Source organism: Arvicola amphibius, chromosome 2, assembly GCF_903992535.2.
Source record: "Arvicola amphibius chromosome 2, mArvAmp1.2, whole genome shotgun sequence".
Taxonomy (NCBI): domain Eukaryota; kingdom Metazoa; phylum Chordata; class Mammalia; order Rodentia; family Cricetidae; genus Arvicola; species Arvicola amphibius.
Window position 1 is genome coordinate 19182600 of NC_052048.2, and position 72089 is coordinate 19254688.

At 38.3% G+C, this 72089-nt stretch overlaps 3 protein-coding genes across 8 annotated transcripts; 1 reads left to right on the forward strand and 2 right to left on the reverse strand.

Annotated features, from left to right (window-relative positions):
• Nucleotides 1-16171: 16171 nt before the first annotated feature.
• Klrk1 (killer cell lectin like receptor K1) lies at nt 16172-29072 on the forward strand. Of its 6 annotated transcripts, none has more exons than XM_038320676.2 (10): nt 16193-16264; nt 16456-16513; nt 17401-17485; nt 19064-19171; nt 21620-21658; nt 22296-22388; nt 22818-22853; nt 23582-23733; nt 25332-25435; nt 28152-29072. In XM_038320676.2, the coding sequence occupies exons 3-10, from the start codon at nt 17425-17427 to the stop codon at nt 28267-28269; spliced, it is 711 nt and encodes a 236-aa protein (XP_038176604.1). In that variant the 5' UTR covers nt 16193-16264; nt 16456-16513; nt 17401-17424; the 3' UTR covers nt 28270-29072. The 6 variants fall into 6 exon arrangements, with proteins under 6 accessions (XP_038176602.1, XP_038176605.1, XP_038176604.1 ...); XM_038320678.2 differs by having other exon boundaries at nt 16204-16264; nt 17422-17485; XM_038320674.2 differs by having other exon boundaries at nt 16172-16513.
• Nucleotides 29073-42929: 13857 nt separating this feature from the next.
• On the reverse strand, nt 42930-54994 carry LOC119807759 (natural killer cells antigen CD94-like). Its single transcript, XM_038319882.1, has 7 exons — nt 54662-54994; nt 50719-50806; nt 49390-49482; nt 49211-49255; nt 46161-46312; nt 44818-44921; nt 42930-43360 (listed from the first exon to the last, which is right to left on the reverse strand). Exons 2-7 carry the CDS (start codon nt 50723-50725, stop codon nt 43240-43242), a joined length of 522 nt encoding a protein of 173 aa, XP_038175810.1. The 5' UTR covers nt 50726-50806; nt 54662-54994; the 3' UTR covers nt 42930-43239.
• A 4211-nt stretch (nt 54995-59205) lies between these two features.
• On the reverse strand, nt 59206-69918 carry LOC119808334 (killer cell lectin-like receptor subfamily E member 1). The gene is made up of 7 exons (XM_038320788.1): nt 69755-69918; nt 65450-65645; nt 62956-63066; nt 62628-62667; nt 61830-62001; nt 61133-61233; nt 59206-59453 (listed from the first exon to the last, which is right to left on the reverse strand). Exons 2-7 carry the CDS (start codon nt 65631-65633, stop codon nt 59333-59335), a joined length of 729 nt encoding a protein of 242 aa, XP_038176716.1. The 5' UTR covers nt 65634-65645; nt 69755-69918; the 3' UTR covers nt 59206-59332.
• Between the last annotated feature and the right edge of the window lie 2171 nt (nt 69919-72089).

Consider the following 72089-nt stretch of genomic DNA (forward strand, 5'->3'; position numbering starts at 1 on the left):
TAGATTGTATGGATCAGAGAACCTGTATGTATGCTCTGAGATCCTGTTACCTATATATAACAGAGTTACACCTATGAATTCTCAAAAATAGCACTCCCAAAGTGGATGTGGGAAATATCAGAAGACCTCAAACTTAGATGAAGAGCTACAGTCTATTAATGACTGCTAAAAAAAAGGGGGGGGGAGAATCAGGGGCTGGAGAGATGGCTCAGAGGTTAAGAGCACTGGCTGCTCTTCCTAGAGGACCTGAGTTCAATTCCCAGCAACCACATGGTGGCTCACAACCATCTGTAATGAGATCCGGTGCCCTCCTCTGGAATGCAGGCAGAATAGTGTGTACATAATAAATAAATAATAAATAAATCTTAAAAAAAAAAAACCTGCCCGCATACTTTGTCTTTCCCCCATCAAAAAAAAAGGGAGAATCAGTCTTGTGGGATGAGTCCCCGAATAAGTTATCTAATCCTAAATGCTCTTCCCTAAAAACATACACATATGAGCAACACTAAAAGGACTCATGAGGACATATTTTGTATAAGCATATGTATACGTGCAATGCACATATACATGTGTGTAACAGTAATAATTAGTGGTAATTAATTGAGAGAGAATTGCGAAGCAGGGAGAAGCAGCGGCAGACAGAATATGAGGTGGAAATGGTATAAATAGAGTACTTGTATACAGAACTCTCAAAAAAGTTAAAATAAATGCTAAAAATTAAGAAATTACCAAAATTAAACCTACAAAAACCTCATAAATGAAAAACTATAACCCTGATACCAAAACCAAATAAAGACATACACAAACAATAAAAAAATAAAACTATACTCTAAATTTCTAAATAAATATAGATGAAAATCTCAACAAAATATTTGCAAACTGAATTAAGTGACACATTAAGAGGAGTGTACAACACGATCTTGTTGCTTCATTTCAGCAATGCAAGAATGATTAGGTATGCACAAACCAATAACTGTGACAGAGTACACAAAGGGGCTTAAAGATAGAAATCTTATGACTCTTTCAATAAATTCACAAAAGGTTTTTCACAAAGTTCAGCATTCCTTGATGGTAATAACCCTAAAGAGCTAGAGAACGAAATCATAGAAAAAAAGACATACTCAGTATAATAAAGACTTGTAGCCAACACTAATGATAGAAGGAGGAAAAAAACATTGTATCATAAAAGAGACAAGATTTCCCTTTTAAGTGTTACTCAGCATAGTGCTTGGGATCTTAGCCAGAAAGAGACAAATAAATAGATTTCTTCAAATCGTCTCTTTTAGCTGTCATGTGCCATTTTACTTCTTCTGCAATATGGCACACATATCCAAAGATTCAGCTCTAATTTTCCTGTTCTTTTTTATGTACTTCATTTGTTCATATGTATTTAAGAGTCTGTCAATGTTTCTTGTCTTCCATTAGTTCAAACATAACTCTGGAAAGGTTGAGAATTTGCACTTAGCCATAACCACACATCCGTTAGTTTCATTTCTGAGCAAGTCCAGTGACAACCTCTCATAAGCCAGTTTTAGATTCACAGCTTGGGGTAAACTTCCTGCCTGCCTCTCTCTTTCTCACCCTAAAGGGCAATTTAGCTTCAGTGGTATTCACAGGAAGAACTTGGTTTCCAAAAGGTTAGTGACCAAGGAAACCTTTAGTTATATCTTGATGGTTAATCTCAACTAATAGGAAAAATTTATAGTTTGTTGTGTTGGTGGTTTTTTGCAAATGTTTTGAACTCAAGGTGTTCACAAAGCATGGCTCCTTCATCAGCTAGCTATGTTCATGAACTTGGGCAGTCAAGTTACTATTTATGCATGAATTCCTTTTGGCTTTTAAATTCATAGGAAAGAATATCTTCTGAAGGCTATGCCACATTCTTTTGCAATTCCACAAACCGAGAATAATGCTGCCCAAATGTTCAGTGGTGATTCCCACAAGATGATTGTAGAGTAACCTTGGAGTCAGTACTGAAAAACAAAAGGGAATTTTCTTGAACATTATGTTTCTTTATTTAATGAATATTTTTAACCCACCACACTCATCTCTTTAAGATTCCTTTCCAGGGTTGGAAAGACGGCTCAGTAGTTAGCCGCTTGCTGTGTATTGGATCTGATGATTTGAGTTCAAATACTAGTATCTACAGTTACAACTTGGCCTGGAAAATGCATTCCAGCTTTAAGGAATCTGATGCCTTCTTTTGCCCTCTGAACATACTCACAAACATGGATGGATATTCATACTTACACATATAAATAAAATCTCTAAAAACTGTTGAAAAATTCTTTTTCACAGCTGTGTTTAGTATGATCATAGCAAAACAGTATTGGCTCTGTGCTCAGTTTCACCAAGGTATTTATTTTGAAGAATTTCTCTTCATAAGTGTATTTTACTGACTGCTCAGGCTATACATTACTGTTTGAAGTAAATGCGTGGCTCTCAAAAATGTGCCATGGAACTGCCCTCAGACCTGAAGCTGAAAGCCAGATGACACTCAAAAAGAAGCAACACAGCCATCAGAATCACTAGGCAAGCCATAGGGAACATCTAATTTTACCTAAGCATAGACTCACACTAATACTTTAGTTAGAAGCATCAATTTATATGTGATGAATCTAGTTTGGACAGTGTCACATGGAGGAATTGTTCTGAAAAGTAGATTCAGAGTAGCCATAGTTCTGTATAGAATCCCACTGTGTGGCCCTGGATTTGGAGCCCTTACACAACATTTTCTGTCTATTCAAATTCTCAAAACTCAGACTGTTACTGCCAACATCTCATCAATAATCCCTACTGTAGATAAATCCTGTTCTTCTCTGAAGTCCTATAGAAACACAGGATTAGAACCACCTAACGGGTTGTCTAAAGAATCAGAATCCTCACTATAAATCTGACCACACTGAACCTGTTAGAAAAGAAAGTGGGAAGTAGTCTGCAACACATGGGCACAGGAGACCACTTCCTATGTATAACACCAGTAGCACAGACAATAAGAGCAACAATGAATAATTGGGACCTCCTAAAACTGAGAAGCTTCTGTAATGCAAAGGACACTGTCATTAAGACAAAAAGGCAACCTACTGAATGGGAGAAGATCTTCACATCAGACAAATGTCTAATCTTCAAAACATATAAAGAACTCAAGAAACTGGACATTAAAACTCTGATTAACCCAATTAAAAAATAGGGTACTGAAATAAATAGAGAATTCTCAACAGAAGAAGTTCAAATGGCCAAAAGATACTTAAGGTCGTGTTCAACATCCTTAGCGATCAGGGAAATGCAAATCAAAACAACTTTGAGATACCATCTTTCACCTGTCAGAATAGCTAAAATAAAAAACGCCAATGATAGCCTATGCTGGAAAAGATGTGGAGTAAGGGGAACACTCATCCATTGTTGGTGGGAATGCAAACGTGTGCAACCACTTTGGAAATCAGTGGTGGTTTCTCGGGAAACTGGGAGTCAACCTACCTCAGGATCCAGCAATTCCATTCTTGGGAATATACCCAAGAGATACCCAGACTACAAAAGCATTTGTTCAACTATGTTCATAGCAGCACTATTTGTAATAGCCAGAACCTGGAAATAACTTAGGTGCCCCTCAATAGAAGAATGGATTAAGATTTGGCACATACATACTTTAGAGTTCTACTCAGCGGTAAAAAAAACAATGACATCTTGAATTTTGCATGCAAATGGATGGAAATAGACAACATTTTACTAAGTGAGATAACCCAGACACAAAAAGATGGATATGGTATGTACTCACTCATAAGTGGATTCTAGCCATAAACAAAGGACATTGAGCCTATAGTTCGTGATCCCAGAGAAGCTAAATAATAAGGTGAACCTAAAGAAAAACATATATTTATCCTCCTGGAAACTGGAAGTAGACAAGATCGCTGGGCAAAAGTTGGGAGCATGGGGGTGGAGTGGAAGGGAGATGGGGAGAGAGAAGGAAGAAGGTGGAGGATTGGGGAGAGCTTTGGGGAATGGGATAGTTAAGATGGAGGAAGGGTGGATATGGGAGCAGAGAAGAAAATATCTTAACTAAGGGAGCCATTTTAGTGTTGGCAAGAAACTTGGCTCTAGAGGGGTTTCCAGGTATCCAAGGGGATTTCCCCAGCTAGGTCCTTGGGCAGCAGATGCCTTCTCCCATAGTCACATTGACAAATACTTTGCATATTACCATAGAACCTTCATCTGGCAATGGATGGAGATAGACACAGACACCCACATTGAAGCACTGGACTGAGCTCCCAAGGTCCAGATGAAGAGCAGAAAGAGGGAGAACATGAACAAGGAAGTCAGGACCACGAGGGTTGCATCCACCCAAGGAGACAGTTGTACTGATCTAATGGGAGCTCACCAAGGCCAGATGGACTGGGACTGAACGAGCTTGTGATCAATCTGGACTATCTGAATGTGGCTGACAGTGAGGGTGGACTGAGAAGCCAATGATAATGACACCGGGTTTTGATTCTACTGCATGTACTGGCTTTTTGGGAGCCTAGTCTGTTTGGATGCACACCTTCCTAGACCTGGATGGAGGCAGGAGGACCTTGGACTTCCCACAGGGCAGGGCACCCTGACTTCTCTTAGGACTGGAGACGAAATGAAAGTGGAAGTGGGGAGAGTTGGAGGGAAATGGTAGGATGGGAGGAGGTGGAAATTTTTAATAAATAAATAAATAAGAATCAGAATATGTAAGGAAATGTGTTTTTTTAATTTTTGTTCTAAGAATGGTATTTTACATTGGTACACATGGTTTGAGGGCTTGCCTCCTGTGGGAGTTTCTTCCAGTTCCAAGGACAGAGTATGAGGGCTTGGTACCCAATAACGCTGAACACCAACATCTGGTATAAGGGGTCCTTCTGTTTGTGTGCTGCTTTCGTTGTTTAATGAATAAAGAAACTGCCTTGGCCTTTTGATAGGGCAGAACTTAGGTAGGCAGGAATAACAGAACTGAATGCTGGGAAGAAGAAGAGCAGAGTCAGAGAAGCCATGGATCCTCCACCTGAGATGGCCACTGCTGGTTAGAATCTTTCCCCATAAGCCACTGCCATGTGGCAATATACAGATTAATAGAAATGGGTTAAAGCGAGATGTGAAAGTTAGCCAATAAGAGGCTAGAAATAATGGTCCAAGCAGTGATTTAATTAATACAATTTCTGTGTGGTTATTTCAGGGCTAAGCTAGCTGGGTGGCTGGGACAAACAAGCAGCCCTGTCCCCTATAGCAAACATCCACCTCAATTGTAAATCTGATTCAACTGCCCTTGTTGAAGCCACTTTCTTTCACTTCTCACTTAGTATGCAAAAGGATCTCCTATTTTTCACCTATTTATGTAACTTCCTCTTGCCTTTATATGTTCCCTGTTTAATTTGCCCATCTCTGCTCTTATCATCCTTTCTCTAGCTTGAAATGTCTTTGTTATAAAAAAGAGAAAGTTGTTTGATGAGATGTCAGAGCTCCATTTACCTGAGGGTGTAAGGATAGGTGTTCAGAGTTAAGTTAGGAAATATGCTGGTATTGAAAACTTACTAGCCTTGGGTAGCTAGTTAGAGTTCCAGTACCAGGCAGTACTTCCCTCCTCTTGAGTGATCCATATGTTAAACGCTACAGGTTCAGCTATCTCCAAGATATGAGTGCCAATGTTGCACTCTCGTGGATAACTTGCCATTATCATGATTATTGTATTTTGTAGGTTCAAGGAACATGGAGGAAGTACGTACAGGAAGATTATAAGTGCCAAAGGCCCAGCAAAAATGATGAGAGATTGTTTCTTTTGGAAATGACAGGAAGCTTTAGTCATGACATCTCAGGAATATAGCTATCTGTACAGGATCTGAAAAACTACAACATACATAAATGATGCTGACAACGACCACAAAATCTCTTTGTGTCCCTTCATAGATTGTTGTCAGGTTTTGGGGTTTGTTTGTTTTTCGAGACAGGGTTTCACTGTACCCTTGAAGTCTATACTGGAACTACTTCTTCTAGACAGACTGGCCTTGAACTCATAGAGATATACCTATCTCTGCCTCCTGAGTGCTGATATTAAAGGCATGTGGCAGCACCACCTGGCTCAGGTTTTTTTTAACTTATTACTACTACTTAGGGGCCTGCCACCCTGCTTCTGAATAAACACATAGAGGCTTATTATGACTTACAAATGTCCTATCTTAGCTTGGCATATTTATAGTCAGCTTTCCTTAACTTAAATTACCCCATCTAACTTTGTCTCTAGACTTTTATCTTTCTCTATTCTATATACTTTCCTTACTTTTTTATTTGTGACTTGCTATGTAGCTGAGTAGCTGACCCTTTGCATGCTCACTTCCTCCTTTTCTTTTTCCTCTTTTATTCTCTTGCTCATTCTATTTATTCTTTATACCTGGAATCCCTGTATATCCCTTTCCTTCCAAGCTATTGGCCATTGAGCTCTTTTAGACAAATCTGGTGTTTTAGGCTGGCAAAGTAATGTAACATAAATGAATTGAACATATCCATGCATCATTAAACAAATATTTCACAGCATACAAGAATATAGTACATCTTGAACTAATATTCTATTTTTCCTCTTTTTGTCTAAATAAAAATGAAAGGTTTTAACTTTTACACAAGTAAATTTCACACAACAAAAACAGGTATAAAATAAGATTTATATTTACAATATTCAGTCCATTTGTGTCTGACAACTTTAGAGAAAATGCTCCATTATCTATCTAGCTTACTCGAGTCCAATGTTTTATACCTAAAGTGCTTTCTATCATAACTAAGAAAAACTGCAACTCTTTAACTACATCAAAGACTCCAGAAGCATTTACTATTACCTAGCACAGACATCTGACTGCCTGGAGAGTCACACAAAGTTCATCTGTAACCTTGGGGCACTCATCTTCAGCCTACAGGCCTAGATTATCTGACTGAATTTTCAGTGAGGCAGAAAATTTGAAAATCTGTCCCACCTTGTTTTGGGATAGTTCAGCAGTCACTTTCCTAAGTATCCTGCAGAATGTCTGCTAGACATTTCTGTGAAGCAGTAATGTTGAAGATAGTCCTGACTCATTTTAGAAAAGTTCAGCAGTCACTTTCCTGTGTAACTGCATGTCCAGTTTATACAGCATATGGTAAACAGTCAAAACAAAAAGGTTCTTGCCCAAATGGCTAGCCTTCTCACATTGAAAGCAGACTCAATATGGAGTTTCATTGATGCCCATCAGAACTTTTTCATTGTCATGAAGAATATTAATTTATTAAACAGCTTAAATTCCATATTTTGTAGGTCTTTGAAGTATTTGAAACTCATCTGTCTAAAATAAACCTGTTTAACCTTGAAAACATACCTAATGTGACTACGTTCGATTACTATAGATTAACTACTAACTTTGTTTTTTAAATAATTAGAATAATTTCATTTTCAAATAAGTGATATAAACACAATACACCAAACAAGAGTAGGAACATGTACAGTATAACAAAAAATGACTTTAAATTTGTTTTACTATATTAAAATGAATGGCAATACAAAATATCTGAGACTGATGGTTGCCTTTTAAACCTATATTCCTATATTCCTCTCAATTATAACAAACACCCATGGCCCACAAAATAACTAAAAGTTTCCCACACTCAAACTCTTGGGAATGTAGGCATTTTTTTCTCTAGACAGCTTCTTGTTGTCTGTAGGTGAAGGTATTTTTAAGGGTGCCTGAGAAAATTGAGATAACTGTAAAATCCTGGGAAGACCACTGGTAACCTTAATTGATATATATCACCTGTCAAGATTCAGGAGGTCGTCCCTGATCAAACCTGGAACAAATACATAGCCTATAATTTCCTGCAGAAACAAATGCAAAACCACTTTACCATTTCTTAGTCTTCCGGCTAGGGCTAGTCTCCCTGGCTACTGCCTCTCTCTTCCTGTCCCACCCAGCCTGCACCCAGAAAAACCGTCCCTTCATCCTCCCCTCTTTGGGTCCATAACATCTCCAGCTCAACCCGATCAGGGCGCTGGAACTGCATAGGGAGTGAAACCGGTGGGCGGGAGGTTCTTTGTTTCAATAGCCTGCCTGCAGCAAGGTAGGCCCTCTCTGGACTACCTGGCCAGCAAAGACACCGGATATTAGGACCAGAAGACACATCTGGGAGGACCAGAAGACACATCTAGTAGCAAAGACACTGGATATTAGGACCAGAAGACACATCTGGGAGCAAAGACACCGGATACTAATACCAGAAGACACATCTGGGAACAAAGACACGGGATATTAGTACCAGAAGACATATCTGGAAGGCTTCCCTTGGCTACCAGGAATCCCTGATTCAGTGCTATGGAGTCCCATCTGGACAGCCTTCCCTAGCATATTCAAGTGTCCTGAGCCTGTACCAAGACCACCTACCCAGAGGGGTGAGAGGCTGCCCTCCAGGCAGGTCTGAGGATCTCGACAAGGGAGTGCAGGCTCCTTCAAATTGTGCTGCAAGGAATAGCTCCTGCTCTGGCACTGAGGAGATCCACCCAGATTCAGCCAGAGCAAAGATTGGGCCAAGTAACCAAGTCTCTCCTAGCTCCATTTGAAGGAAGAGATGGACAGGCGCCAATGCAAGAACTCCTCTAACAACCTGAAAGGCAACATGACATCACCAGAATCCAGGCATCACGAAACAACAAGAATTGAACACCCTACTCCAGAAGAAATAGAAGAAATCGACCTTAAGCAGTACTTTATGAAAATAATAGAGGACCTTAAACAGGAGGTAAAAAACTGCCATAAAGAAATGGAGATGACAAACAAAAAGGTAGATGAAATAAATAAATCTCTTAAAGATATCCAAGAAAAACAAGAAAAAGCAATCAAACAGGAAAGGGAAACAGTACAAGACCTGAAAAATGAAATGGAGGTATTGAAGAAAACACAACCCGAGGGAAGACTAGAAATGGAAATTCTGAGTAAATGAACAGAAATTACAGAGACAAGTATTACCATCAGAATACAAGAGATGGAAGAAAGAATCTCAGACTCTGAAGATACTATAGAGGAAATAAACTCACAGATTAAAGAACAAAACAAATCCAACAAATTCTTAACACAAAACATCCAGGAAATCTGGGACACCATGAAAAGACCAAACCTAAGAATAATTGGAGTAGAAGAAGGAGAAGAATTACAACTCAAAGGCCCAGAAAATATACTAAACAAAATTATAGAAGAAAATTTCCCCAACCTAAAGAAGGATATTCCTATAAAGGGACAAGAAGCCTACAGAACACCAAATAGATTGGATCAAAAGAAAGCATCCCCATGCCATATAACAATCAAAACACAAAACATACAGAATAAAGAACAGATATTAAGAGCTGCAAAGGAAAAAGGTCAAGTAACATATAAAGGGAAACCTATCAGAATTACACCTGACTTCTCAATGGAAACCATGAAAGCCAGAAGGTCTTGGATAGATGTGCTACAGACACTAAGGGAACATGGATGCAAGGCCAGACTACTATACCCAGCAAAGCTTGCATTCACCATCGATGGAGAAAACAAGATATTCCAGGACAAAAACAGATTTAAACAATACGTAGCCACAAATCCAGTCTTGCAGAAAGTAATAGAAGGAAAATCAAAAACCAAGGAGTCAAACAATGCCCACAATAACTCAGACATCTAGCAACCCTTCACCAGCACAACTACAAGAAGGGAAACACACAAACTCTACTACAAAAAAATGACCAGAGTTAACAACCACTGGTCATTAATATCACTTAATATCAATGGACTCAATTCACCTATAAAAAGGCACAGGCTAAGGGATTGGATACGAAAACAGGATCCAACATTCTACTGTTTACAAGAAACACACTTCAACCACAAAGACATATATCTACTCAGAGTAAAGGGTTGGGAAAAGGTTTATCAAGCAAACGGTCCTAAGAAACAAGCTGGTGTGGCCATACTAATTTCTAACAAAGTTGACTTCAAACTAAAATCAACCAGAAGAGATGGAAAGGGACACTTTATACTCATAACAGGAAAAAATACTTCAGAATGAAGTCTCAGTCCTGAATATCTATGCCCCAAATATAAAAGCACCCACTTATGTAAAAGAAACACTACTAGAACTCAAGGCAGCCATCAAACCACACACACTAATAGTAGGAGACTTCAACACTCCTCTCTCACCAATGGACAGGTCAATCAGACAGAAACCTAACAGAGAATTAAAAGACTTAATGGAGGTAATGAACCAAATGAACTTAACAGACATCTATAGAACATTCCACCCAAATAAGAAAGAATACACCTTCTTCTCTGCGGCTCATGGAACCTTTTCAAAAATTGACCATATACTCAGTAACAAAGCAAACTTTCACAGATACAAAAAAAATATTAGTCACCACCTGTATCTTATCGGATCACCATGGATTAAAATTAAAATTCAAAAACAATGCTACCCCCAGAAAGCCTACAAACTCATGGAAACTGAAGAGTCAACTACTGAACCACACCTGGGTTAAGGAAGAAATAAAGAAAGAAATTAAAGTCTTTTTTGAATTTAATGAAAACAAAGACACACATACTAAAACCTATGGGACACTATGAAAGCAGTGCTAAGACGAAAGTTCATAGCACTAAGTGCCCACTTAAAGAAAATGGAGGAAGCACTCATTGGAGACTTAACAGCTCACCTGAAAACTCTAGAAAAAAAAGAAGCAGACTCACCTAGAAGGAGTAGAAGACGGGAAATAATCAAACTGAAGACAGAAATCAACAAAATAGAAACACAGAAAATAATCCAAAGAATCAATGAAACAAAAAGCTGGTTCTTGGAGAAAATCAACAAGATTGACAAACCCCGATCCAAACTAATCAAACGGCAGAGAGAGAACACACAAATTAACAAGAACAGAAATGAAAAGAGGGACATAACCACAGACACAGAGGAAATTCAGAGAATCATTAGATCTTACAAAAGCCTGTATGCCACAAAATTGGAAAATGTAAAAGAAATGGACCTTTTTTTAGAGAAGTACCATATACCAAAGTTAAACCAGGACCAGGTAAACAATCTAAATGGTCATGTTAGTCGTGAAGAATTAGAAACTGTTATTAAAAACCTCCATACCAAAAAGAGCCCAGGACCAGATGGCTTCAATGCAGAATTCTTCCAGAACTTTCAAGAAAAGATAATACCTATACTCCTTAAGGTATTTCATAATATAGAAACAGAAGAGTCATTGCCAAATTCCTTTTATGAAGCTACAGTTAACCTGATACCTAAGCCACACAAAGACTCAACCAAGAAAGAGAATTACAGACCATTCTCACTCATGAACATTGATGTAAAAATTCTCAATAAAATACTGGCATACCGAATCCAAGAACACATTAGAAAAATTATCCACTACAATCAAGTAGGCTTCATCCCAGAGATGCAGGGCTGGTTCAACATACAAAAATCTATCAATGTAATCCATCATATAAATAAACTGAAGGAAAAAAACCATATGATCATCTCATTAGATGCTGAAAAAGCATTTGACAAAATTTAACACCCCTTTATGATAAAGGTCTTGGAGAGATTAGGGATACAAGGGTCATTCCTAAATATAATAAAGGCTATCTACAGCAAGCTGACAGCTAACATCAAATTAAACGGAGAGAAACTCAAGGCCATCCCGCTAAAATCAGGAACACAAGGCTGTCCTCTCTCCTTGTCTCTTCAATATAGTGCTTGAAGTTCTAGCAATAGCAATAAAACAACATAAGGGGATCAAGGGGATTCGAATTGGAAAGGAAGAAGTTAAACTTTTGTTATTTGAAGATGATATGATAGTGTACATAAGCGACCCCAAAAACTCCACCAAAGAACTCCTACAGCTGATAAACTCCTTCAGTAACATGGCAGGATACAAGATCAACTCCAAAAAATCAGTTGCCCTCCTATACACAAAGGATAAGGAAGCAGAGCAGGAAATCAGAGAAGTATCACCTTTCACAATAGCCACAAATAGCATAAAATCTATTGGGGTAACTCCAACCAAGGAAGTGAAGGATTTATTTGACAAGAACTTTAAGTCCTTGAAGAAAGAAATTGAAGAGGATACCAGAAAATGGAAGGCTCTCCCTTGCTCGTGGATCGGGAGGATCAACATAGTAAAAATGGCAATTCTACCAAAAGCAATCTATAGAATCAATGCAATCCCCATCAAAGTCCCAACAAAATTCTTCACAAATCTTGAGAGGACAATAATGAACTTTATATGGAAAAACAAAAAAACCCGGGATAGCCAAAACAATATTATACAATAAAGGAACTTCTGGAGACATTACCTCTGGAGGCATTACCATCCCTGACTTCAAACTCTATTACAGAGATACAGTATTGAAAACAGCTTGGTATTGGCATAAAAACAGAGAAGTCGACCAATAGAATCGAATAGAAGACCCAGATATTAACCCACAAACCTATGAACACCTGATCTTTGATAAAGGAGCCAAAAGTACACAATGAAAGAAAGAGGGTATCTTCAACAAATGGTGCTGGCATAACTGGATGTCAACCTGTAGAAGAATGAAAGTAGATCCATTTCTATCACCATGCACAAAACTCAAGTCCAAATGGATTAAAGACCTCAATATTAATCTGAACACACCTGATAGAGGAGAAAGTGGGAAGTACTCTACAACATATGGGCACAGGAGACCGTTTCCTACATATAACCCCAGCAGCACAGGCATTAAGGGCAACATTGAATAAATGGGACCTCCTGAAGCTGAGCAGCTTCTTTATTGTTTTTTCTTTCTTTCTCATGGTTTATTTTTTTTTTATATTTAAAAATTTCCATCTCCTTCCCTCCTCCTCCCCCTTCCCGCCCCTCCTTCTCCCCCTTCCCTCCCCTTCCCTCCACCCATACCTCCCCTCCCTCCCTCTCAAGGCCAAGGAGCCATCAGGGTTCCCCACTCTATGCTAAATCCAAGGTCCTCCCAACTCCCCCCAGGTCCAGGAAGGTAATCGACCAAGCTGAGAAGGCTCCCACAGAGCCCGTCCATGCAGAAGAATCAGAGCCCAGCGCCAATGTCCTTTGCTTCTCAGTCAGCCCCCGCTGTTGGCCACATTCAGAGAGACGGGTTTGGTCGCATGATCCATCAGTCCCATTCCAACTCGAGTTGGTGATCTCCCTTTAGTTCTGTCCCACCGTCTCCATGAGTGAACGCACCCCTCACGTTCCTGACTTTCTCCCTCATGTTCTCGCTCCTTCTGCTCCTCATCAGGACCTTGGGAGCTCAGTCCAGTGCTCCAATGTGGGGCTCAGTCACCTTCCCCATCTGTCACCAGCTGGAGGTTCCCTCACGGTCCTGACTTTCTTTCTCATGTTCTCCCTCCTTCTGCTCCTCATCAGGACCTTGAGTGCTCAGTCCGGTGCTCCAATGTGGGGCTCTGTCATTTTCTTCATCTATCGTCAGGTGGAGGTTCTATGGTGATATGCAAGAAATTCATCAGTATGGCTATAGGAACTGGCCTTTTCAGGCTCCCTCTCCTCAGCTGCCCAAGGAACTAACTGGGGGCGTCTCCCTGGAAACCTGGGAACCCCTCTAGGGTCAAGTCTCTTGACAACCCTCAGGTAGCTCCTTAAATTAAGATATATGCTTCCCTGCTCCCATATCCACCCTTCCTATATCCCGAGCATCCCATTCCTCCGAGCTCCCCCCATTCTCCCCTTCACAATTTTCTCTCCCCATCTTCCCTTGGCCCAGTCTCGCCCAACCCTCAAGTTCCCAATTTTGCCTGGCGATCGTGTCTACTTCCAATATCCAGGAGGATTACTATATATCTTTTTTTGGGAGTTCACCTTCTTATTATCTTCTCAAGGATCCCAAATTTATAGGCTCAATGTCCTTTAATTATGGATAGAAACCGATTATGAGTGAGTACATCCCATGTTCATCTTTTTGGGTCTGGGTTACCTCACTCAGAATTGTGTTTTCTATTTCCATCCATTTGCCTGCAAAATTCAAGATGTCATTGTTTTTTACCGCTGAGTAGTATTCTAGCATGTATATATTCCACAGTTTCTTCATCCATTCTTCCACTGAAGGGCATCTAGGTTGTTTCCAGGATCTGGCTATTACAAATAATGCTGCTATGAACATAGATGAGCATATGCTTTTGTTGTATGATTGGGCCTCTCTTGGGTAGATTCCCAATAGTGGAATTGCTGGGTCCTGGGGTAGGTTGATCCCGAATTTCCTGTGCAACCACTTTGGAAATCAGTGTGGTGGTTTCTCAGGAAATTCGGGATCAACCTACCCCAGGACCCAGCAATTCTTCTCTTGGGAATTTACCCAAGAGATGCCCAATCATACTACAAAAGCATTTGTTCAACTATGTTCATAGCAGCATTATTTGTAATAGCCAGAACCTGGAAACAACCTAGATGCCCTTCAGTGGAAGAATGGATGAAGAAACTGTGGAATACATACATATTAGAATACTACTCAGCGATAAAAAAAAAAAAACAATGACATCTTGAATTTTGCATGCAAATGGATGGAAATAGAAAACACTATTCTAAGTGAGGTAACCCAGACCCAAAAAGATGAACATGGGATGTACTCACTTATAATCGGTTTCTAGCCATAACTAAAGGACATCGAGCCTATAATTAGTGATCCTTGAGAAGATAATAAGGTGAACCCAAAGAAAAACATATAGTTATCCTCCTGGATATTAGAAGTAGACAAGATTACCGCGCAAAATTTGGGAACTTGGGGGTGGGGTGGGATGGGGGCAAGGGGAGATGGGGAGAGAAAAGCATGAAGGGGAGGATGGGAAGAGCTTGGGGGAATGGGATGCTTGGGATATAGGAAGGGTGGATATGGGAGCAGGGAAGCATATATCTTTATTAAGGGAGCCATATTAGGGTTGTCAACAGACTTGACTCTAGAGGGGTTCCCAGGTGTCCAGGGAGATGCCCCCAGCTAGTTCCTTGGGCAGCTGAGTAGAGGGAGCCGGAAAAGGCCAGATCCTATAGCCATACTCATGAATATCTTGCATATCACCATAGAACCTTCACCTGGCGATGGATGGAGATAGAGACAGAGCCCTACATTGGAGCACCGGACTGTGCTCCCAAGGTCCTGATGAGGAGCAAAAAGAGGGAGAACATGAGAAATGAAGTCAGTACTGTGAGGGGTGCGTTCACCCACTGAGACGGTGGGACAGAATTAACGGGAGATCACCAAGACCAGTTGGAATGGGACTGATGGAACATGCGTCCAAACCGGACTCTCTGAATGTGGCTGATGTTGGAGGCTGACTGAGAAACCAAGGACAATGACGATGAACTTGGACTCTACGGCATGGACGGGCTCTGTGTGGGCCTTGTCAGTTTGGTTGAGCAAACTTCCTGGACCTGGGGGGAGTTGGGAAGACCTTGAACTTAACATAGTGTAGGGAACCCTGATGGCTCTTTGGCCTGGAGAGGGAAGGAGTGCGGGTACCATTTGATGGTACCTTTTTGCAGCATGGCACACTCATCTCCTGCTTCTAATGCATCTGCTGGCAACTCCTCATGACTCATCCCAACTTCTTCATGCTCTCCTTTGTCCACAAGTCCTGCCTAACTTGACCTGCCTAGCTATCAACCATTTAGTTCCTTATTAAGCCAAAGAGAACAACACATACTCACAGTGTATAAAAAAGTTGTTCCACAGCATTCATATAACATATGTGTGTGTATGTTTCTGTGCATGATCAGTAAATTAGGTCCCATAATTCCAACTTACACAATGCAACAGACTTGTTTCCAAAAAAATGAGCCAAAGCTTGTGCACAGGGCGAGTAAAGCATTTAAAACATTTTCCCTGTTTAATTTGAAACAGAGATTGAAAACCATGTTTTCTATTATTTTTACTTTTCATTCCCATCTTATATAACTCCACGCTACTTCTTGCTATTGAAATCATCCTTTTCAAGTCCTAAAATGGTCTTTGGGCCTGACATTTATCTGAAAACTATGATCAAACCTCATTTACCAAATAAGTCAAATTATGTGTGTACAAGAATTATGTGTGGCTGTGTGGTGTTCTTCACAGGAAGAAGAGGCTCACCTCTACATTGTCAGTCTCAGAGACAGAAATTACCCAGATATCTCTACTTTCAGTTTCAAACCATTGCCAGGGACAAGACCACCTTTTCTAGTTGGGTAGAAGGCTTTGATTCACAAGACACAGGACCTCCCTTCTCTGCCCAGGTCTGTGAGTGTGCATGCTTATGCATGTGTTTCTAACAACTGTTTTCCAGGAAATGGGAATTTTGTGTCAAATTAGGGAAGTTCTATAACTATTTACACTGTAAGGTAATTCTAGCCAAGTGTTCAAGTAGAATTGCTGAAAGAAAAGAGTAATTATCTTGTCTGAGGTGTTAATATTTTCTTTAACATAGTATCAAGTGTCTATTATCAGGGCACGTGGACTGAAGAGTAAGAAGTTGTGGTGTTGAGGTAAGAAGCCGTACCTCTTAAGTAAAATCTCTTTTGGGGATTAGAAGGATAACATTTGAATGAGAATTCACATATCTTATGGAAGGTGCTTTTGCTTCTGAGATAACACAACTTCATAGTCAAGAAGAAGCAACTTGTATCCATTTTATCCAATAATCATAATCAAATATGAATAATATCAATTTTTAAAATCCAAGCACTATTTATTAAATATCTACTCTCTGGGAACACTGACAAATAATATAAAATGTTACAATAAAAACATATATAATTGTTGATGAAAATGATAACTTTTATTGATGGTGATAAATGGAATATTACTAAAAGATAACAAAAAAGTATCACAAAAATTCATGTATCTGACATGAATTTATCTTACAAAAACTGTTCATCACCAAATAAAAATTATAAACAGAAAATTGTATGTGTTAATGTTCTGCATCAGGAAATCAAATATTTTTATTAAATATTTCAATGTAAGTAAATTAAAAATATTTATTACATTTTTGTGGTATTTAGAGCAATGAGTCTTTATTTTACAATAAAAATGTTAGTTAATTTCTCCTAGTCTTTCATTATTTCATATTTAAGGGAATTTTTTCTGTAGTTTATTTATCCAATATTTTATCTCAGTACAAAGATAGTAGAACAAATTCTGTATAATCTACCTTATTTGTTCAATAATCCTTTGGGCATTACAGAAATTAGAGCAGATCCAGGAGTGGTGCCACATGTCTTTAATTCCAGCACTCATGAGGCCAATACAGGGTAAATCTGGAAAATCTGAAGCCAATCTGGTCTATATTATGAGTTCTAAGATAACCAGGGCTGCACAGAGACACACAGTCTCAAAGCAAATAGTTAATTAGTTATATAACAAACACCAGAATCTGAATCTGTTCCTGAAGTAAATGTGTCAAACTCATCACACGATGACATCGACTCGTGACCGAACATCTCAGCACAGTTCAGGTATGTAGTATGATTGTGAATGTAAAAGTCTACTGCTTTGTAATGCTAACATACCCAGCATCTATACAAAACAATGTAAAGCCTGAGAAGCCACTTACTGCATTCCTCACTGTGTTCATTTCATATTATGTTTATATTATATTTAACACGATTTTTTGTGAATGTGAAAGGAATTTTCCCTTTACTTCACCGTCCATCTACTATGAAGTCATTTATGGCAGGACAGCTAGAGATCGTGAAAGGGCATGTGACTTGAAGTCAAAAGAGCTAATGGCATGAAAACTTGAAGTCAGTCAAGCTAGGTTTTAATCAGATTTTCCCAGCTTTCCATGTTTAGATTGGAGCAGTCCATGGTCTCTGTGGATTCTCATTTCCTTTTTTGCCAATAGAAAAGCAAAGACTGCTGGATTAGCTTCTTGGAATCCTAGACAATGCAATGCAATGCATGGACTATAAATTTTAAAAGTGCTTCTTATTCTAAAAACATTATGAATCATTTATAATTGCTAACATCATGTTAAATGAACAATATCAAGCTGAATATCTCTGATATTCATATTTTTCACCCAACATAATAATAAGCAGTACTATTTTTGTCAGGTTAATAATGGAATTATGTGCAAGCAATCTTTAGGGCTAATATTTAAGCCTAAAAGAAAATGGATAATGTCTTTTCTTTTTTTTTTTCTTTTGCTTTGCTTTTTATTTTTTTCTTTTTTTGGTTTATTTTTTTATATTTAAAAAATTTCCATCTCCTCCCCTCTTCCTCCCCCTTCCCTTCCCTCCCCTTCCCTCATACACCCCCTCTCTCCCTTTTCAGGCCAAGGAGCCATCGGGGTTCCCTATTCTATGTTAAGATCAAGGTCCTCCCAACTCCCCCCAGGTCCAGGAAGGTGATCAACCAAGCTGAGAAGGCTCCCACAGAGCCTGTCTTTTCTTTTATAAAATGATTCAATCAATGATGGAAATGTCAAGAAAACAGTTAAATGGCTTTGCTTAACTTGCTTTCTTCAAAAGCAAGACTGTCATATTTATTCTGGGACACTGGAGCCTACTATTCAGGTCTTTGGGTGTTCCTGACTCTCAAGAAATTTGACACTTTAGATTTACTGTTTGTATGTGGTTAGCATTATTGATATCAAGTTCATCACATTTCATTTAATTGTTATAATGTCCCTAGAGTATGTGTTGATACTTTTTTGCAATGTAGGAAGTGAGATTTTAAATTACTTCTGCTTATCATTGTTACATCTGTAGGTATGGTGTAATTATAAGTCTATCTTCCTCTTTTATTTTCTTCCTTTATATAAAGCATGTTTTGATGTTAGATTTAATTTTACATAGTGAATTAGTCTATTTCAAAAGCACATACTGTTTTGTTAACACAGATTTTCCAAGCAATGAACATTATATCTGTTTGAAGTATAAACATCTTAATAATGAGATAACAAAAAACAAAAAGACACTCATGCTGATTCTTAAAAGAATGCTTATGGGATGTATGTTGAAAGGTAGAAACTTATTCTTCAAATGGCAGAAAGGCCATGGATTTGTGTCAGCTTGAATTGTTTTCTACAGAGATGAACAAATACCATAATTATAAACCCAGGCCAACAAACAGGGATGCTTCTCCTGGGCAGCAGAAACAAAGATCGGCACTACTTACCAGTCAACCCAGAGAAAATGGTAAGTTTCAGGCTCCATTTGTCTCCTCCTGATGTGAATGTAGAAACCATGCTATTGTCAGCAACTATGCTTGTTCTTACCTTATCAGGGGAGTAGGGTGTATTTGCTCTAAAATATTAGGAAGTAAAGTCAAGTTACAGGTTATGAGATAACTTATCATAAGAACAAATGAAACAAGAATTTTGGGGGTAGTCTACCTTTAAGGAAGAATATCTATAAATAGACCATAGAAAAGAAAATTTTAAAACCATCCAGCTATCTTCTTAAACATTATAGGAGCAATAAATTGTAGCACTTTCAAAGACCTTTCTGGATGTAGTGGAGACAGTCTCTACTCAAACTGTTTTCAAGTCAGAGTTTTACTGATATTAGAGTTTGTGGTGTTCTATGCAAAGCCTGGTATGGTCACACATGCCTATTAGCCCAGGATTTGGTAAGTAAAGGGAAGAGAATTGGGAGGTCAAGATTATCTTTAGCAGTAAAGAATTCAAGGTCAACTTGGTTAAATGAGACACTGTCTCAAGAAATAAGATAGAATAAGTTATTTAAAAAGAAATATTAAAAACTAAACAATATGTTATTAACAAAAATTATTTTAAAGAGGTCATTTTAGGAATTCAATCATGTGATATGTAATAAACAAAGGTGTAGGCTTACGTAATTGTGTACATGATGTTGAAAAGGCATTGAATAAAATTCAGTACAAATTCTCATTTTGAGACATTGATCTTCAAATTTCTATAAACATAAATGATTTTAATATATGTATGAATGTATAAACACATAGAATATATACAAAATCCCTTATTATACTATTAAGTATTAGGAGTATTTTTCAATGTAATTATTAAAATGCAAAAATAATGTTACCAACATTGTTGAACATTATTTTGATGCTGCCAAATATTCAAGAAAAATTAAAAATATGATATTGATCACATCAGATTTTAAAAACAAAACTAACATATTTGTAAAAGTTATAAATCAAGATATTTGAAAACTTGCAAATAGATACACCCTAAATATTAAAATTAGCGGCAATAGAATTTGAATGTAGACATGACTGAAAATTAAGAGACAAATTGAAATCAATTACTTTTCAAATAAAATATAAACAAATTGTAATGGAAGAAAATTTTCTAGACAAAGATTTTTTAAAATGTAAAAATAAACTTTTATATTAAAAGTAATTTAGAAATGACTTTGTTACTTACTTCAAGTTGCTAATGAACAAAGAATAAAACACACAGAATGGAAATAGAAAGTATTCAAAGATAAAGACAACACCTTATAAATAAAATCTTTGTGTGTGTACACAGTTAGTGTGATTCTATTGGGATGTCAATAGACCATAGTTCAATAGTTTCACATTATTGAAAAGCTCATTTTAAAGTTATTGTTAAAAAATAGCTGTTATTATTTTTATTTCGGTGTGTGTGTGTGTGTGTGTGTGTGTGTGTGTGTGTATGTGTACACATGTGAGTGCAGGTGCTCATGGAAGCCAGAAGAGGTGTCAAATCTCCAGGTGGTGCAAGCACAGGTTGTTGTGAGCTGGGAACAGAAATCTGGAAGAGTAGTGAGCACTCTTAACTGATGAGACAACTTTTAGTCCTTCATTTAAAGTCTTAAGGCACAAATGAAGTGCATCATACCTATACTTCTCTGGAAAGGAAATGTACTGTAAAGGATTGGCATTAAGAACTGTTCAAGCATTTCATGAAAGTGTAAAAGTTGCATATATATGCAATGGGCAGGATGATTGGCAGATGTGTGAATAATGAAAACAGAGTAGAGCCATAATATGCTAATGAACGTACTTTATATAAGTGACAGGACACAGATTTATTCTATAAAGTGCAGAAAAATTCAGTGTGCATTCTACAATGACTATCTCCTGTAAATCTCATTTTCAACAAATACCATATACACAAAAATTAAATGAATCAAATAACAGAAAGTAAATGACATTATTATAAGTGGATTTTATTCATATCTTAAAAATGTGACTCATAAAGGAAAGTTTGAACAAATTAACCTGGAAAAATTAAGCCATTTCCTCTCTATGAAGACATCATAAATATAAATAGTATCTGAAACATAAGCACACAAAATATCTGACAAGGTATGGTTTCATATTTGCCAACTGAGAAGTATGTCAGTACTTTAAGTAACCTGATTTTTTAAAAAAAAGAAAAGCACCAAAGAAGTAAAAAATATTTAAATATAAGTAAAAATTACTTAACTTATTCATAAAAGGAAATAAAAACAAAAAATATTGCATACTACAGTTATACAGTAAAACACATAAATAATCTTAACTACCAAGGAAGATGCAACTGAGCAGAGAATTTAATTTATTTGTGCTACTGTTAAATTGGTGCAAACTTTGTGTACTGAAATTTTCAATCTTTAGAAAATGTACCATGGATGTACCCTTTTATACACTAGGTATCATAAGAAGAAACTTCCCTATAGGAGAACTCAAAAGTGAGTATGAAACATATTACCATTTCTAACACTAAAACTTAACATACAATTGAAATATCCACTGAGAAAATTAAGTATATTAATAAACTTTGTGCAAATATCAATGAAAGTGAATACAAGTATTTATGCAATTTGACCTCTTTATATGTCAAACTATAACACAATGCTAGAATATTGTCCTAACAAAAACAGGCAAAATATTTTACTAATACCTGAAATGCAATAAGAGTATTCTCTTATAATGATTATAAGAGTATTCGTGTTTAATAATTCTTGTATCTACATAGAAAATGAAATTGAGAAATGTGATTTATTCTCAGAGCAGAAAATAGTGTCATAATCTGTAATTCCACCACTCAGGATCTGAGGATTGAGAACTGCAAATTTGTCTACAGTGGGGGCTACATGGATAGACTTTGTCAAAAAAAAGTTTAGAAAACTTGCAAAGAAGCATGTGCGTTGATACCACATTTTGTACTCTCATATTTAAGTTATTTGTAGAGTATTTAGGCTGTTTAAGGAAAAGCACTTCCTTTACCTTTTCATAAAGATGCATATGAGCATTTATACTAAACAGAAAACCACCAGGGTCCTTAGACTTCCTTTTGTTCTGACTTTTCCTGTTTTTCTTTGACAGTATCTCCATTGTTCGTTAGCCGAATCATTGCTGCAGCTATGGCAATACGCTTCCTCATTATCACACTGATATGGTTTGCCATTTTCATAACTTGTAAGTTAATCAATGGGGTGAAATATGTTACCTTGATTAGACTTGAGAAACACTCTGGGAACCATAGAGATGGCTCAGCCAGATAAAGGTATTTGCTACATAAGAGTAACAACCTGAGTTCGATCCCCAGAAACCTCAGAAAGGAGGAAGAACTGATCCCACAAAGTTGTTCTTTGACCTTGATACTTATTCCATGGCACATAGGTGCCCTCACACGCATGCCTGCATGCACACACAGGGTGCACATACACACACACAGACACACACACACACTTTAAGAAGTAAAAGATAAAACAAGCACAGAAACACACACAGCAGCAGCAATAGTGAAAGCATTTTTATCGTAGTGTTGCTGTTCTAAAAACATAAAAGTCACTTTCGTTTGCAGTAGAAGTTACTAACTTTTAAAATTTATAATTATTTTGATAGTGTTATGCAACAAAGAGGTTCCAATTCCTTCAAGAGGTGAGTGAATCTTTTTAATATTAAACACAAATGGGAGGCACCTATGTATATCAGGATTTAACACATATTCAAAGGCAATCAAGAGAGAAAAATTAAATTTGGGGGTTTTGTCTATAGTTCACACTGAACTTTATTGTTTTTAACTGTGGGGGCCATGTAATGGGCAGAAGAGATAATCATGGTTCTACAGTCCTTTAATTCTAGCATTTCGCAGGTTAAGGCCAGAGGGTCAGGAGTTAACAGCCAACCTTGGCTGTGCAGAGATTTCAAAGCCAGAATAGGTTCCATGAGGCCCTATCTGAAAACATTAATGAATCAATGATAGTTTTTACTGTATCTTATTACATTTTACTTCGACATGTTTGGTGTTATCTCTTATAAGCCTGTTCTTTTCTAATGAGAGACAGAAAGAGAGTGGATTGGAGGAAAGGAGAAGTGGAGGAAGCAGAAGGAGTGGGGGAGTGGAAACTGTAATCATGATATATTGTATGTGAAAAAATTAATTTTCAGTGTACTAAAAACATAATAAATAAAAATAACCTATTTTCAATAAAGGAACAAATAATAAATAGTAGAAAATTCTTCATATGGGGTCCCTCCTCCCTTTATATTATAATGGTGCAATTATCTAGAATTTTCAGAGTTGTAACAGGAAGTGTGTTTAACTTGCCTTGTAAAATCTGCTTCAATAGTCAGGTGTGCATACACCTCATCTGTTCTCTTTCTAGATGGTTACTGTACCCAATGCCCTGGCGACTGGATATGTTATAGAAACAACTGCTACCAGTTTTTTAATGAGAGCAAAAGCTGGAACCAGAGCCAAGCTTCGTGTTTGTCTCTAAATTCTACCCTTTTGAAGATATACAGTAAAGAGGACCAGGTTGCATATTTAATGCCTTTTAATTCTTTTCTTATTATTTAAAACAATTTTAAAGTTTGAATATATTTTGGTCATATTCTTTCCCTCCCCTAAGTCTTTCCATATTGGAGAGAAAAATTTTTAAATGGCAAATCTTTATTGAAAATCAAAGTCTTGTCTGCCAGCATCCACACTGATCAACCACCAGCATCCACATTGATAAAACCAATATACATAATACTATGGAAGTTTAACTGTAACATGATAAACAAAACTTTCCTGGCTGTGCTGAGCACACATTTGCTGCCTTTTACATAGTAGCTGTTTAAATTCTCAGAGTCACATTTCTAAGCAGATGAGAACTCAAGAAATTTTGATCAGGATCAGTATAGTAAATGTCCAATCTTATGTGCACCTTTTCCAGAAACATGAACTCTGTATCCATATCTGATGACAGATCTTCAGTAAGAATCTCTCTGAGGTTGAACATTTCCATCTTGTCAGTTATCCCACCATATACACTATGCATAAAGTTGGATGAGGATAATTTCAGAGTTCACCTTGTATTATCTTCAACCTAGTCAAACGTTTATGCTTTAAACCACAACACTACCAATGTGTCCTAACTGTAAGATGCATAAAATGAGTGTGTATTGGGAAAATAAAGTGCAATTCTGGACTTATTAATTTATTAATGGCACTTTTGTAGTTTCATTTCTGGGTTTGTTTCTTGTTCCACTGATGAAATGCAATTACTTAGTGGACAAGATAGAATTGCTACCTGGGCAATCGCTCAGTTCATGATGAAACTCAAAACACAGACTGAACCAAAGTGGAAATTGTACATTGGCATAAATTCAGTTAAATATGTTAGACTATTAGAATTAGAAGTGAATCAGAATAGCTTGAAGAATGACTTGACTTCAGAGCAGAATTCACAAAATTAGGCTTGTGTAAATATAAATAAATGACTCAACCTTTTGTGCCTCATAATTTATAAGATTAGAAAAGGCAAACACAGATGAGGTAGGTAACTCACTCAAGCATGAACCTGGAACGTACAAGAAGCATGAAGATGTTCTAATACCCACTCCAGACAATATTGAAAAAAATGAGAAAGTAGGATCTAGAGAGGGGGCTCTTTGAGCTAAAATATTTCTTTTGAAAGCTTGAAAACAAAATATGAACCTCACAGCACCCATTAGGCATTGCTGCACATGTCTGTAACCCCAGAACTGGGGTTAGAGACAGGTAGATCCCCCAAGCTCCTGTCCAGATAGCATATCAAAAAGGTGAATTTTTGCTTCAGTGAGGGATCATGATTCAAGGCAATAAGGCAGGGAGCAAAGAAGGAAGATTCTGGGTGTCTTGTCCTACCTTCTGTGTGAAGAATGAGCTGTGACACACTCATATGCATACACAACACACAACTCGACCACTTCCAAACACAGAAAAATTAAGAGAGTCAAGATACCTTGCCAGCACCTGTGGCTAAATGAGAATTAGGCTGGCCACTGAACAATGCATCCTTCCCCAAGTGGGAAGTGAGTTATGTGGCTTTGTGTTTCTATTGTTCTGAGCACGGGTTTCATCTGTACTTTTCCTGTGGTTTCTAATAGGATTTCTTTAAGCTGGTGAAGTCATACCACTGGATGGGACTATTCCAAACACAAGCAAATGACTCCTGGCAGTGGGAAGATGGATCCACTCTCTCACCCAACGAGTGAGTCTCAAACCAGCAGGGTTTGAGCTGGATATTTGTTCAGTTGTCCCTATAAGAACTCATTTTTCAGTTTCATTTTCACAATCTGATGCATTATCATAGTCTAATAGATTTAGAAAAAAATATTTAGAGCCTAAATTTAAAGCACAGGGAGCATGGCAGAGTAGCATAAATTGATGACTCTGGGCCAAGTACTGAGAAAGACAGAGATCATATTATGTTCATTTTATAGATACAAGGCTGAAGCCTTTATTTGTGAATAGGATTATGCAGATAAAACTGACATACAATAAACTGTACTCTTCCATCCCAAGAGGCCTCCTTTCTGTTTTTATGCTTACAGGTATTTATGAAGTAACTATTGCTAGATGTAGTCACTCTATTGTAGAATGGCACAAAAGAAGTAACAAATGCATGAGGCCCAGATTTGCTAAATACCTTTATATGATCAATATGTGACATTTACATGTATCACATTATGAGGTTATACCTCACAAATACAAACAATTATAATGACGATTAAAAAAATTAATAATAATAGATGTTTTAATGTGCTTGGGTTGAAACCCACAGAGAAATTTTCTAATAGAAATGTCCCTGCAGGTACCAACTGTTTGTGTGTATACCAATCATATTTCGTATCTCTTCCTGTTAAATGAGGATAACATCAAATCATTGTCTTTTTAATTTTCAATTTCACACTGAAGTGACATTTTCTTGGGTCTTCTATTTCTAACTTTTTCTTAGAAGAAGAAAAAGTTCATTTATTGTATTAAACTGTAGAATTTTCAATGTCAAGAGAAAAGTAAAACACACATATTTGCATGTATAAACGTGTGAGCACACATATACCACGCTACATCACCACATACAACACACATGCATGTGCACACACGCATACATACACAACAAACATGCATGTATGTATACGCATGTACATTTATGTCCATACATGTGGGTGAATGTTGAGGATATTACAAATACTTTTGATTTTTTAACAAATAATATTGTTTATGCAGTTACACTTTGCTAGCCATGGGTGACTGATTCCAAAGTCTCACTTTCTCCACAGATACTGAATTCCATGAATGATCATCATCTTTATTTAGAATGGCACAGGATCTATTTGTAGACTATGGACAATTCTGTGCAATTTAATCATTATGATATTTATATTATATATTTTATATATTATATAATTATGTATTTATAATGTATAATTGCATATATCATATATTGTACATATTATATATTACCAAGTGGAATGTAAGTGTTATATAAACAATTCTCACACTAATTATTTAGGAAATCAGGACAAGATACAAGTACGTGTTCAGTACAGATGTGGGCTTTGTTTAGAGTACTTATTATCTGTAGTCCATTTTATCTGACAATGGTAATCTGCTTACTTGTAGAAAATTGCTTATTTCTACAAAAAACACTACAACAATTGAATTCTAAGTTTAGTTCTAATAAAAAAATATCTATTATCAAATAAGTATTTTGAAGCTTTTTTACTCAGGTATAAAGAAAGAGAATTTATAATTCTGAAGTGATTAATTTCTGATATGAATACAAGAGTTGGGTAGAAGTGGTACATGCCCTTGATCCCAGAACTCTGGAGGCAGAGGCAAGTAGATTGCTGAGCTCAAGGCCATCCTGGCCTATTTAGAGAATTCCAGTACAGCCAGGGCTAAGCAGAGAAACACTCTCTCAAAAAACAAAAACAAAACAATAACAGGAACAAAAATTTAAAATATATATGTATATATATATTATTTTTACTATCTGAATTGGCTCTATTTTGTATGTGTGTAAGTTAAGAAGGCTAGATGCCAGTTCAAGCACTAGGGATAAATCCTGGTCCCACTGCCAGTGGCCCTACAGACTGTCCAAGCCTCACAACTGTCTCCCACATTCATTTGGCTTAATTTGGTCTTATTCAGGTTCACCTGCTATCAGTCCAGAGTCAATCAGCTCTCATGAGCACAGGTCAGCTGTTTCTGTGGGTATCACCATCATGGTCTTGACCCCTTTGCTCATATTATTGCTCCTTCCTCTCTTGGGCTGACCTCAGGTAGCTTGGCCAAGTGCTTCACTGTAGATCTCAGTGTCTGCTTCCATCAGTTGTTGATTGAAGGTTCTATGATGGCAATTAAGGTGGTCATCAGTCTGATTACAGAGGAAGGCCAATTTAGGCATCCTCTTCACTGTTGCTTAGAGTCTTAGCTGGGGTCATCCTTGAGGATTCTTAGGAATTTCCCTAGTACTGTACTTCTTATAGCCCTTTAATGGCTCCCTTAATCAAGATATCTCTTTCCTTTCTGTCCACATTCTTTTTGGTGGGATACCTTGCTCAGCCTGGATACGGGGACAGGACCTTCATCTTGCCTCGAAGTGAAATATCAGATTTTGTTGATTCCCCACCGGAAATCTTACCATCTCTGAGGAATGAATTGGGAGGTGGGGTTGAAGGAATGTGGAGGAATCAGAAGGGGAGGGAGTGGAAACAAGGATAGCTATGCAAAATGAGAAAAGATTGTATTAAAAAAATTCTTAATAAAAAGTGAAAAAATAATTAAGAGGCCTAAACATGGTACTAAATGATGTGAAATGTATTTGAAATTCTCATATTCAAATTCTATAAATAAGAGTCCATGTTTATATCCTTCATCAAGCCAAGTCTGCTTGTCACATGATGTTCTCTCTTTCCTAGGTTAACATTGGTAGAAATGCAGAGAGGATCCTGTGCTGTCTATGGGTCCAGCTTTAAGGCCTACACAGAAGATTGCTCAACTCTAAACACATACATCTGCATGAAGAAGGCAGTGTAAGGACTTCATTAACTATCTTGGCAACAGCCTGGACAAGAGAAGGGATTATACCAGAAGAAACTGGGACCAAAAGAAAAAGAGACCGAACATACATGCAAGATAAAACAGCAGGCCTTTTCCTTCCAGAAACAAGCCACAGAACAATTAGATGAACATTCTGTTTCCCATAAAATAAAAGACACTAACTCAAAGATCATCAACGCGGCCATTCACACCATTCTCCAATCTGCATAGGATGTGGAGAAGAAGGCAAGGAGGAGCCTCGATTTCAAAATGGGACGAACACATGGGAGAGCTGAGAAAGTAGGAGAGGGCAGCTCCGTAGCACTCTGGCAGTTTAAACTCCAGCACTGTAGAAAACAGCACACTGAGTCGGGCTGCAGCAGTACCACAGGATAGTCGGCACTGTTGCCAGCAATGTTGCTATCCCAGTGGTTCAAGAAAGTAGGCTTCTGTCTGGGAGGCGCAGTTTGAGTAAGGGCAAGAAGGACTGCTTTTGGATCTTGAAGATTGCATGGAGCTCATCTTGCTGATTTTTTGCGTTTTCTTGGGACTCCCCTACCCCTTTTTTCTTGTGTTTCCTGTTGAAATGATAATGTCTATTGAAGACCAGCCTCACCATTGTATTTTGAAAATACATGGCTTGTTTCACTTTACAAGTGACAACTAGAAAAGAAGGTTGACAGTCTGATTTGTGTCTGACTTGGGTCAAATTTAGATGAGTCCTTGGATCTGAAGTTTGAAAGGTGATGCGGGAGGGAGTTAAGGTGGAATGAGTGAGGAAATAAACTTCTGGGCCATGAGTATAATGTTATACAATGAATGTTCATGCACTCTAAACTTCATATTTGAAATTGGTATTATTTCAATACTGGGAGACAAGCATTGTAACATAATGTTTTAAATTACAAGAGTGAAGCTTTGTGTGAAAACACCCACAAAGTCTTCTCTCTCTTCTTTTGGCCACAAGAGAACACAGGAAACTTCTGATATATGTCCTATAAGGTACCCCTCACCAAACCCAACAGATGCCATTACCCTGGTCTTAGATTTCCAGGCCTCATAATTGTGAGAAATGGATTTCTGTTGTTCACAACTTGTCTGGTAGTTTATAATAGTACCCCCAAAAAAGCTGAAACCAGAGAAGAAGACAGCCAGATATTAGGTCTTATTGTCATTTGAAAAGGAGTGCTGGGAACGTGAGCTCAGAGGTGAGGAGCACTGGGTGCCATTCTCAGCACCTACATGAGATCTCACACCATCTGTGACTCCAGTTCCAAAGGATCCAACACTCTCTTCTGACTGCTGCAGGCACCTGCACACACATGGTGTACATACAAGCATGAAGAGGAGCACTCGCAGAGAAAATAAGAATAAATCTAAAAGTAGAAAGTTTTATGATATTGTTGTTTAATATTTTGCAGCATAGAAAACATTCTAAATCAATAGGCAGGTAAAAATAATTCTATAGAATGTCATAAATAAGTAAAATGGGAAATAGCAACAGAAAAGCAACCGTAGGACCTGGCTTTCTAAGAGGTTATAGCAAATGTGAGGAGCCTTAGATGTCTGTTTTAAAATTTTTTCGTGACTCATTAGAAACATGAGATTTAGCTTAGATGTCACCTGAATGAGGAATATTCCCAAAGGCCACAAGTTTATGTAAGGAATAACAAATAAGACCCATATTTTAGAGAGTAGCAGCAAGGATCCTTGCTATCTTTACCTCTAAGGAGACGGTGGATACAATCCTCCACGAAGCATCTGCAGCCACCCAAGAGCCTTCATTTAAGCTTACAGCCCAATGTCTAGCTAACAATTTGTGCAGTCAAATGAGTCTGAAGATCAAGGTAAAGAAGGGTCTACCTGCAACACTTCATTTTACAAGTCTAGTGTGAGTCCATTGTGCAATAAAGCCACCCTGTTTTTTTTTTTTTAAGAAAATAATTTCAACTCGCCCCTTAAGAATTTTTCACACATAGCCTGAAAAGTAAAACAGGAATTACAAAATAAGGATACTAGAGACTAAGGGGAATTATTAGCTAGCAGCAGTATTTTAGGATCCAGGGAACCCAGGCAAGGAGTTGTATTCTGTTTCATTGAATAATTAGTGAAAGTCAGTCTTAAACTCACAAGAGAAAAAAAAAATAAGGTGTTCAAATGTTCCAGACACTGTATTCAATTTGAAGATCCAAAATGTGACCAATAAAATCCCCGTTACTTCCCAGTACTCAATTTAGGCAGTCATAAAACGTAAAAGCCAGACTAGTGTGCAAGGCAGGCTGATGCAATATGCTATAAAGGAGTGAAATTTTGTTCTGATAGCAGTTTCAGTAACTTTACCAGAACTAGGGGTTTTAAAAAGACATTTAAATGAAGAAAACAAGAGAAAACTGTATAAAGTATTTAGATATGTTTCATGATGGGCTTAGAAAATTACTTGATATTTCTGTAATAGTCACCTCCAGTTTTATGCAGAGAGTGTTATACTTGGTCAGGAAGTTGAGTTAATTTTGAAATGTAAACAGATTCCACTGTGGCTAGGGGAAAGCCAACTTAACACGCTGTGGTTATGTTTGAATAGATAAGCTCTCCAGACAAGTGAGTCACAGGCATGAAGGCAGTTGCCATGAGATGTAGTTGGTACTTTTCTACAGGATCATTGGCTCCCCAGTAATGACCTAGAGACATTATTAATTATGAAACCTTGGCCTTAACTTGTGCTTGTTCTTAACGTGTTCTTTTAACTTAAATTAACCCATGATTTCATTCTATGTTTTTTCTTTTTTTTTTTTTTTTTTTTTTTTTACTTCTTTTTGGTTTTTCGAGACAGGGTTTCTCTGCAGCTTTTTTTTAGAGCCTGTCCTGGAACTAGCTCTTGTAGACCAGGCTGGCCTCGAACTCACAGAGATCCGCCTGCCTCTGCCTCCCGAGTGCTGGGATTAAAGGCGTGCGCCACCACCGCCCGGCTCTCATTCTATGTTTTTTTAACATGGTTATCTTTACTCTGTATGCACCGTTCTGTGTCCTCTCTGTCTTGCTGGCGACTCCTCCTTTCTCTTTCCAGAGACCTTTCTGTCCCCAGTGGTCTTGCCTAGCCTCTTCCTGACTAGCTAATGGCTATTCAACTCTTTATTAAATGGTGACACATCTTCACACAGTGTAAAGGAATATTCCACAATAATTAAAGCAGTTTAAATCTTTACCCAATTTTCCAATACTATGTGAAGAAGCTGCCCTGAAATTTAGAACTTCTTGTAGCCCCAGATCAAGAGAGAAAACATTCACTTGACAATCAGTTTCTCTTGAGTTCCCACCGTTGTTATATGGGATGATTGGAATAGAATTAACCCTGATCATATATCTCCTCTGTCTATCACAGAGGTGCAGGGCCTGCTAAGGTCTGAGAATGCCAGAGAGCTCTAGAGAGGACCCTCTGATTCTAGAGTGAAAAAGACCTACTTCCAGGAGTACTGATAGACAGAACTCAGCTCTAGATTTAGGAAGTCACTATAGAACCTTCATCCAGCAACTGATGGAAACAGAGGCAGAAACCCACAGCAGAGCACTGGACTGAGTTCCCAAAGTCCAGTTGAAGAGTGGGAGGAGTGAGAAAATGAGCAAAGAGGTCAAGACCATGATGGGGACACCCAGTGAAACAGTTTACCTGAGCTAATAATGGAAGCTCACCAACTCCAGCTGGACAGTGCAGGTCCTAACTAGTACCTCTGAATGTGGGTGACAGTTCTATAGCTGGGGCAGACTGTGGACTCACTGGCGGTGGTGCCAGGATTTATCCCTACTGCTTCTACTGGCTTTTTTGGAACCTATTCTCTTTGTATGGATACATTGCTCAGCCGAGATATAGTAGGGAGGGCCTTGGACATTCCCCAAAGCATTGTGCCTTCCCTCTCTGAGGAGTGGATGTGGGGGGGTGGAGGGGTAGGTGGAGGAGGTGAAGGGAATGGGAGGAGTAGAAACTGGGATTGGTATGTAAAATGAAAAAAAAAGATAGTTTGTTTTCTTTTAAAAAATAATAATAAAATTTTTTAAAGTCTCTCAGAGACCAGTAATGGAAGGGGTTTTATTGAAGCATTAGCACACCCACAGGAACAGAAGTCTAATGAGTTAACATCTTTCTTCAATGTGCCTTATAACAGCAGGAAAGAGAAACAGAGAAAGGGTGGGTGGGATTCTGCAGTATCTATCCTGGTTGTCTTGATAATACTTTGGGCCTTTATCTCAGAATCCTCCACACAGTGCTATGGGAAGAACAATGATGTCTGTTACTTAGCTGCTGCTTCTTCTTCTTCTTCTCATCTTCCTCCTCCTCCTCTTCTGCCTCCTCCTCCTACTGCTTCTCCTTCTTTTTCTTAGAATGTTCACCAATCAAACCTGTTGTTCTTAACATACAAAGTAATTGTCAGAAATGAATATCCAGGAGATGGCAGGCATGGCAGCACATGCCTTTAATCCCAGCACTCATGAGACAGGAGCAAGTAGGTTTCTATAGTTTCGAGACCAGTCAGTTAATATAGTGAGTTTGAGACCAGTCAAGGATACATAGTGAGATGCTGTTTCATAAAAACAAGCAACAGCTCAGGAGAGATCAGAAACAATGAAGGGAAACAAGATGGCTTCAGAAAGAAAATATATTTAGCCAGTTAATACCTAAGAACTCCAATGTTTTCCTCCCCAGAATTTTTCCTGAGTAAAGAATGGTGATTTGGGGCTGGAGAGATGGCTCAGAGGTTAAGAGCACTGACTGTTCTTCCAGAGGTCCTGAGTTCAATTCCCAGCAGCCACATGGTGGCTCATAACCATCTGTAGAAATCTGGTACCCTCTTCTGGCCTGCAGGCATACATGCAGACAGAACACTGTATACAAAATAAATAAATAAATCTTTAAAAAAAGAATGGTGATTTGTTTCTCTTTGGGAACAGACACAAACCCGTGTAGTGTCCTGATTCTAGGACAAATGTAAAGACAAGCAGCCAGTATCAAAACGTCCAAACATCCTGACTGCTCTACACCACTTTGGGGCCTTATCACATTTGTTCTAGGCATGGGAAAAGGAGTTCAGCTCTCAGGGAAAAATAGAGTCCCAGGCTGTCCATACTCCCCTTTGGTAATAGTTAACAACATTAGTTTCTAGAAGTGAAGCAGGAAACCATCTTGTGGCCTGGATTCCACAGTGGTATAAAGTAGAAGACCTCAACTGGCAAACAGGAAATTGCTTCACATGTGAGATCTCACTGATACCAGGCAGAAGCCACAGAGATGGGGGCAGGGACTTCATCCAAGGAACAGGTTGCACCCACCAAGACAGATCCCCCCCAAAAAAAGCCTTGAAAATCAGATGGAGAGGAGCCAGAGACATTCTAGACAGGGAACAGAAAAAGAAGGATTAATGCTTTAAGGACTGAAGGAAAAAGAGTGGCAATCACTATGACCATAGGAGAAAATTCAATAGATATGTGAAGTGTATAAAAAGCATAAAACAGATATGTACTCACAAAAGGCAAGTTATTGGATAAATGACTTGCTTCATGAACTCTCTCCTAAAATTCAATACTGCAAACTAAAGATTAGCATTAGCAATACCAGCAATTTATTATTAGACCATGCAAGAATTTGCTTCAAAACCCGACAGGACATAACCTCTCTGTTTGTAATGTCTTGTTCTTCCTCTTGTTCTTCTCCCTCCTCCTCCTCATCTCCTTCTTCTCTTTTACACTTTATATATTGTGTTGGCAGGGGCACACATACCACAGTCAGCATGGAGGTGCCGAGACAGATATAGAAGTCAGTTCTTTCATTCCAGCATGTGGGTTCCAGAGACTGGACTCGTGTTATCAGGTTTAGTAGCAAGAGTTTTTATGAACTGAGCCATCTTGATGGCTCCAAAACTTATATTCCTCAGATCTCTAATAACATGCCTACCTGCTTGTAAAAAGAACAGTGCCTGAACTCACCTTGTATTCCTTTCAATCATATCAATGTCTTTTATGCCAAGTCCTAGGTTTTTTTGAACCATTTATAAAATTATGATTGAAAACAGAGTTATAAATTTGGTTATTATTTCCCTTTGTTACACAATATAACCAAAATTTACATCATACATAGGACAGAGCTCTGTTTAACTGTGTGGACAGATGCAAAGACATGAGTGGTTCATGTGCTCAAGTTAGTGGCACAGGCTAAATAAGACATTGAAAAATACTTGTTCAGAGTTGGACATTGTAGCTTATGCCTGCAAAGCCAGCACTTCAGAAGAAGACTAAAGCTGGAGGATCTCCATAATTCTGAGTTTAGATGAGCACTATCCTAAGTTAGTGTGCATTATAAAGCATCATCAGACTTTTTCTGAAGAGTCTAAGAAAGAACAAAGTCAGTAAATAAGCATTTGCTATGAAACAGATAAGATTATATGACAGAACTAAGAAGATGAACTTTTTTTCAAGGTAGAGTGATTTGATGGTAAACTATTGTTTTTGCTAGGATATCTATTGCTGTGGAGAGAAACCATGAGCATGATTACCACTTATAAAGAAAAACATTTTATTAGGGTGGCTCACTTACAGTTTCTGAGGTTCAGTCCTTCATCATCATAACAGAGTGCAGGCAGACATGGTGCTGGCTACATCTTGATCAGAAGGCAACAGAAAGTGGGCTGTCTCACTGGACAAGGCTTGAGCCCATCTCCAAATTGACACACTTCCTCAAACAAGGTCATACCTACTCTAACAAAGCCTGGTGTGGGACAATGGAATATATTCTGTCAATTATATTTTAAATAAATGCTGATGGGCCAGTAGCCAGGCAAGAAGTACAGGCATGACAACCAGACAGGAAATAGAGGCAGGTCAACAAGAACAAGAGAATTTTTGGAAGAAGGAAGTTCCTTCTGCAGTCCATGTCCCAGCCACAGAAGAAGCAAGATGTGACTGCCTCGCTGAATAAGGAAGGTCCCAAGCCATGTGGCTAGCATAGACAAGAATAATGGGCTAATATAAATTATAAGAGTTAATTAGAAGCCTGAGCTAATGGGCCAATCAGTTTATAACTAATGTAGACTTCTCTGTGATTTCTTTGGGACTTAATGACTATGGGAACTGCGCAGGACAGAAAACCTCTGTCAACAAAAGCCATGCCTTTGAATAGTGACACTCCCTATGATCTTATTGGGGCTAATTACATTCAAACTACCACAACTATAATGTGGATAGTAATTTGTTAGAAATGATTATACCACACACACGTACACATACATATACACAAACACACACATACAAACATACAGTTGGTTTTATTCTATTTTAGGTTTATTTTTTTTAATTATTAACTTTTTTCCAGTTTATTTATTTTTTATTAAAAATTGCCATCTCCTCCCCTCCTCCTCCCCCTTCCCTCCCCTCCCCTCCACCCATACCCCCACTCCCTCCCTCTCCAGGCCAAAGAGCCATCAGGGTTCTCTACACTATGTTGAGTCCAAGGTCCTCCCAACTCCCTCCAGGTCCAGGAAGGTGAGCAACCAAACTGACAAGGCTCACACAGAGCCCATCCATGTCGTAGAGACCAAGCCCATCGCCATTGTCCTTGGCTTCTCAGTCAGCCTCCACCATTAGCCACTTTCAGAGAGTCCGATTTGGTCGCATGTTCCATCAGTCCCATTCCAAGTGGACTTGGTGGTCTCCCATTAGTTCTGTCCTGCCGTCTCAGTGGGTGAACGCATCCCTCATGGTTCTGACTTTCTTTCTCATGATCTCTCTCCTTCTGCTCCTCATCAGAACTTTGGGAGCTCAGTCCGGTGCTCCAATGTGGGGCTCTGTCTCTATCTCCATCCATCACCAGGTGAAGGTTAAGGCTCACAGTGAGCCCGTCCATGCTGTAGAGTTCACATTCATTGCCGTTGTCCTTGGTTTCTCAGTCCTCCTCCACCGTCAGCCTATAATTCGTAAAAATCCTAGAGAAGCTATATAAGAAGGTGAACCCAAAGAAAAACATATAGTTATCCTCCTAGATACTGGAAGTAGACAAGATTGCCGGACAAAAAATGGGAACATAGGGGTGAGGTGGGATGGGGGGAGGGGGGATGGGGCGAGAAAAGTGTGAAGTGGAGGATGGGAAGAGCTTGGGGGAATAGGATGGTTGGGATATAGGAAGGGTGGATATGGGAACAAGGAATTATATATCTTACTTAAGGGAGCCATTCTAGGGTTGGCAGAGACTTGACTCTAGAGGGGTTCCCAGGTGTCCAGGAAGACGCCCAAAGCTAGGTCCTTGGGCAGCTGAGGAGAGGGTGCCAAAAATGCCCAGATCCTATTGCCATACTCATGAATATCTTGCATATCACCATAGAACCTTCACCTGGCATTGGATGGAGAAAATGACAGAGCCCCACATAGGAGCACCGGACTGAGCTCCCAAGGTCCCGATGAGGAGCAAAAGGAGGGAGATCATGAGCAAGGAAGTCAGGACTGTGAGGAGTGTGTTTACCCATTGAGATGGTGGGACAGATCTAATGGGAGACCACCAAGTCCAGTTGGAATCTATTTTAGGTTTATATTATTAAAAATTTCTCACTTTGTTAGGTAAAAACTTCAAATTAATATCAAGTGGTATAGCATTCTTATTTTTCAGGATTAGAAATACCTTTTAATGTAGATGGAGCAGCGGGGCTGCATCCTGCCACCCGGCTAGCTTTACACCCAAAATAATTACATGGAAACTATATTCATTTAAACATTGCCTGGCCCATTAGTTTCAGCCTCTTATTGGCTAATTCTCATATCTCGCTTTAACCCATATTTAGTAATCTGTGTAGCACCATGAGGTGGTCACTTACCAGGAGAGACGCAGGTTAAGATCTCAAATACTGCCAAATGCATGAAAAAGAGTCTAAGTCATCTCTGCCAAAGCTAGAGGTATTTGTTGAGAAATTAGCAACATATATAAAGGATTGAGAACACTTGCTCATAGATTGGAAAAGCCAACACTGTCAAAGTTTTTTATTTAGTCATGTACACAGTCTATGCACCTTTGTTGTATACGAAGTCCATACTATTTGGGGCTTTTATAGCCTCTTCCCTTGGTCCCTCTATTTTAATACTTGCAAATGCATCCCCACATTTAGTAGATGCTGTTGCTTGTCATGGTTGTAACTTTTCAGTCTGTTTAATCTCTGTGACTTTTTTTTAAACTTTCCTTTTAAATATTCTTTCTGTCTTTGACATCATACATCTCCATCCCATTTATTTCCCTGTCCCTTTGTATTCACCCTATGCCCTTGCATCCCCCCCCCAAAAAAAAAATAAAATAGAATAGAATTTAAGAGAAAAAAGAAAAGGGGGGAAATCAATCTCATAATGGAAGCTATAGTGTGACACAGTAAACCCTATTGTCCACACGTCTGCACTTGGAAGACATTACATTACATTACAGAGTCATTGGCCTGGTTTGAGGCATCTGGTTTCTGTTACCTAGCAAAGCTGGGCCCACACTGGAACTCCTCTTTGATGTCCTGTTGCTATCCTGTGTTGTGAAGATCCTACAGCTTTGAGTCTTCAGGAACAGTCATTTCATGTTCTCCAACAGGTCACAGATGGGGTAGATGTTAGGGTGGGCCAACTCAAAATCCTGGTTCTGGACCTGGGTAGTAGCAGAGTTGGTCATTCCACCTGCTCTCCTGACACCAAGGTGAGGTCTCCTGCATTGTCTTGGCTACTTCACACCTTGCAATGACAAGCAAAGGGAAAGGACAGTTCTCATACTTTCATGCCTTAGAGTCAGTTCTCTGGTGTGGGAGGTCCTTCTGCTTATGTGTTGCTTTTATAGGTTAATGAATAAAGAACTGCTTTGAGCCTATGGCAAGAGCAGAACAGTAGTAGGTGGGAAAAGCTAAGCTGTATGCTGGGATAAAGGGGGCAGCAGAGTCAGAGAGAAGTCATGGAGCCACCACCAAAGACAGAGGTGCTAAAACTTTGCTGGTAGGCCACGACCTTGTGGTGATGCACAAATTAATATGGATGAGTTAAATTAATATGTAAGAATTAGCCAACCATTTGCCTACAAAATTCAAGATGTCATTGTTTTTTACCGCTGAGTAGTATTCTAGCATGTATATATTCCACAGTTTCTTCATCCATTCTTCCACTGAAGGGCATCTAGGTTGTTTCCAGGATCTGGCTATTACAAATAATGCTGCTATGAACATAGATGAGCATATGCTTTTGTTGTATGATTGGGCATCTCTTGGGTAGATTCCCAATAGTGGAATTGCTGGGTCCTGGGGTAGGTTGATCCCGAATTTCCTGAGAAACCGCCACACTGCTTTCCAAAGTGGTTGCACAAGTTTGCATTCCCACCAGCAATGGATGAGTGTACCCCTTACCCCACAACCTCTCCAGCAAAGGTTATTATTGGTGTTTTGGATTTTAGCCAATCTGACAGGTGTAAGATGATATCTCAAAGTTGTTTTGATTTGCATTTCCCTGATAGCTAGGGAGGTTGAGCATGACCTTAAGTGTCTTTTGGCCATTCGAACTTCTTCTGTTGAGAATTCTCTGTTCAGTTCAGCGCCCCATTTTTTAATTGGGTTAATTGGCATTTTACCGTCTAGTCTCTTGAGTTCCTTATATATTTTAGAGATCAGACCTTTGTCAGTTGCAGGGTTGGTGAAGATCTTTTCCCAGTCAGTAGGCTGCCTTTGTGTCTTAGTGACAATGTCCTTTGCTTTACAGAAGCTGCTCAACTTCAGGAGGTCCCATTTATTCAATGTTGCCCTTAAAGTCTGTGCAGCTGGGGTTATGCATAGGAAATGGTTCCCTGTGCCCATTTGTTGTAGAGTACTTCCCACTTTCTCCTCTATCAAGCTCAATGTGTTCAGATTAATATTGATGTCTTTAATCTATTTGGACTTGAGTTTTGTGCATGGTGATAGATATGGATCTACTTTCATTCTTCTACAGGTTGACATCCAGTTATGCCAGCACCATTTGTTGAAGATGCCCTCTTTCTTCCATTGTGTACGTTTGGCTCCTTTATCAAAAATCAGGTGTTCATAGGTTTGTGGTTTAAGATCCAGGTCTCCTATACGATTCCATTGGTCAACTTCTCTGTTTTTATGCCAATACCAAGCTGTTTCCAGACCCAAAAAGATGAACAAGGGATGTACTCACTCATAATCGGTTTCTAGCCATAATTAAAGGACATCGAGCCTATAAATTTGGGATCCTTGAGAAGATAATAAGAAGGTGAACTCCCAAAAAAAGATATAATAATCCTCCTGGATATTGGAAGTAGACACGATCGCCAGGCAAAATTGGGAACTTGAGGGTTGGGCAAGACTGGGCCAAGAGAAGATGGGGAGAGAAAAGTGTGAAGGGGAGAACGGGGGGAGCTCGGAGGAATGGGGTGCTTGGGATATAGGAAGGGTGGATATGGGAGCAGGGAAGCATATATCTTAATTTAAGGAGCTACCTGAGGGTTGTCAAGAGACTTGACCCTAGAGGGGTTCCCAGGTTTCCAGGGAGACGCCCCCAGGTTAGTTCCTTGGGCAGCTGAGGAGAGGGAGCCTGAAAAGGCCAGTTCCTATAGCCATACTGATGAATTTCTTGCATATCACCATAGAACCTCCACCTGATGATAGATGAAGAAAATGACAGAGCCCCACATTGGAGCACCGGACTGAGCTCCCAAGGTCCTGATGAGGAGCAGAAGGAGAGAGAACATGAGAAAGAAAGTCAGGACCATGAGGGAACCTCCAGCTGGCGATAGATGGGGAAAATGACTGAGCCCCACATTGGAGCACTGGACTGAGCTCCCAAGGTCCTGATGAGGAGCAGAAGGAGCGAGAACATGAGGGAGAAAGTCAGGAACGAGAGGGGTGCGTTCACTCATGGAGACAGTGGGACAGAACTAATGGGAGATCACCAACTCCAGTTGGAATGGGACTGATGGATCATGCGACCAAACCCGTCTCTCTGAATGTGGCCAACAGCGGGGGCTGACTGAGAAGCAAAGGACAATGGCTCTGGGCTCTGATTCTTCTGCATGGACGGGCTCTGTGGGAGCCTTCTCAGCTTGGTCGATCACCTTCCTGGACCTGGGGGGAGTTGGGAGGACCTTGGTCTTAGCATAGAGTGGGGAACCCTGATGGCTCCTTGGCCTTGAGAGGGAGGGAGGGGAGGTATGGGTGGAGGGGAGGGGAGGGAAAGGGGAGGAGGAGGGGAGGGAAGGGGAAGGAGGAGGGAAGGGAGGGAGGAGGAGGAGGGGAGGAGATGGAAATTTTTAAATATAAAAAAAATAAACCATGAGGAAAAAAAAGAAAAAAAAATAAACCATGAGAAAAAAAATAAAAAAAAAAAGAATTAGCCAATAAGAAGCTAAAGCCACTGGACCAAGCATTGATTTAAATAAGACAGTTTCTATGTAATTATTTTGGGGCTAAGTGGCCAACAACAAACAAGCAGCGCTCTCTCCTGCCTACAGTTCTCCCACACCTACTTTTTCAGGGTCAGCTCTACTGTATTGCCCAGGCATGGTGTAGGGGTCACTCTCCCAAGTGGTGCATCTGATGAGAGGCAAGAACAGCCCTTCCCCTTTTCATGATCTCAGGGCCAGTTCTCCCATCTGTCTCAGAGTTGATGGGTAGATGGATGTTAGTGGATTAGGGAATTAGATGATGGGGGAGAGCATCTCCTTCCAGCCCATGCCACCACATGACAGATAAGTAATGGGAATAGATCTCCCATACTCACAACTGGCTAGTTCACACATACCTCCTCCAACAGGGTTGGGTCTCTTGCTGTCCATGTGCAGGTCCTGCTTTCCCTTGTGCTGCAGCTCGTGGGGGTTCAAGGCAGCTCTCTCATTTCTATGACCTCAGAGCCAGATATTCCTCATGCCTCGGGTGTTGATGGGCAGGAGTGGAGAGGGCACCTCTCTCCCACCCATGCTGTTCTGTGGTTATTTTTACATATTATCCATGTCAAATTGCTAATCTCCATCAATATGTCACTAAGTTTCTATTGAGAATGGTTCATTTCTTTAAAATAAAATTAATGAAAATGTTCAAAAAATAAATATCATTATATTCTTGTCTACTTTTCCATCTTTCAGTAAGGTTTTTGCATAAGTTTCTAATAGCTTTTTTGAATTTACTTCTAAATATTTTTGTCCTATTCATGTTGTAAATGTAGCTTTACATCTATTATATCTCCTTAACTAGTTACTATTTGTGTAAGTCTCTATTATTTGATTTGGTTCATATAATTTCATTAATTTGCTAACTTACTGAAGTATGACTGCTGATTTTAGGTTTATGACTGACTTAGATGGTTGTTTAGATGTGATTGGTGGTATACAGATACTTTGATTTTCCTATTTGTATATTTATAGCCACTTATTTTAGATAAGTTATATTTGGCTGACACCACCAGAAACATGCTAATGAGATGTGAAGGGAATTAATATCTGACCCATTTTCCTAGTCCTACTGGAAGTGACCAAGGCATGAAATTGTCACCAAGACCCTGACTGGGCTAGGGTCATTTGAAAGTTTGATTTGGGCTACAGAGTCCTTGCAAAGAAGGCTTGCTCGTTACATAGATGATGAAAGCAGACATCAATGCTTACAGACTGCCCTTAAGTCTTTATGCCTTACACAGTCTGCTCAGCAGAGCTGCTAATGGTGCTCTATCTAGGTTCTCCCAGATCAACCAAGGTGATAGGAAAGTGTCTAGTGCTGTCTGATGGTCTTGCCTAAGAAGTGACAAACTCTCCTTCTGCTCAGTTGCTTTGGCCATACTTATCAACCTGGATGTAACATGGAAGGAAATTTCCCAGTGCAGCATTGGTGCAGATCTTGTCATTTGTCACAAAACATACTCAACTTTCAGAGCACATACAAAAATCAAATTGTCTATAATTTTGCAGGTTATTTATTATTAATGGTATAGATGCAGAAAAGGCCTTTTGACAAAGTTCAGCTTCTTATGGCAGTTCAAACCTTTGATAAATCAGAAATATCAGGAGGACACGTCAGTATAATACATGGCTTAATACATGACAAACCTACAGCCAAAATAACAGTAAGTGGAGACAAATTGACATCGTTTCCTCTAACATCAGGGATGGGACAAGTGTCTCTGCTACTTAATGTAGTGCTTGAAGTCTTAGAGAGAGGTCAATAAAAATAAATAAAAGATTTGTGCTTAGGAAAGAAATAAGTCAAATCATGTTCATTTGCAGATGTCATGCTTCTGTTCTTAAAAGACACTAATAATATCATCAGAAAATTCTTGAATGTAAGAAATAGCTCCAACATTCAACAGGACACAAAATCAAAAAAAGATTCAGTAGCTTTTCTAAATATTCATAAATAAATTGTGATTTCTTGGGAAATCAGAAAAACAAACCTATTAACAATAGTTTGAAAAACAAAAATAGAAATAAACCTAAGTATATATAAGACTTCTATAATAAAAACCTTAAAATATGAAGAACTTATGAAGAAGAAGATAGGACGTGAAAAGACCCACTCCCAGGCTCATGGTTGACTAGAATTACTGTCATGAATTGATTGTATCTCTCAAACTCATCTCCAGGTTCAGTTCAGTTCCAATATAAACACTAAAACCACATGGATACATATGACTTGGTTTGGAATAAATTTTATTCTGTTTCCAAGAAAACGTTACAAGAATGTGGATTAAATTATAGTGCATATTGAGCATGTATTAAATCAAAATATTTATAAAAACTCTCTACCATGATTCATCCTAATTTTATGCACAGGTGTGAAAAATCCAATAAGCATAAAATACTTGGGTTTAAATGTATGAAAATGACAGCATGCAGAAACATTCTACCAACTCAAGATGAAAAGGTAGTAATATTGTGAGAGTTAAGTAATGTTGAACTAATCCTGGACCTCTCTTGTCTATACCCTTTGCCTTAAGAATTATTTAAATAAGCAGTTGCTTACAGATGAAATGGTTTTTATTTTTACAGGGTTCGATGAAAATGGTTTTGCTTGGGATATATGCAATGCAATTCTTTGTCTTGTTATATGAGAACTCTGGAAATCTGTAATGAAGAAAAAAGTTAACATTTGAAAAACAGTAAGGATGTTTAAGGTTATTTTTATCAGGTCAGAATGTGCGATAACATTTGCTTGAGATACTTACTAACCAAGTGAATTGGGGTTTTGTGTATTTAATATTGTTTTGTTGCCTTACAGCAAACTTTCACAGCTCTGCATAAAACTCAGTGTACAACACTGCATAAAACTCAGTTGATTCCTCACTGGCCACTAGCACTAAGCCCAGAGAATGGATTCTAGGTGTGGTTTTGCTATTTGTTTCCTTGTTGCCATTTCACCTCTGTCACAAATACCTGGGTTGCTTTTTTATTTGTCTGTTTTGTTTTGTTTTGTTTTGTTTTGTTTTGTTTTGTTTTGAGACAAGGCCTTGGGATATAGCCTTAGCTGACCTGGAACTCACAGAACAGGCCAGCCTGGAACTCAAACATGTATACCTGCCTCTGTCTGTCTAGTGCTGGCATTAAAGGTGTGTACCACCATGTCTGGCCAGAAATGGTTTTTTGGTAATGTGTTGATCTTCCCTATTTGGTTAAGAAGTATGACAAAAAGAAAAAGAACCAAAGCAAAAGCAGAAGAGGCATATATAGATGCTGAGACACACATTAGCACATACAGAAAACCCAGAAAAAAAATCAGGTGGGAAATAAAATATATACAAAAAAATTGAAAGGTTAGAAAAAAGTACCCTGACAAGACATTATGAAACAAACAAACAACAGCAACAAAATTTCTCTACCACTGAACTCATTTTGTGTTGTTTCGTGTTGGTCAACTACTGCTAGGCATTAATTAGGTCTGCTCTTAAGTGTGGATCGTATAGATTTTTTTTGAGAGGGGGCAAGTATCTGGGAGGAGATGAGAGAAGGAAAACTGCAATAAGATTACACGGCACAAGAGAAAATCTATGAGTTGACCTAAGCTACGAGGAAAGAGCATAAACTTAGTCACTCTATAAGTCTTTAGATTTCATGCTTGTGAATGAAAATGAGATCCAAAAAAATACTGTTACAGAAAATAGTTGTTGAATATTTGAAGATGATAAGAAAAATAGTGGAATCCATTAGAAGAGCAAAAGTGAACCCTCTGTGATCTCTGGGCATGCCTGTATCTGAGACCACCTGAGCACGCATAGATACATCCGGTGTTTTCTATTGCAAGCATAGATACATCGGTGTTTTCTATTATCTTACAGCAAGGAAAAGACAGCAAAGAAAATTTTCTTAGGGTCTCAGATATACAACTTTCATGTTACCTGAACATGAATTTGAATGTTATGGGTAGAGCAGTCCTGTTTGTCCTTTGGCGTTTTTTTGTATATTCTCAGGCTCTGCACAACATATTTGAACTTCTAAGTACCTGGCAGTGAGTTTTCAGTACTCATAGCTAAAATATATCCATAAAAATATGCCCCCAAAACCTTCTTCAATAACCAGAAACTTACAGATCTTTTGAAGGGCTTGAGCCATCCTCCCATAACCAGGCATTCCGTTCTTCATAATAATGCATTCCAATCCAGAAATAGGTTTGACTGGAGATCATAAAATTCTGCTTAGAGGAAGAAAGAACAAGATAACCAAATCCGAATGTACTCTGAGATCAACACCCATTTTAAAAGGCATTCAGAAAAAAAAAAAAAAAAAACTCAAATTAAAATCTTTTTGAACTTCTGATTTGGAAGACATAGTCACATGTTTTAAAATTTTTATTTACCTTTGTGGTAAATGACTCATGTGGAAAAAAACTACAAAATCTTGCTTCTTAAAACTTGAAAATTGTCATAAAGAGCATGAAACTCCATGGTGCATCAACCTGCTTTAGTAAGATCGATGATCAAATGCTACCCCAATGAGAACATCTTGAGAGATAACCCTCATACTTATAACCTCTTTAATCTGAGCAGACCATGGAGAGTGTGAGAATTTCTTCATAAGAATTAAGTGATTTCCAAGAGGAACCAGGTGATTCAGGCCTGTAATCCCTGGTGCTCAGGAGACTGAAGCAGAGTTTCACTTTGTTTGAGAGTTTAAAGGTAAGCCAGAGATATGTCCCTCTGTCTCAAACACACAGTAAAACATTTTTTTAATATTATTTTATTACTTTAAAAAAATGCCAATCCAAATTCCCACTTCCTCCTCTCCTCCCACTCCCCTTCCACTCCTTCTACACACCCTGCTCCCCATGCCCCTTCAATGTTAAGAGAGGGCAAGGCACCCTGCCCTGTGGAAAGTCCAAGACCCTAACCACTACATCCAGGTTGGGAATATAGCACAGTGGTAGAGTATTTGTTTGGCATGTGTTTTTACCTAGGTTTATCCCTCTATGAAACACACAATAACAACAATCATAACCTAAGTGATTTTATGTTCATATGATCCACTGTGGGTTCTACATTACATTCCAGAAAGATGGCAAAAAGTCATATAACACATGAAAGAGATTGAGTATTTTGTTCCAATAAATAATAATTAAAAGTTTTTCTGGTGGTTCTCTTGGGATAGTTAAAAGCCTACTAATTCTAGAAAGTTAAAAGACTACTAATTCTAGAAAAGTTTGGGGAGCTGCACATTAGCTCCTAATTTATTCAAAAATTACCCCATACTACAAATATTTGAAGCTTATTTTTGTAGACTTTCTAAGAATATTTCAAGATATATCAAACTGAGGATCTCAAAAACCATCACAGTCTACTTGGTGATAAAGACTTCCATCAGAGTGCTCAGCTTAGCTAAGCAGCACACTTTCATAGGTAAGAAAGAATGTAAGAAACAAGAGTGAAGTACATGCCATTTCATTTCTAGTTTTGAGATGAAGAAGACTGGAATTCTTAGCAGCACAGAAATCTCTGCTCTCTTCCCAAGATTTTTCTTCTTTGGAAATGAAGTAACAGTTACATTGATATCCAACCCACTTTTCTAGGCACGCACAGCATTCAGAAACTAAAAGACAAAACACATCATTACAGATTCCAACTTCTTTGATGCTACTTGATACTCAAAAAATATTTGCTAACTATTCATTTTTTCTTCAAATACTCCTTTAGAATATGTTATACACACCATATTTTGGGACTATTAATCCAAATACTCTGTTTCATGGAGAGGACATTCTAAAGGTATATTCAAAATTAAATAATTTTCCATCCCTCATTATGTTTAAAGATAATTAGATGAGAAGGAAAAGGAAATCCAGCAGGTAGCAGAGAACAGGATGGAGTGGTAGTCAGAAGATGACTTTGAGGAGGTACCCACAGCTAAGCACTGTAGTGAACATAGAATATATACATGCTAGAATACTACTCAGCGGTAAAAAACAATGACATCTTGAATTTTGCAGGCAAATGGATGGAAATAGAAAACACTATTCTGAGTGAGGTAACCCAGACCCAAAAAGATGAACATGGGATGTACTCACTCATAATCGGTTTCTAGCCATAATTAAAGGACATCGAGCCTATAAGTTTGGGATCCTTGAGAAGATAATAAGAAGGTGAACTCCCAAAAAAAGATATAGTAATCCTCCTGGATATTGGAAGTAGACACGATCGCCAGGCAAAATTGGGAACTTGAGGGTTGGGCAAGACTGGGCCAAGGGAAGATGGGGAGAGAAAATTGTGAAGGGGAGAATGGGGGGAGCTCGGAGGAATGGGGTGCTTGGGATATAGGAAGGGTGGATATGGGAGCAGGGAAGCATATATCTTAATTTAAGGAGCCACCTGAGGGTTGTCAAGAGACTTGACCCTAGAGTGGTTCCCAGGTTTCCAGGGAGACGCCCCCAGTTAGTTCCTTGGGCAGCTGAGGAGAGGGAGCCTGAAAAGGCCAGTTCCTATAGCCATACTGATGAATTTCTTGCATATCACCATAGAACCTCCACCTGACGATAGATGAAGAAAATGACAGAGCCCCACATTGGAGCACCAGACTGAGCTCCCAAGGTCCTGATGAGGAGCAGAAGGAGAGAGAACATGAGAAAGAAAGTCAGGACCGTGAGGGAACCTCCATCTGGCGATAGATGGGGAAAATGACTGAGCCCCACATTGGAGCACTGGACTGAGCTCCCAAGGTCCTGATGAGGAGCAGAAGGAGCGAGAACATGAGAGAGAAAGTCAGGAACGTGAGGGGTGCGTTCACTCATGTGGACGGTGGGACAGAACTAATGGGAGATCACCAACTCCAGTTGGAATGGGACTGATGGATCATGCGACCAAACCGGACTCTCTGAATGTGGCCAACAGCGGGGGCTGACTGAGAAGCAAAGGACAATGGCTCTGGGCTCTGATTCTTCTGCATGGACGGGCTCTGTGGGAGCCTTCTCAGCTTGGTCGATCACCTTCCTGGACCTCGGGGGAGTTGGGAGGACCTTGGTCATAGCATAGAGTAGGGAACCCTGATGGCTCCTTGGCCTTAAGAGGGAGGGAGGGGAGGTATGGGTGGAGGGGAGGGGAGGGAAGGGGGAGAAGGAGGGGAGGGAAGGGGGAGGAGGAGGGGAGGGAGGGGGGAGGAGGAGGGAAGGAGATGGAAATTTTTAAATATAAAAAAATAAACCATGAGGGAAAAAAAAAAAGAACTAATAAAACGAAACTGACTTACAGGGGAGTCCCCTACCAATTCCCTAAGTCAGAGAAGGATACAGTACTTTGAAAGAATTCTTGTGTTCAAAAAAATAAGGATAAATAAACCAAATAGCTTGAAGACTGATGGAAAGATTATGGCTGACAGTGTGTCCTCAGCATCTCTCTTTCTTTGTAATAAACATCATGACACATAGTAAGCACTTGAATCTTCACCACATAAATCATACTAAATTCAAATAAGAGAAGTTAACTGTATGGTCAGAAAGTTACAAACTTGAAAAGCATTTGAAAAAGAGTATTAAAATAGAGTTGTGGGCCGGGCGGTGGTGGCGCACGCCTTTAATCCCAGCACTCGGGAGGCAGAGGCAGGCGGATCTCTGTGAGTTCGAGACCAGCCTGGTCTACAAGAGCTAGCTCCAGGACAGGCTCTAAAGCCGCAGAGAAACCCTGTCTCGAAAAAAATAAAAATAAAAAATAAAAAAAATAAAAAATAAAATAGAGTTGTGGGCTATTTCTTGAGGGTAAGTAATGTTTATAATTACAGAGATGCCTACACTGTGTTCTGAATCACAGAAGTTGAAGAGAGAAAAGAATACAAAAGGAAAGGTTACTGGCAAACAAAAATGAGATTTGTCTAAAATGTTTATTGTTGTTTAATTCTGTTTATTAATTATTCATGAGCACTCCTTAAGAAACATGTATCTGCCATTTCATTGTATCTTCTCTTTTCGTGAAATTTACAAAGATGTTTTGCTAGACGTTATACCTGGAATCTTCCCCAGAACCCATCCATGAGAAAACTGATACCCAACTTGGTGCAATGAGACAGTCATACAGCCCTTTAGATGTAGAATATAGTAGTTCTTTTTCAGAGTACATTAATAGGCTTTGAATGGAGAATGAAAGCCCTCCTATTCATCTTCCTCTCTTTGGTTTCTAGCCATTACATGAAAAGCTCTGCACTCAAACATGCTTCCACCATGATGCACTGTCTTGGCCTAGTTACAAGACTGACAAGCCCAGCTGACTACAGATCAAAACTTCTAAAACTTTGAGGAAAAATTGAATATCTTATTTATGTAGTGCTTAAAGTACTTCTTAAGTACACTAACACACACAATTCAATGTATTTTTGTTTTCCTTAGACTGCAGCACAATACAATGAGACAGTTTTACTGAGTGCAACCATGCTTATTGTATATGAGAGTGAACCACTCTGCCTTATCCTCTATTAATTATATTTGTGAAAATAAATGGAACCTACCTTCTTCAACAGAAGGTGTTGGTTGAATACTCTCTATAGTAAATGCTGTAAGACATGATTAAAGACTAGTTTGACATGATTTATAAAATAAAATATTATACATTAAAAATTAAATATTCATTACTAAATTTGTTCATTACAATTTTGGGTTTTTTATAGATTTGCATAGAAATACTTACAGTTTTTCATCAAAACACCCAAAGTAACCATCAACAAAAGGCATTTTATTCCAAAGATCACAGACATCAACCTCCACAGATTGATCCTAGAAACTATAGCAAAATAACAAACATATAGATTAATAACTAACGGATTAAAGTACAAACATAGAAAATGAAGTTTTTAAGAAAAGAAAGAACCCAAATCCTTTTTATGATAGCACTGATGTCTCTCCAGTGAAACACTGGGGAATGAAAATGTTGCTCCAGAACTCCACCCAATAGCAATCTTTTGATGTGATGTACTTTATTCTGTGATGAAGTTATTCGTATGCATTTTCTGCCTCATTAGAATCATTTACCGCTGACTCTTTAAATCGCAGTGAAATTTCTCTCTACAGTAAGAATAGGTCAACTAGCAGTCATGGTACTTAATGGGCTTGCTAAATAGACAATTCTTTACCTATCAGCAATATCATGGATTTTAAAATTCTGCTTTAGAGAGATGAGAAAAATAAGGATTGCTCACAATGTTATTTTTTTATGTTATAAAGCTAATAAGTGCCTGACAAAAATCTAACAGAATAGTGTCAAGATCAGAGTCTGTCATTTATCAAATTCCCTCCTTGTCAGGAGAATACCATCACTGAATGTGTTCTCTGCAAGTCTGAATGCAGACCACACTCAGACTAGTGACTCGCAGAGGTCTACAGGAAAACACTCTGGTGTGGTGAGAGGTTCCACACTGATGTATGAATTGAGGATCTGAGTTCAGTTCACAGCACTCTGACTTATGATACAAAACTAACCTTTTACTTTCTGCTTTCTCAACAATACCATAACTCATATCCAAAGCCACTTGCTTATTGCCTGAAACATTTACATATTAGATGACTCCCTATTAACATTAGATTATTGTCAAAAATACTACTGCCACTAACAACAGTACAAGGTTTCGATGAAGAGGCCACAACACAGAAAGCAAATTTTTAAATTTGTAAGGGTTGTGTCCTTAAACTTGGCATTCTTTATTCCCGTAATAGAAACATGATGCTGATGAGTTAAACAACTTAATTTCAGTTTCACTCTGAATTTAACAAAAACCACACCCTAACTCAGAAAAAGTTTGCCAAAGGTTTAGCTTCATAAAGTCATGTTTAAATTCCAAAATGTGGAATCAAGAAAACAGTGCATGCAGAAAACGTTAAAGCATAGAAAGTCTAAAAATATCCAATGCTGATTATGTACTGTCTGTTTTATTTTTATTAAAGCCCGCTCTGAAATTATTCAATCTGTGAGTCATCATTTCCGGTTAATATTTTATCATTGCTATGACAGGGGCACACGTACCTGCCATGAGAAGTGAAGCTCCGAGGCTGATTCAGAGGAGATGTGTTTATGCTTAAGAATGATGTGGATCTCAGAGCTCAGCAGGAAGCTAGGGAGGAGACATTAAGCATTAAAAGAGGAAGGGACATAGTGTGCTGCAGGGATGCTCTTGAATCCTCTGTTGGAGGTACACAGATGCAGAGTAGGATGAGCAGTAATGCCACAAGCTTCTAACGTGACGCAGGAACCAGAGCACAGGAAATTCTCTCTGTGACTTTGTCAAAAAAAACACTACAGCGAAACGAGATGGTAGGGAACTTTTTTCAGTGTGTGAACATCAAAGTTGTCTCTAATAATCTGTTTAGAATATAGAGGCAAGATGTAAAAGCCAATGGCAAATTCGCTTATTATTATAAAATTCCACACAGAATTTCTACCTTTATAATAACAAATACTTATTGATTTTGTGTTCAACAAATTTTAAAGCACATATTATGTGCCAAAATATTTGTTTTTGATGGCTTAATAAAGAAGATATCAAATTTGATAGTGAGGAACCTAAGAGAGATAGTGTTAACTTGCCTAAGGCTACTTAAGCTTAATAGCCAGTCCAAAGCTCACAAGCCCTACCTGTATTTGCACTTCCTAGGCTGACATTTCTCTCCTTTAGTAGAGACTGGTTGGAATATTCATGTCTTCTTGTTCTGTGTTTCTGATCCCTGATGTGTTAACCCACTCACAGCAGGCAAACTCGGAAAGAATGAGAGCAGCATCCACTACCATTATGCTCTCGCGACCCCCACCTCTCTCCCTCTCTCTCTTCCTCACTCCTTACCTCCCTCTTTCCCAAGACACATATTTTTGACCTTCCTTTTAATTCTTTCTAAACTACCAACTCTACTTGAGTCTGTTTCCTTTCTGTACACAGACAACTAAATTGTTTTCACACTATGGCACCCCTCCTACTTTCCCCCACTCAAAACAGTTCATCTGCCCCAGTCATCTCTATTAAATATTTGGTAAACTCTGGCCAAATAATGTCTGAATGACCTCTGTACATCTGGTCTTTATTTTTTTTCTCTTAGAACTGCTAGAAACTTTGGTGCTCCCACAAATGGCAGTTCACAGTGCTGACTAATTATCATCAGGCTGACCTTTATGGACATATCTCAGAATTTAATATAGTTCAGCAACACTGGCCTTAAGGCAAGAAAATGTAGACACAGTTATTTGTCTCCCTTCTCAGAATCACTTAACCATCGCTGGACCTACTTCAAGTAACTGGTTAAGAGAAAGGACAATCTCAATTGTGTTCTGCCTTCTTCTCCCTGTGTTAACAGTCCCCCCATGCCAATCTCTTATATATATTACAAATAAACTGTGTACCTAAAACACTTCTCAGAACTTACAGAAACACCCAAACTGATGCTCAATGGGATATTGAGTTTTACTGTATCTGTTTCAGATAGGTATGTATTATTCCAAATGCTCCATTTTCCTCCCTCTGCCCCCCGACTCTTTTATCCACTGTCATTTCAGAGAACTAATTCAAAATAAATGCTAACATTAATAACATCTTTAAAACTTGAGGAAAGAGGTGTGACAAGGAATCTAATGCCCACTGAAGATATGAGTAGTGGAGTATTTTCCATGCCTAGGCACGTACACCTAGCACTGTACAATGTCTTGGCACGAGGCATTTCAAAGGAGAGATTTGTTTTCATTTCATTGCTTCTAAAGAGATGTGTTTCCCACGGTGCACCCAGCTTGCAAAGCAATCTTTGTTTAGGTTTCCTGAAAAGGAAGAGTGGAGGTGGGAGAATCAAGAGTTCAGAGACAGTCTCAACTAATATATTTATTTATATCTTTGTTCAAACAGGAAACAATAAGAAAGTTGAGTAAATATATTTTATTCATGACTAAGTCAATTTCATTTTAACAGAAATATATATATATCTTTTAAAATATGTTACTATCCACTTTTATTAATCATAAATTTTAGTGAATCACATGACTTTTTTCTAATTTCCCCTTTTGCCTACAAACCAAGAAACAAATATTTTTAGAATTCACTGTTAATTTAGCCTTCTAGTCACTTCTCTCTTTCTGTATTTTAGGACCTTCATTTAACTTCCAATATTAGAGTTTAGTTTGCTTGTTTTTAAAAGACATGTACCTTGAACAAAAAAACACAAGCTTACTCCTATGCACAAATCATCTAGAAACTCCCTTCTTCAGCTGTGTACCTGAGTGGCTTAAAAAGACACTTCCTGTGGTCAGTGGGTAAGAAATTCTGGGTGGCTTGAACGTCATGGTTGACGGTTCCATTTTCAGCCCTGGGGCTTGGCTTAGTTAAGAATGGATGGTAACAATCATCTCAAAGAGATGCTGATAAACAAGGACACAGCATTGCAAGCAGATGAACCCAATGGTGCTTCCTTGAGTTTCCTTGCTCATTTTTTTCTGTTAGGATTGAGTTTTTCTGCTTGAGGCTTTCACTAATCTACATGTGAGAGTTTACTCTGAAGTGTAATTGTTGGGGAAAGACGAGAACAGGGGACACACATCTGAGTACGATGGTTGTAGTGTAAAAAATGAAACTTTGATTAAGAATGACTCCCATGAACATTGATTTGGAAACAGTGCATCTAAGTCTTTTATTAAACAATATAACAGAATTGTACTTTAGGAAGAGAGCTAACAGAGGGTTTGAAAAATGAAGGATGGGAAAATAATATTAGCTCATGTTTATATCAAAACTATAAAAATGTTGTTAGCTTCTTTTAATATATATATATATACATATATATGTGTATATATATATATATATGGAATTCACTTGTACTATGGATTTTATTTCCCCATTGTTGATCTTACATAGCTAGAATGCAAGTAAAAACTAGAAAACTGAGACTGGTAAAATCCAGAAAATTTACACAGATCTTGCCAGTTTCATAAACATTCATTACCTTGTGTGGATTGGTGTGCATATATATACAAAACCGTACATAGTTCAATAGTATATATATATATATATATATATGTTTAATCACGACCATATAATGTCTTCATTCATATTACAGAAAATAGTTATTACTAAATATTTTATTAATCTAAAGAATGGCTTTTTATAGAAAACAGGGTAAACATAAAAATTTTTACCAATGTTTATCAGTTTTTGTGTAAGTGATTTGGTTCAATGGGGGAGAATTTAATACATTATATTCCAATTTTAGTGTTTGACTCATATGTCTTATTTGAATATACATGTACATTTATGTGAATATGTATATATATGTATATATGAATTTGTATATGAATGTGTGTATTTTAATAAAGTATTTTAACATTCCATTCTTTTACTGATGTAAAAGTTGTCATCCTCAATAGAATTTATATGTAAATAGAATAATACAAATGTACCCAGCAAAAAGGAATTCCTCCTATCTCTGAACTTTTCTTCCTGAAGCTTAATATTCTGATATCATTTTAATTAAGCAACCAAGTTCCTTTTCGTGATTAAACCCATCCATAGAATATTTTAAGAATTCACTAAGGCTGTTCTTTCATCAGCTTTTTCTGGGCTTTTTTAAGGTCCTTTAGAAACAGCCACCTATTACCTCCCATCCAGATAAGGAAGTATTTGACACAGTTGAAATGCTTGCCCTTCTAATTTAGAACCACATTTTACTTGACCTCTGATATGCCTTCTAGTAGTTTTTAAGTTATACTTTGGGAGCTTGATCCTGTTGTTTTTTTTTTTAACAAATAAAAAAATATCATTTTACACTTTCAAGTCAGTTTGCAGAGTTAGTCGTGGTTACTCGCCAGAGACATTACACAGTACACTACCACGTTTCTGTACTCACATTGAGTTAAAAGTACCAAGAGACATTCTTCTCACAAATAACTAAGAAGAAAACAAAGCAGCAGCCTTCACCTTGTTCAGGCATAGTTTACTCACCTTGGATGAGAAGTGACAGCATACGATTGTCAGATATTGAAGTTTCTTCTGAGCATATGACCCTGTCTAAGTGACTACTTTATACAAGAGAGATGTCTTCACGGAAGTGTCCTGGTGAATATGACATAACTATAACATATTTTAAATAAAAATATTCACATTCTTCTTGGTTGTTTAGAGTATAAGGATGTTTATAAAGCCGGACTAAAAAAGCATATACAACTTGTTTTGTAATTTCAGTCCTAAATGTATACTTTTTCTAAATATTATATTAATACACTACAGAGGACCTCAAAGCAAATATAAGAACTTCCTGAGTGATTTGCAGCTATGGCTCCTCACCTCCTGGGGAGCTGAAAATAGTTTTGCTGTGGTGAGTTTGGGTGAGTCTTTGGGTCATCATTGTGAAACATCACAGCAAGATTGGCTGATTGGTCAGTTCTTGACATCAAAAGTTCAAGCACTTCCATGGATGATGGGTGAGAAACCACTGATTCCCTTTCTTGTCCTTTCAGCAAATGCCTACCTTGTTACTCTCTGAGTAGCTTTCTGCCAAGAAAACTGGACAAAAAGAAGAGGGAATGTGACCAGTGAGGCAGATTTCCTAACTTCGAGCAAAATGCACACCAGGCCCCAGCAGAAGTCTAAGAATCAGTAACATCCTCTAAAGGGCTCATTGTACAGACTTTGGACACTAAGCTTCCCTTGGGGAGTGAGTCTTGAACACTTTGCATGTTTCCTTCTTTTTTCACTTTCATTAGGTTTTCCTGAATCTCAATAGGAAGTCCAGGGGAGCAAGAAGTTGTCTCAGCCTCTTAAATGCTGAGATTACAGGCATGAGCTGGTATGCCTGGTTTCAAGACAATGGCCATTTACCATTGACTACAATGAGTTTGGAGACTAACTCTTGTTTTTCTTTTTTCTCTTGGCAATACCATTTATTTTAGCAATATTTAGAACACACTATAACATGTTCACTCTCAAAATTTATTTTGATAACTTAAAGAAGCCCATTTTTAAAATGGATAGTAACTCTTTAAAATTATCTAAGTGTGTGTGTGTGTGTGTGTGTGTGTGTGTGTCCCCACATGAAAACCATTGTTTGTGAATGCTATGGGGTGTCATATTCCCCTGGGGCTAGGATCTAGCCATTGTGAGCCACCAGATTTGGGTGCTAGGAACTGAGCTCAACTCCTCTAGAAGAGCAGCAAGCATCTTAACCACTGAACCATCTCTCCAGGCCTGGAGATAGCTTTGAAAGGACTTCTCTGAATTGTGATATGAGCCTAACCACTGTTTGGATCTGACACCAGTCAACAGCTCAGTCACACTCCACGCACATAAAAAGCAGGTCTGACACATCTTACTGTACAATGCTAACTATTTCCAACTATGGAGATACCACCACCTGAAATAACAGCTCCTGCCTGCTTGAGCCATAATGTGACCATGTGGTCTAGGGGAGAAATAGAGGGTGATTGACAGGGGGAATTCTATATCCTGAAAATAAGAGGCTACTGCAAAAGGTTTTAAAAGGAGTTTAAGCATTGCCACTGACTCCGTAGCGGTAGATGCAGGAGGGAAGAAAGAAAAGGCACAAGGGAGCATTGCAAGTGTAGTTGTGGTTGACCATTATCATTGTAACTGCAACAGAGTTGTGATTCTGGCAAAGCATGACCACAGGAAACAACATCAAACTTGAGCCCATGACAATATTTACCCTATAAAAGGGAAGTAAAAATAAATACCAACCACAAAGATAACCCAATGAACAAGAAACAGTCTGTGGACTGTAAATAACACCCACTGTCTCCATGGGATCCTTTAACTGTCTTCTCCTGGAGGACTCAGAGGTGGGAATGGAGATAATGAACAGACAAAGGCTGGAGGAAGATCTGAAAGAATGTTGTGCATAACTATATGATGTTAGTCATAGTTCCTGACATCAGAGACAAACCCAAGGTTGTAAAAAGAGTTTAATTAATGCTCTGATAAAATTTATCATGTTGCCACTGACTTAAAAACAAATATAGAACCATTGAACTCAAGGTAAAGGAAGCTCTTTGCCTTCTTCCTGAGTTCTCATTGAATTACTGTCACCAGGATTGGAACAGAAAAAGTTCAGAACAGGATTTTATAAAAAGCTGTTCAGATCAGATGAAAATAAATCTGATATCTGGAAAAGACTATTAAAATATGAACTTTGAATTGTAGTCTATTATCAACCCAAATTTAGCAGTCAGCCATGTGTCTATGCCACCCTGTGATAATTTAGCATAAAGACAACCTTAGATTACGAATTTATTTTGCAAACAGAAACTTTGTCCTTAAATTTTAGCACTTTACAGTATCTAATAATTTTATTACTGACAATAATTTTCTATATCATTAGTACACTGAAATGCTATGTGCATATATGGTGTAGTGATTAGACAAAGTGAGTTCTCAATATGGAAATAGTATTCTAATTCAGCATTACAGGGAACATACCCTAATCAAGGTACAGTTTTGTCAACAAAGTCAGGAAATAAAGTAAAATCAAGAGAAAATACACCAGCAATTGCTCTTTTACACATAATATTCCCTCACCATCTCTTTAAGGAAATGGAATTCAACATTAGTAAACTATGTTGTGCAAGATAAATGTGAAGCTATTTATTCAAAATTTGGGAGGTAAAAGCTGTTTTAAGATTCAGATTTTTCAGAGGCAAGAGATGAAAATATCATGATTAAAAACACTAACCTAGACGTAGAACTGCCATGGCCACTCAAGACCAGCTTAGGAAAACTAAATCACCAGACATCACTCTGCCTGAATGTTCATAACACACACACTATCAACAATAAGCCTCAAAATGTCACACTGTAGAAACATTTTATTTTGAGAAGGATATACTGTGCTTATCAATTTTTTTTTTTACAAAGAAAAGGAATGTCTTAGTTACTGTAAAGAAAGAGCACAGCAATTTGCTCTGGGAAGTGATAGGGATTTACTGAAACTGGCTTAAGAAACTTCCTAGGATATCAAAATAATATGTATTTAACCAGTAGCTGCCAAACTCATTGAGTATTAGGTTAAAATGGTGAGTTTATAATAAATAAATATTACCTCAAGAAAAAATTGTAAATAGGTTTTGAAACTAGTAATTGGTAAGCAGCTGTAGGACTGAGGGAATTGTGCTGACATAAAGAAATTATTCTGAAATTTGTAAAATTTAAGATGTGTCAAGGAATCAATGGTGAGAGGAGAGATGGATACACTTGAGACAGTGAGATGAAGGGCAGTGGTGATCATAAAGTCTGCAGGTTGTTCTCAGTATTGTACCAGTCACTAAGACTTCTAAAGCAGCTAAGTTAAAATAATAATCATCTAGTTCTAGTATTTTTAAATGCTATGTAAGACACAATGAATAGAAATTTAAAAACTGGCAATTTTGGCTTTCTTTTTTTTTTTTTTTTTTTTTTTGGTTTTTCGGGACAGGGTTTCCCTGTAGTTTCTAGAGCCTATCCTGGATCTAGCTCTTGTAGACCAGGCTGGCCTCGAACTCAGAGATCCGCCTGCCTCTGCCTCCCGAGTGCTGGGATTAAAGGCGTGCGCCACCACTGCCCGGCTCAATTTTGGCTTTTAAATTCAATTACTTTACATGAAAACCTGGCTTAAGCCGGGCGGTGCACGCCTTTAATCCCAGCACTCGGGAGGCAGAGGCAGGCGGATCTCTGAGTTCGAGGCCAGCCTGGTCTACAAGAGCTAGTTCCAGGACAGGCTCTAGAAACCACAGGGAAAACCTGTCTCGATAATACAAAAAAAAAAAAAAAGAAAGAAAGAAAGAAAGAAAGAAAGAAAGAAAGAAAGAAAGAAAGAAAGAAAGAAAGAAAGAAAGAAAGAAAGAAAAGAAAAGAAAAGAAAAGAAAACCTGGCTTAAACCTTTGTCCCTAGTTATTTGTCTCAGGGTATTAGAGTGAACTGGGCAATATACTGAAATCAAGCTGATAATTAATTCCAACATTTTAAAAATCATTTTAGTTCTAATGTGGTCAGATGACTTGTTCTTTTTTTACTATAAAATCTGTTTTCAGTCAACAATACTTTTTGACACTTTGTGAAATGCATGCACACATGCATGCACACATGCACACAGATACACACACACACAAAAGTGGGCTGAGTAGAGACAAGAGTGTTACTTTATATAGCGTAAGCTTTTTAAAAAATGTTTTCTTTATTATTATGTGTACAGTGTTCTGCCTGCATGTACACCTGCAGGCAAGAAGAGGGCACCAGAACATATTACAGATGGTTGCGAGCCACCATGTGGTTGCTGGGAATTGAACTCAAGATCTTTAGAAGAGCAGTCAGTGATCTTAACCTCCAAGCCATCTCTCCAGGCCCCATAGCTCAAGCTTTTAAATGTCAAATGGTTTAATCTGAACTCATCAGCTTTATCACATTTCATTCAGAAACCATTTATTACAGTGTCTTCTAAAATACATGCAATATGCAATAAATATGTTAGCATAAACATTGACAAGGAATAACACTAAAATGTATTTGAAAATAATTTTATTTAAGCAGAGGCAAACATTTACAATGTTTTCTTTAGAAAATAAACAACCAAAAGAGAAGTTTGAGAAGAAATGTTTCATTTTCATATCTTTTGTTAGCCCTTAGGATTAAATATGATACTTCTTACAGATATATTCCAGTTTATTTGTACAATTTTCAAGAATACAAGTTTCTTTTGATTGATAAGATGCACAAGAGTCTTGCACACCAGTTTTATAACCACAAAACCTAAAATGAAAGAAATTACACTGTTATCAATAAATTACATGGCATTCAAATCCACATGATACTACAGAACTGTTACCCTACATACACAATTTAAAGATGCAACCTGTGTGATTTCCAAAACCCATAATTCATATTAGTAAAATGCTAGTAAACTGTAAATTTATCAACTGCATATGGAATTGTAAATATTAATTAATATTTCAACTAAAGAAAGAGTGAGTGGAGAAGGGATGTCAGTTGGTTGTTAGGTTAAAAAGAGAAACTTAAAAAAAAAGTGAGCCTGTGAATAGGGCTCAGAGTTGTAGCTCAGTGGGGGAGCATGATGCTATCAAGACCAAAGGCCTGCCTTGGATCCATGACAATCCTAAAAAAAAAAGAGCAAAACGAATTGCATAACTCGTGTAATTAAAAGTTTCCAGCAGTATAAATATATATTTTGGCACCACAGTGTTTAGTCTCATGATGAATCAAATATTCCACACAAAAGGACATTAATAACATTGCAGACAACCTTATATCTTATATATTGCAGTCATTGGTCTAACAGGCCAGGGGACAGAATGTTAAACTGAGAGTTGTTCTTGAGACTTAGAACTAAAGGACATTGTGAAAATGAAGGTATGCCAACTTATTTCCAGCCAAATAAAAAGATTGCCTGATCATGTAGCTAAAGATGTCATTTCCTTAATGTTTGCTTCTCTCTCTTCTGGTAAACTGAGAAGCGTGTGAGGATAATGTTCATCTGCTTGGGAACTGTGTTCAGAGTCAGTTCTAGGAACATCGCCCCCAGCTGGTACTTTTTATAAAGTGATGGTTGAGCAGAGGACTATTTCCATTGCTTTTTGTTATATTATTAAGTTTGTATAGTGTTCTAAAAGTTAAACAGAGAATATAAGCACCTTTTAATGTAAAAAATGAGTGAGGGAGCTTTGCCTCCCCAAAAGTTTCTAGCTTGCTTGGGTGGGTTTCAATATGCATGTGTTTCTGTTGCTTCTTTCCAGAATGAGGAAAGTCTAACCTATGTCTGTCCCAATTTCAAATATTTCATAGACAGTTCATGTTTGGATCCATGAATTCGTTTTGGAGAAGAGGTTTGCTGTGGTGAGTCAGAGATCTAAGCAACTGAAAATGGGTGCTGGGATAAAGTCGATCGCTGATCGCTTTGGTACTTTTAGAACAATGTACAAATACGTTTGCAAATGAGAAAGCTGTAAAACTGGGGGAGCAAAGAGGCAAAGTGTTTATTATGCTATCCCAACTCTAGTGCTCAGAATCTGTCTGGAGGTGGAACCCTTAAGAAATAACTCTATTAAAATAGGTCATTAGGGTGAACCCTGGTATGACTTGGCATCTTCAGAAGAGGGATTAGTGAAAAGACAGAGAGGAGGGCTAGCTCTAAGCTGAGGAGGGCTTTGGAAGGTGTACTTGCTGACATCTTAGGCTCAGACTTCTAGCAGGGAAACTATAAAGAGATAATAAACGCCTTTCATTTATGCCACATAGTTTCTTTTAGTTTATTATGGAAATTAATAATAATATTTTCAGGCAAAAATTCCTCTGCACGTGGGATAGGCATAAAAGATTGTTTCCTCAGTTCTCTAATGTTGCTGAAATTGTATCCACAACCCTCCATTCACACCATAACTAAATTAAACACCTGATGCCTTGTGGATACTTACGTCCCAGAAGACAGAACAGAATGGTTTTCCCACCGCCACTGTTTGCTAGTTCCATTATAGTAAACTCCAACCCAAAAGAAAGACTTCAAACGAAAAAAATCCTGAAAGTGAGAAAACGGAACACGTAGAGTCCTCATCATTATCTTTTTATCAGCTCTATGGGACTGCCTTTGAAAAAGTCAATTCCCTCTGTATATATTTAATCTATGTCTGAAGTCTGCAGTCTCACTGAATGATGCTGTATTATAAGACACATATCAGAAATGTTTTACTACTGAGCTACTTTCCTCAACCCATTATATTCTTCTTTTTTATTATTTTATTTTGAGAGCGAGTCATGTTAAGTTGTGCAGGCTTGTCTTCAACTCACTCTGTAACCCAAGCAGGTATTGAATTTGGAATCCACTAGCTTTGAATTCCCAAGGAAATGGGATTATAGGCCTGTGCCACCAGGCCCAGCTTCAATGTATTCATCATGAATGAAATTCCAAATATTATTTTACTATTTTTCTCTTTATGAAAAACATAAGTCTACCCTATATTTTGCACATAAAAACTGAAACAAAAGATAGAACAATTTTTTCCTTCAGCTATTGAACTGGTGCAAACCTTAAGCAATAATAACTGGCAGTCAGTTTAACCCTATTAATCCCTCTATGGATCTTGTACCTTGCAACTCACATTTGAAGCAACTTACCATCTCCTCTTTGCTAATCCTTATGAGACTGGAATCGAGAGACAAGCATGCAAGCTGACTCTCTCTCCAGCTTAGTCTTTCCTTGGAGAAGTAATAACAACTGCATCTAAACCAGACCCAGTTCTCTGGGCAGGGATTATGAAGTCCTAGGGAAGGAATGTCTGTCACTCTCCTGAAAAAGTTCACAGATTCTGATGTTGCTTTTCACTTGTTTATAACAACGAACTTGTATACTTAAAATACTGTAACGACATCCTATGAAGACAACCAAAATAGTCATATTAAACTCTGGGCTGAAAACATACACTTTAGACATTTTTCTTTGAACTTTCAGACTTTTTTTTATTTCATAGACATACATCTGCTGAGACCTATCTATCCTTGCTGCTGAACTGTGAGTTTTCCTAAGTCTATGGCTCTTGGAGTGGAAATATCCTTTTACATCATCATTAGATTCTCTTTCTTTCTTTAAAAGTTTCACTTCCAAAATTTGTTCTCCTATTAATCCTGTTCCCATACAAAATCATGGAATCCTGCAAGATTGTTTATGCTGTATCCAGAGATATAGAATAACACCAGCAATATTTATGTATTATGTTACCATTTGCTATAAATAAAAACCTCTGTTCCATATTAACGTTAGTTGTTAAATTTCTGGGACTATGTCATTTCTTTTCTTACTTACACTGAAGAGTGTTGCCTGTGAAAACTCTGTCTGCTATTCATGGAGTTAATACAAACAATAAATGTGTTTTCTTGATTGAATCTATGCACAAAGGCTAGGAAAGCGACACCTACCTTTCTTGCTGGGCTGTGGGACTTGTTCTTTCAGAAGATACTACAAAAATAGTCCACATCATAATTAGCTCTTTCTGTTATAATGATACATAACAGAATTAATAAAAGACACCTGTTTTAGGATAATAATAAGCAATTTTCGAGAAAATGTTTAAAAGACCGTGGTGGCTTTTTGGGTTTTTTTTTTTTTTTTTTTTTTCTGGTGATGGTACTTGCGACCCACCCCAATGCCTCTTACACAGTTGTGCCCACAGCGAAGGAGGAATTTTGATAAGTTGCTGAAAGCCTGGCTCGAAGGAGAAGAGGGAGAAGCACTAGGGACACTCACAGTTTGCAGTGGAAACGGTCACCATGACAGCTACAGTTACAACCATCAGGAGAAGGCACATGGCACCAAGCAAACTAGAGACGAGTCTCCATGGGAAAAGTGAGAAATTCTCTGAGAACGAGAAATGAAACAGTGGGATCTAAGCCAGCAGCAGCAGGGAGTGAGGTAATTGGACAGACAGGGTTGCCCCTGGGTCTATTTTCATCAGCATCACTTTTAGGCTACTTTCATCAGCAGAGCATCCCAATGCTCATTTACTTCTGAATCTCATAGCAAGTCTGTTAAATATTTTTCTCCCAAAGTTTAAAGGAAATAATGGCATGTGAGTAAAAATGCCTGAAAAACAGAAATATATTTAATTACTAAAGGTCACATGACAAACTAGTGTATCTGAGATGTTCCATGAAATTAGTTTAAATGTCCTTAATTTAAAACAGAATTCAGTACTCAATATAGGCAATACAAATACCACAGAAGCAAATTAAGCCAAAAATCAGTGAATAATTCACAATTTGTATAAAACAGGAACTGATGTAAAAAGCTTTTTTATGTAGCAGTTATGGTTAAAATAATCAATAGAACTGAGCCTGTAATTACTATATTTGGTCTCCAAACCCTACTCTATCACCCTCTTGAGGGTGTGTGTGGGAAACTAAACAGGAATACAAGTTGAAACCTAGATGGAAAAAGATTGGTCTACTCTGAGTTCCTCCCTGTAAATGTGATTACATTCTGAATTAAGAAGGCAATGAAATATCACTTGATCGGTCCATTTTTCCTCCATATATTCTGACTCTTTTCTTTAACCCAGTGAACATGTACCATGGTTTACAATGCAAGGATGAGACTTTAGAGATGGAGCTGAGAATGAGGGGTGGCCCCACTGCCAGCATTTCCCACTGCATCTGCCTGATTAGCACAGACTCGGCTGAATGGATTCTACCTTCTCTCTGCAAGCAAATGGCCTGGGTCTGATTCACTTCCGTAATAAACTCTAACTTCACCTTAATCTTCAGTACCACACAGCAGCCCACTTGCTCTTGGCCAGCTTATCACATCAATCTTTGCTTTGATTTGTTTTGTTTTGCTTTGTTGCCAATATTCCATTCCAAATACTCACCACTGGCTGGATGCAGTTTTCCCTTAGGAGCATCAGTGAACATCAACAGACTCTAAGTGAGCATTCTATAGAAGCAAGTGTCAAATGCTTATGCTTCACTGCAATGAGTTTTTGTTTTCTTTTCATATGGGGGTTAGTTTTTAGACTGCCTAAATTCCCATGGAAAACTTAATTTTCTTTTTCCTTTCTCTGCTCTAAAAGTGTCCTTCACTGGGAATATGCCTGTGTTTAAGGAAATAAGGTAGGACTGAATGAAGGTGGGATTCTGGTTCCCAGCATTTAGCCACTCAAGTTCAGGTGTTTATTTATGTATTTATTGGATTCTTTGAATTGGCTTCTGCAAATTCCTAAACTCCCATCCTCTATCTAAGCTTGGAACTTCCAGATATTTAGGTCTGGAAAATCAGAGGAGCATCCCAGAAATAAGCTATAATCTAGAACTACATTACCTACAAAAAATCTTAACAAATATTTGATTTTATGTTTGCTGATATCCAAATTGTTTTGAGTTTCATGTCTGAAAGAAATACATCTGTCTTTTTTTGTTTCAGGATATAACGAGATTAAAGACTCAAGTCTCCCTGGTCCAGAAACTCACCAGCCTAATCAAACTCTCAGTGCTCTAAACAAGATTGTAAAATCCAATACCATAGAGAGGTACACCCCGTCATTATTTTACACTTTAATTCCTAAAACGTTGTAGTCAGGGAATTCCGTCCCAGCCTTTTTCACTTCTCAAAAGTTGATTTTTCCACTTAAGGCAAAAACAACTCTCTCTTGGTGATGCAGGATTCCCTTTTGTATGCTGTAAATACAATTTGTTAATAAAGGACTGTGTTGGGCCTGTGCAGAAGGTAGGCGGAGGGGGGGGGGGGGGGGGGAACTAAACTGATTCCTGAAAAAAGAAGGTGGAGTCAGGGTGAAGCCGTGTAGCTCCAAGGGAGACAGACATTAGAACTTTACCTGCTAAACCACAGCCTCGTGGCAATACACAGATTAATGGAGATGGGCTAATCTAAGATATGAGTTAGCCAGAAATACACTTAAGCTATTGGCCAAACAGTATTGTAAATAATAAAGTTTCTGTGTGGTTATTTTATGGTCTGATCAGCCAGGAACAAACAAGCGGCCTCCAACAACTTAGCAAAAAGTCTAAACGATCCAGATCACTCTTTAAATTGTTGTGGTATTGACCATGTGGTCTTTTTATGGTCTAGATTAAGTTGATATTTCATTTAACTTGTGTATTTCTAACTAGATTCAGAAAGAAAAAACCATTCTGCCACTTTTGTGTCTCCCTAGTACATAAAAAAACCTTAATCTTAACCTAAATTTTCAACAGTCACTCCATGTTCACCAAATACAGTAACATACCTTCACCAGAGATGTCTTCTGCTGTGTTTTTGTGCTTTTTGTGTTTTTGGTGCTTTTCCCTCTGCTCAATGATTGAGAATTCATTTGAATGAAATGTATTCTTAACATTTTTCTTTGTTTTGCACTTCTGCTGGGATTTCACATTTAGGGTAGAACAGGTCATAGGCATTTCATTCATCTTCATAAAGAGAAAAAGCTGTGTGGGAGAGAATGCAAATATCAGCATATACAATTAGGGGATGTGTATTTTAGTAAAAGTGAATAAAGCAATTAATTCCAAAAGATTTTGTGTTGAGGAATAGATATGCACATAAGTTTTTATGAAGGCATGTTTTCAACTTCAAAGTTTAAAATAAATGTAGACATGCTACCAAAAAATTAGAAGGAAATGAAAATAAAATAACTTAGAGAAGTTCAAAGCCATCTTTTATTTTCTAAAAAGTTCTGGTACTGAGGCTCTAACCTACCTTTCTAAGCTATGCAAGTGGGCTACATTCCCAGCCCTTGGTCTTTTGAGACAGAGTCTCACTATACAACTAGACAGGCCTTGAACGTCTAATTCTCCTGTCTTTATTTCCAAAGAGTGGTGTTCTAGGAATGTACCCTGCCAAATAAGTTCCGAAATAAGTGCTAATTGGTTGACTACATAGCTCATTAGTACAGTGCTTAGCACACATAGGTGCTAAATTTTATCTATAGCACCACAAAAAGAGGGAATGGGCAAGAAAAGAAGGAAGAAAAGTCATCCGCTAGCCTCTCAAGTCACAATAGAAACAGAGATGCTAAAAGAGTCTTGAGCTGGGGCTATGGGCTGTCTCCAGAGCTCAGGATATGCTGCTCCTTTCTTTGTAATTATGTAGATCACCTGAGAAGAGGTGTCAATTCCAAGCTAGTGACAGAGCTGCTGATGTAACTTTAGTCCTGCTACCCCAGAAACAGAATGCTAATGAACTTCCCCTCAGTTTACCTTGGAGGATAGAAGACCCGGACAGGAAGGAAGGAAAAAAGTAATTCTTGTCTTTAATATAAACTGAAAAATAACATCCAGGAGGCAGAGGCAGGCAGATTTCTGAATCAGAAGCACTTGGCATTTGGTCTACACAGCAATGTCTAGGCCAGCCAGTGCTACATAGTGAAACTCAAAGACAAACAAACAAAAACCAACTCCAAAATTCAAGTCCAAGTGGATCAAAGACCTCAATACAAACCCAGGTACACTGAACCTGATAGAAGAAAAAGTGGGAAATAGCCTGGAATACATTGGCACAGGAGACAACTTCCAAAATAGAACACCAGCAGCACAGACACAAAGCTTAATAATTAATAAATGGAACCTTATGAAACTGAAAAGCTTCTGTAAGGCCAAGTACACTGTCAATAGGACAAAATGACAGCCTAGAGAATGGAAAAAGATTTTCAACAACCCCCATCCTACAGAGGGCTATCTCCAAAGTATATAAAGAACTGAAGAAGCTAGACATAAAAAATAAATAATGCCATTAAAAATGAGGTACAGATTTAAGTAGAGAATTTTCAAAAAAAGACTCTCAAATGGTCAAGAAACACTTAAAGAATTGTTCAGCATCCTTTGCCATCAGGGAAATTCAAATAAAAACAACTCTGAGATTTCTCCTTACACCTGTCAGAATGGCTGAGATCGAAAACACAAATGACAGGTTATGCTGGTAAGCAAGGGGAACATTCCTCCATTGCTGGTTGGAGGGCAAACTTGAACAGCCACTATGTAAATCGATATGACAAGTTTCTCAGAAAATTGGGAGTGGATCTACCTCAAAACCTAGCAGTATCACTTTTGGGCATACACTCAAAGGAAACTCAATCACACCACAAGGATACTTGCTCAACTATGTTCATAGCAACTTTATTTGTAATAACCAGAAGCTGGAAACAACTTAAATGGCCCTCAACTGAAAAAAAAATATGGATAAAGAAAATGTGGAACATTTACACAATGGAGTATTCTTCTATTGAGAATTCTCTTTTTAGGTCAGTAACAATTTTTAAATTAGATTATTGTGTTTCTTGATGTTTAGTTTCTTGAGTTCTTTATATATTTTAGATATCATCTCTCTGTTGGATGTGGGGTTGGTGAAGAATTTTTCCTGTAACTGTAAAGTAAAGTATAAGTATAATTATGCTACAACCCACAGACCCAGAGAGCTGGATAACAAGGAGGTACCAAGGGGAGATGCATGGATCTTCCTGGGAAAGGGAAATAGAGGTGATCTCCTGGTTGGACCGAGGATGGGTGGGCATGGGAACTTGAAGGACTGAGTTGTGGAGTGGGCAGAGAAAGACAGTGCTGACAGAGATGACTGAAAAGAGGGCTTTATGGAGTCGGGTAAAAGCCTGATGCAGAGGAAACTTCCACGAGTCTACAAGGATGACCCCAGTTAAAACTCCTGGCAGCAGGGGAAGCATAGCCTGAACTTGCCACCCTCTGTGATATGACTGCCGACTACCCTGGTTGTCATCAGAGAGCTCACATCCGTGCCTGATGGAGGCAGATTCAGAGACCCATAGCCAAACTTTGGACCAGCTTGAGAAATCCTGCTGAGAGGGAGGAGAGATTGTAGAAAACAGGGGTTAAGAACATCATAGGAAAACACACAGAAACTACTAGCCTGGCTCGTGGGAACTTATAGAGTCTGAACCAACAACCAGGGAGCCTGCATGAGACTGACATAGATCCTCTGTATACATATGACAGTTGTGTAGCTTGGTCTATACGTGGGATTCCCAGCAACAGGAGCAAGGGCTTTCTGTCCCCTGTGCTTTGACTGGTTCTTGGGAACCTATTTCTTATGCTGGATTGCCTTGTCCAGCCTGAATACAGGGCTAGGACTTGGTTTTAAGGCAGCTTGATATGCCATGCTTTGCTGAAGCCCGTGAGAGGTCTGCCTATTTCTGAGCCATTATGGAGGAGGGATAGATTGGGGGTGAAAGGAATCGTAAGAGTGGTCAGAATGTAAAATAAATTAATTAAGCCTAAAAAATAAAAGGAAAAATGCACACGCAAAACAAAAAATAAAAAAATAGCTCGTGAAATTTTTTTCAAATCTGTATTGTTGGCCGGGCAGTGGTGGCACATGCCTTTAATCCCAGCACTCAGGAGGCAGAGGCAGGCGTATCTCTGAGTTCGAGGCCAGCCTTGTCTACAAGAGCTAGTTCCAGAACAGGTTCCCAAAGCTACAGAGAAACCTTGTCTCGAAACCCCCCCCCCCAAAAAAAGGAAAAAAAAAAGGGAAAAAATCTGTATGGTTGCTCAAGGAATGTGAATTTCTCAAATGAACCAACACTAACAACTATTGAACCCGAGAAATATCAGTGATAACTCCAGAAAGAACTAATCTTCAAAGCTTTTAGGCACGACCTTCTTTAAGGTCACTGATGCTCATACTGTAAAATTTAGGCAATGCACCAAGTGATTTTCTGTTTATGTGATTAGAACCCTCAGTGCTCCTGGCTGTAGCTCCAAGGTAGCATTTTTTATGGCCTATAATTAGAGTGTGGGCTCTGATATGATTTTCACTCTTTCCTCCAGCAAGGTCATTATGAATAATTCTTGTACTAAGTTGGTGTTTAAGGAAAGTCCATACCCCATTGATTTAGTCCATGAAAACAAACAAACAACAACAAAAACAGTTAAGACAGACCAAATACCAAAATATCTAAAAGTTTAAGTGAGAAAATTCAATTACATGCTATCTCCTAATTTTGGCTCTCCACAGCAAAGCAGGCGAATATGGATCAGACAGCAGTTACTTGTTTGTGACTCAGATTTCAAGATAAGTTTCACTGTAAAAAATACCATACCTGAAAGTTACTGTACAGAACTGAAGTTGGTGGTGTCCTTGCTTTGGTATGTCACTAATTTCTGTAGATTGGGAATATGCGTCAAATAAAAAGAAGTCTTGCTTTCTTGTGTACTCTAGTTAATGTTTGTTTTTAATAAAAATGTCTTAAGTAAGTCTAGGGAGATGACTCAGGAGTTAAGAATCTTTGCTGCTTTTCAAGAGGACCTGAGTTCAATTCCCAATACCTACATGGTGACTTACAACCCTTTTTAGTTCCTGACCCAAACTATGGCATTTCCTCTAATAATCACCTGAGGCACCAGGTACACACATGGCGCACATATGTACATGAAGGCATAACACCTATACTTATAAAATAAAAAAACAGTAAAAAATTAAAAACATGCCTTAAAGGGGAATTATTTCTCCAAGAACAAATTATGTCAATTATATGTTGCAAAACTTCAATCAGAAAAGATAAACATACCTGAAACAAGGTGAAATCCCAGGAACTTATGCTAAAACTTTAATATGTGGTAATCAGCAGAATGGGGAGCGGGATATGAAGGAGGGAACTCGAGCTCAGGAGAAAACGTGCTGCTTGCTCGTGCTTTGCAGTTCGCACAGCAAAGTCCTCCCTCATGCTTTGCATTTCCCTTTAGCACCCACAAGATGGGTGAGAGCACAGCTTAGAACTCACGTGAGACAACAGCAAGCTGTGGATCTTATAAACAACAGAAAAACTGGTGCGATCAAATAGATCTTTCCCATAAGCATCTTTTCGCCAAAATTTTGTTATATTTACATAAGAAATAATATAATGTATTTATATTATATAAATTTTGCATCTCTGGAGTCAGAGTTTTAACTCATTTGAGTCATAATGACATGAGAAATGTGTGTTTGTGTGGGTGTGGGTGGGTAGGTGGGTGGGTGGAGACTGTTCATTTGTTTCCCAGTCACCCAGACCCGAAATAATCACACTGAAACTATATTAATTAAAACACTGCTTGGCCTATTAACTTAAGCTTCTTATTCACCCATTTCTATTATTCTGTGTATCTCCACAAGGTTGTGGCTTACTGGGTAAATTTCCATCTGGCGTCTGTCTCCTTTGGCAGCTACATGATGTCTCTCCAACTCTGCCTTCTTTTCTCCTCTATCTCTGCTTGGAATTCCTGCCTTGTTCTTTTCTGTGCTGGCATAGGCCCAAAGCAGATTTTTTTTATTAACCAATGGAAATAAAACATATTCACAGCATATAGAGGAGGGTCCCACATCTTGTGTGTGTATGTGTTTGTATCTCTCTCTCTCTCTCTCTCTCTCTCTCTCTCTCTATCTCTCTTTGTGTGTGTGTGTGTGTGTGAGAGAGAGAGAGAGAGAGAGTAAGTGAGTGTATAGACTCCCTTTAACCTTCCTTTGAATTTAACTCAATTTTAGACAGTTTTCTTCCAGACTATAACTCACTGGCCTTTGCGTTTTTAAAAACATGGACCTTTGTAAACTTGTTTGCGCATTCTTTTGGTTCCCTTTCATATACAAATCTTCTGCCTATTTTCAGATGTATACCCTAGGAATGTCTCTGTCAATGACTTGGGAGCCATTCCCTTAGCATTCTGTCATTGAGAAAGAGAGGGGTCTTTGCATAAATCCAGGAAGCACACCTTGGGAAAGCAGACAGTTAAGTCATTAGCTGAGCTCCTTCATAATACCCTCTGGGATTTTCCCACTAGTTCACATCAGCTATCTCTGTTGTTTCTGCTTTTTGCTTCAAAAGAATTGAATCTCCTATCCCCCTATTTTAATCATCTCAAACAAGTTCTTCTCCCATCTAATTTTCTCCAGTACGATTTCTCTCTGGCTGTGTACACATATATACTGTTTGTAGAAGCTCTCTCTCTGACTGTGTATACTTATATACTGTTTGTGGAACCTCTGGCTCATGCTTTGCATTTTTTTTGTAAAATTGAATGTTAAGTGACTGAGTGAACGAAAAGCAAGAAAAAGAAAAAAGGAAAAAATTAAAAATTTAGTGACTGTTACTCTTTCCAGTCTAGACTTTCAGAATCATTAAGTGTCTTATAGCCTAATAATAAGGAGTTCAAACAGACCATGGAGTGGCAAAGACTTTTTGCCCAAGCTCTTGACTCAGCCAGCAAGAAACAGTTCCAGGGAGGGGAGCACACAGGGCTTGTCCCCTTTTCAGGACCCTTTTACACATGTCCTCCCTTTCCTTTTTACTTTTCTTTCTATATCTGTTACTTTCCTGAAAATAATATGATTTCTTTTCTCCTTATAGCTGAATAATACTTGTGTGTATGTGCATGTGTGCATGTGTATGTGTCTGTTCATTCATCCACAGACATAGGCTGATTGTTTAACTCAGCAGTTGCGAATAGTTCTATTATAGTATGGGCCTGCAGAAATAACTACTTGAGTTTTGAAGACGCAGGCAACATTTCATCCTCTGCACAATCTTTCAAGTTCTAGTCAAGTCAGGTGAGATTCTTTCCAGGAACTTTCGTGTGCATACCTGTCATTGGATGAATAGTTCGCAAAGACTTTCTCCCGCTCTCTAACCTGTCTCTTCATTCTGGTAACTGTTTCCCTGTCCATGAAGAAGCTTTTGATTTCATTTTTAATTCTAGCTATGATTTCTTGCACTGTTAGAATCCTATAGCAGGCTACTGCCTGTGATTTTTTTTGTCCTAAAGTATTTCTTCCTTGTACTTTTGCAGGACTTTTTCTCATGCATTTATTGAGTTTGTCCTTTCACTTAGGAGGTGCTGAGCTCTTTTAACATCTAAACTTGCAGTCTTGCA

Excerpts from the sequence above, each read along its gene's own strand:
- Klrk1 (XM_038320673.2), top strand. The coding sequence starts at position 18,472 with ATGGCTTTGCTTAACTTGCTTTCTTCAAAAGCAAGACTGTCATATTTA. Across the intron at positions 19,172-21,619 it reads CAGTCAACCCAGAGAAAATG|GTATCATAAGAAGAAACTTC; the intron begins GTAAGTTTCAGG and ends TTTATACACTAG. Across the intron at positions 25,436-28,151 it reads TCCACTCTCTCACCCAACGA|GTTAACATTGGTAGAAATGC; the intron begins GTGAGTCTCAAA and ends TCTCTTTCCTAG.
- LOC119807759 (XM_038319882.1), bottom strand. Across the intron at positions 49,256-49,389 it reads GGGTGTTTTGATGAAAAACT|CATTTACTATAGAGAGTATT; the intron begins GTAAGTATTTCT and ends CATGTCTTACAG. Across the intron at positions 46,313-49,210 it reads AACACCTTCTGTTGAAGAAG|TTTCTGAATGCTGTGCGTGC; the intron begins GTAGGTTCCATT and ends TTTGTCTTTTAG.
- LOC119808334 (XM_038320788.1), bottom strand. The coding sequence starts at position 65,633 with ATGAAGATGAATGAAATGCCTATGACCTGTTCTACCCTAAATGTGAAA. Across the intron at positions 62,668-62,955 it reads GACCGTTTCCACTGCAAACT|TATCTTCTGAAAGAACAAGT; the intron begins GTGAGTGTCCCT and ends CTATTTTTGTAG. Across the intron at positions 59,454-61,132 it reads TCTGTTCTGTCTTCTGGGAC|GTTTTGTGGTTATAAAACTG; the intron begins GTAAGTATCCAC and ends CTTTCATTTTAG.